We start from the raw sequence: 72,089 nt of genomic DNA, 5'->3' as shown, positions 1-72,089 counted from the left end.
AGAAGGAGTAGGGTGAGAAGGGGAAGGAGGGAAAGAAGGGGAAGGGGGAGAAAAGGAAGAAGGGGAAGGGGAGAAGAGGAAAAAGGGGAAGAGGATGAAGAGAAAGGGAAAGGGGAACAAGAGGGGGTGAGATGGAAGAAGGAAGAAACACAGGTATATAAGAAGCAGGAAGTATTGGGTCCTACATGTGTGGGAGCCAGACAAGAAAATCTAACGTCCAGCAGACAATGAAGGATTGAGACTGAGATAGCATGGAGTAATGAAGACAGTTTCTCCTGATGCTTTCTTTTCTCAGGCCAAGGATGAAAAGGGTTGGCCTTTCCTTGGAAGGGGAGGTCGCACATATGTGAATATGCAGGTGCATGTGTCCATGTCCATTCCTGAATAGGTCAGAGGCAATTCAGCCAGGCAATCTCTGGGATTCACCTGTCCCCTACCTCACAATGCTAGGTTACTGGCATGGTGCTTGTGGGTGTTGGGGATTGAAATTCAGGTCCTTGTATATGTAGAGCAAGTGCTATTAGCCACCGAACCAATTTCCCAGCCCTTAGGGTTGAGTGTTTCTGTGTGTTCTGGCAGGGTGCAGGAACAGTGCTTCAGGATATGGACTGTAGAACCTACAGAATGAAAGATATGGGGTCATCAATATCACCCCAATAAACAGCACATCACTTACAGGACATCTACCTCCTTATGGTGTTTCTTATACTCTACCCTATATTAAGCATTTTAAAGACCTTCAGAATGGCAAAACACTCTAATAAAACATATCAGTATAGGCTGAGGATGTAGATTGCCTAGCATGCATGAAACCCTAGGTTTGAACCCCAGCACTGCATAAACTAGTTGCATGTTTAGAATCCCAGAAATGCACTTGGAAAGTAGAAACAGCAGGACCAAAGCAAGTTCCAGGCCAGCCTGGATACATGAGAACCTGTCTAAATAAATAAAGTACTTAATAGCACTCCCAAGGAAATAATAGTGTTTAGAATCCAAAAAATGTGACACTGATACACTAATCCCTTCAAAACTTTGCAAGGAGCATTATCTACACTCTCTATGGAACTTTAACACACTATACCTGCCCTTTCAAATTCCTTTACCCTCTTTTTTAATTTTTTTCATTCCTGGAGGTAGTGTCATCTTAGAAAAAGAAAACAACAAAATGTGTAGTGTTTGATTCATTTTGTCAGGGGTAGATACTGAGGAAAACATTACCAAAAGAATAAGAGTAAACATCTTCTTTCAGAAGATAAAAGTTTAATTTTAGCGAATTACTTAAATAAATCTTGGAACTTCTCAAATATTTGTGTATTATATCCACACTTTGGCTGATTTAGACCAAAGTATAAATTAGTTATCTATAAAGTTACTAAATGAGAGCATGTAAAGAAACTAAAATTGCTCACTTTTAAAGAAAAAAATCTGTTTGCATCCCTCTTGATCTCCATTACAAGCCCAGTCACCTCCCTTCTCCACTCCTGGAATTTAGAAAACTCTCTTGCTACTGTAATTGTGGTATTGCAAAAGTGTTACACAAGGGGAACACTTGACTTTGTAACCCAACATCAATCTTTTAACTCAGTACAAGGACTTGTACTCACTTAAGCTGTATATAATAGTTTTCAGAAGAGGGTATGTATTTTGTTTTTGAGCAGTAGTACAAGGTATCGATGTATTACAACTTAATCACTTTTTGTGTATCCAGTCCATTAGCCTATGCCTTTTTATTGGGGAATTGAGTCCATTGATGTTAAGAGATATTAAGGAGAGGGTGTTCTTGCTTCCTGTTATTTTTGCTAATAGTGGAGACATCGTTTGTGTGGTTATCTTCTTTTGGGTTTGATGGAAAAGGATTATTTTCTTGCTCTTTCTGGGGTATGATTGCCCTCCTTGTATTGGAGCTTTCCTGCTATTATCCTTTGTAAAGCTGGATTTGTGGGAAGATACTGTGTAAATTCAGTTTTGTCATGGAATATCTTAGTTTCTCCGTCTATGGTAATTGAGAGTTTTGCTGGGTAAAGTAGCTTGGGCTGGCATTTATGTTCTCTTAGGGTTTGTATGATATTTGTCCAGGATCTTCTGGCTTTTATAGTATCTGGTGAGAAGTCAGGTGTAATTCTGATAGGTTTGCCTTTATATGTTATTTGGCCTTTTTCCCTTACTGCTTTTAAAATTCTGTCTTTGTTTTGTACATTTTGAGTCTTGATTATTATGTGACGGGAGGTATTTCTTTTTTGATCTAGTCTGTTTGGCGTTCTGTAGGCTTCTTGTGTGATTATGGGCATCTCATTCCTTAGGTTAGGGAAGTTTTCCTCAATAATTTTGTTGAAGATATTTACTGGCCCTTTAAGTTGGGAATCTTCACTCTCATCTATACCTATTGATATCCCCCACTATTATTGTGTGAGATGTAATGTGTGTTTTGAGCTTTAGTAAAGTTTCTTTTATGTATGTAGGTGCCCTTGCATTTGGAGCATAGATGTTCAGAATTGAGAGTTCACCTTGGAAGATTTTTCCTTTGATGAGTATGAGGTGTCCTTCCTTATCTTTTTTGATTAATTTTGGATTAAAGTCGATTTTGTTTGATATTAGAATGGCTACTCAAGCTTGTTTCTTGAGACCATTGGCTAGGAAAATTGTTTTCCACCCTTTTATTCTGAGGTAGTGTCTGTCTTTGTCACTGAGGTGCATTTCTTGTACGCAGCAAAATTCTGGGTCCTCTTTGTGTATCCAGTCTGATAGTCTGCGTCTTTTTATTGGGGAATTGAGACCATTGATATTAAGAGATATTAAGGAAAAATGAGTGTGGCTTCCTGTTATTTTTGTTATTAGAGGAAGAATTATGTTTGCATAGTTATCTTCTTTTGGGGTTGTTGGAAGATTACTTCCTTGCTTTTTCTAGGTTGTAGTTTCCCTCCTTGTGTTGGCGTTTTCCATCAATTATCCTTTGAAGTGCTGGGTTTGTGGGAAGATATTGTGCAAATTTGGTTTTGTCACAGAATATCTTGGTTTCACCATCTATAGTGATTGAGAGTTTTGCTGGGTATAGTAATCTGGGCTGGCAATTGTGTTCTCTTAGGGTATGTATGATGTCAGTCCAGGCTCTTCTGGCTTTTATAGTCTCTGGTGAGAAGTCTGGTGTAATTCTTATAGGTCTGCCTTTATATGTTACTTGACCTTTTTCCCTTACTGCTTTTAGTATTTTTTCTTTGTTTTGTGCATCTGATGTTTTGATTATTATGTGATGGGAGGTATTTATTTTCTGGTCTAGTCTATTTGGTGTTCTGTAGGCTTCTTGTATGTTTATGGGCATCTTGTTCTTTAGGTTAGGGAAGTTTTCCTCAATAATTTTGTTGAAGATATTTACTGGCCCTATAAGTTGGGAATCTTCATTCTCATCTATACCTATTATCCTTAGGTTTGGTCTTCTCATTGTGTCCTGGATTTCCTGGATGTTTTGAGTTAGGAGTTTTTTGCATTTTGCATTTTCTTTGACAACTGTGTCAATATTTTCCACCGTATCTTCTGCATTTGAGATTCTCTCTTCTATCTCTTGTATTCGGTTGGTGATGCTTGCGTCTATGACTCCTGATCTCTTTCTTAGGTTTTCTATCTCCATGGTTGTCTCCCTTTGAGCTTTCTTTATTGTTTCTATTTCCATTTTCAGATCCTGAATGTTTTTGTTTAATTCCTTCTTTGTGTTTTCTTGCATTTCTTTAAGGGATTTCTGTGATTCCTCTTTAAGGGCTTCCATCTGTTTACTTGTACTCTCCTGTATTTCTTTAAGGGAGTTACTTATGTCCTTCTTAAAATCCTCTATCATCATCATGAGAAGTGATTTTAATTCTGAATCCTGCTTTTCCGGTGTGATGAGGTGTCCAGGGCTTGCTATATTGGGAGAACTGGGTACTGATGATGCCAAGAAACTTTGGTTTCTGTTGCTTATGTTCTTGTGCTTGTCTTTCACCATCTGGTTAACTCTAGTGTTACCTGCCCTCACTGTGTAAGACTGGAGTCTGATTTCCAGTTATCTTGCTTGTTGCAGAGTCCAGATATCTCTGTGGTCTTATGATCCTAATCTCCTGGGTGGAAGAACTTCTGGAATTCAGGCCACCTCTTGCATCTGGAAATCCTTCTGCTCTGGGTGCAGTGGTTCCTCTAGGATGGCTCAGGATACGATGTCTCCCAAGTGCAAACCACCTTAGTGTCTGCTGCTCTGAGTGCAGTGGCTCCTCTATGATGGCTCAGGATTCAGTGTCTCCACAGGAGCAGACCAACTCTATGTCTGCCCCAGCCCAAAGGACCAGACAGGGGCAGAAGGGAAGTGGAATTCCGGAGGGGCGGGGTTTGGGTAGCTGGTGTGTCCTGAATGTCTCTGGCTCCCAGATATATCTCTGGGGCTTAGGGAGTGAGATGGAATTCTTACCAGCTGCTCTGAGTGCAGTGGCTCCTCTAGGATGGCTCAGAATTCAGTATCTCCACAGGAGCAGACCAACTCTGTGTCTGCCCCAGCCCAAAGGACCAGGCAGGGGCGGAAGGGCCAGAAATGAATTTATATATCTAAAGACTACTGACAACCAAAATTATTGTACTTATGAAAAACTACAAGTTATAATTAAAGAAAAATATTAATCATGAAAATAGGCTGACTGAATTGATGATAGCTAAAATAGCCCTACAGAGGATATTTGAAGAAATCCTTCAGACTAAAGAGAAAGATAAACAAATACATGAAACAACAGTAAAATCTAAACCTGAAAGAACATAAACAAATAAAAATATGTCTGTTCTTGTAAAAGTTGGACTTCACCTATCTCTGACTCAATCTGTCAAATCTTTCTCTGATTCATCACTTTGTCTGTCTCTCAATAGGACATTACTTTCAAACATAGCTACATTCTTCTACAACCTAATCTTAGCAATTGTTAGCAATTAAGTGTTTGTACTAAGGGTATATCTGTATTCCAGCAGACCATACTGTAATCCAGAGCATGTCTACATTCCAGCTGGATCACATAGACCTCAAACGTCTTTGAAAGTGTTCCCTTCCCAGGGTTTCCATGTTGCTAAATTAAAATTTCTCTGCATATTAGTGTGAAAATCAATGGAGTAAAACAGAGGACATAAATCCACACAGTTTTAGCCATATAATTTTGAAAAAAAATGCAAAATATAAAAACAAGATAGCCTCTTGAATATACAATGCTGTTAAACTGTATATGCTCATACAGATGAAGCAAACTAGATCCTTATCTCTTATCTTCCTCAAATGAATCAAAAACTTTACTATGACACCTGAAACTCTAAAACTTTGAGAAAAAAAAATGTAAGGAAAATATTCGTGGTATAGACATAGTACAGCCTTTCTGAGTAGAACTCTGGTCACTAGGGAAATAATGCCCACAATTGACAAATGAGATATCATGAAGTTACAAAGCTTCTGTACAGCAAAGAAAACAGTTAATCAAGTGAAGAGACAGCCTACAGAATGGGATAAAGTCTTTTCTAGCTATATATGTGACAAATGATTAATATCTTGACTCTACAAAGAACTAAAAAAAACCCTAAGTAACAATAAATCAAACAATCTAATCAATAAATAAGCTAATGAAATGAAAAGACAGTTCTCAAAAGATAAAATACAAATGACCAATAAATAGATAAAAAATGTTCTACCTTACTAGCCATCAGATAAACACAAATTAAAACTACATTTAAATTCTAACTCAACCCCGTCAGAATGGCAGTGATTAAGAAAAAAAATCCAGTGAAAGTGAACCAAGAAAACCATTATACACTACCAATATAAATGTAAACTAGTCCAGCTGTCATATATTATGAAGATTTCTCAAAAATCAAAAATATATTTACCATATGACCAAAATGTACAATTCCTAAAAGAGCATAAGTGAACATATGAAAGAGACACTTGCATATCAATGTTTATTGCAACAATATTCATAATAGCTAAATAATAAAACCATCCTGAGTGTTCGCCATGGATGGATAAAGAATATGTAGAATAGATACAAAACAGAATAATTTTAGCCACAAAGAGAATGAAATAAATAGATGGAACTAGAGATAAACCTAGTAAGTTAATTAATCCAGTACCTGGAAGACATATCTTATGGACTTTTCCTCATATGCCATTTCTAGGTTTTGTACAAATCTATAAAATTGTATGTGTATGTGCGACATGTAAGTAGATACAAACTTTATGTCTGAAAACAGATAGTAATTAGAGTGTGAGGGATAAAAAAGAGAAAGGTAGTGGGTATTGTAGTAAATATGTTTAATGTGAAATAAATCCTTTTTAGAAATTGTCCTCATGTAACAAAGTAATATACATATATACATATATGTGTATATACATATGTATGTATATATGATAAGACATTTTATTTTGGTTAAATCTATTCCCCATTGTACTCATCCAATTTCTCCCCTGTCTCCATCATTTTCTCCTCAAATTTTTAAAAATTTGTTTAATTTTGAAAACTTATTTTCTTTACATCCCACTCACTGTCTCCCTCCAGGTTACCCCCTCCCACAATTCTTACCTCTATCTCACCCTCTTCTTCTCCTCTTAGTAGGTGACCCCCTTGCATATCCCCCAATATTGGCACATCAAGTCTCTGTGAGGCTAAATACTTCCTCTCCCACTGAGGCTAAAAGGCAGCACAGCTAGAAGAATACATCCCATGGACAGGCAACAGCTTTTGGGATATCCTCTGCTCTAGTTGTTTAGGTCTTACATGAAGACCAAACTGCACATTTGCTACAATGTGTGGGAATTTCTAGGTCCAGCCTCTGTATGTTCTTTGGTTGGTGGTTCAGACTATGAAAGGCCCAAGTGTCCAGGTTAGTTGAGTCTGTTGGTCTTCCTGTGGAGTTCCTATCCTCTTCATGGCCCACAATCCTTCCTATTTTTCCATAAGAGTCCCCAAGTTTCATCCACTGTTTGGCTGTGGATATCTGCTCCTCTCTTTGTCCCTGTATTTCCTTTAGACAGGAGCAATTCTGGGATAAAATTTTGAGAAGGGTGGTAACCCCATCCCTCAACTGGGGGCCATCCCTAACCTCTAGATTTGCTCTGTACTGGTTTTCTCCCTCTTTGTTTGGTATTTCTGCTAACGTCATCCTTGTTGGGCCCTGGGAGCCTCTTATTTTCCTGGCACCTGGGACTTTGTGGTGGCTACCCTAGGTTCCCCATCCTCCACTGCTACACACCTCTCAGGAAATTCAGTTTTGATTTTAAAGATAAGTTTGTATTTTAATATTTTTTCTATATTGAACAAATATCAGATCAATAACATTGTGATATATAAAATTTTCTTCCTCTATTTAACTAGTATATATCTGGTTGACTGTAACGCAAATATATCCTGAAGCAAAATAAAATGAGTTCAGAGCTAATGTTCTATTAAGACAAAATCAATCAAGAATGTTGATGATATGATATGATTTATATGGCCCAGGTTTTTCTTTCTAGAAAAGGAAATGGTTAAACTTGAATCTCAAAAATTAAAACCAAAGATATAAAACAACTTTAGTTCCCATCAGTTGATAAGTGAATGGACAAATACCATAGGCATACAAAAGAGCATAATAAATTATATTTTAAAGTTATGATACATGTTAAATGTATGGATAAATGTTTAAAACATTGTGGTAATTGAAAGAAGGGAAATTAAAAGAGACATATGTCTATATGGTAACTTAGTGTATGGCTGTCAGAGGTTGAGGAGAGTGAGGAATGTATAGTGACAGATAATGGGTCCTAGATTTATTTTCATGGTATTGTGAGTGACTGTTCTCTGTGCTGAGTAACAGCCATCTTGGGATGTACTTGCAGAAGGTTCATGTCACCTGGGCTTGAAGATTGTTCATACCCCTCAACAGAGGAGTAGAGTCTAAACTAGACCTCACCTGAGGGACTCCCTACCACCTGTTGTAGTAACTCTAGCTTTATTTTATGTGATCACAGGGAGGGTAGAATATATGGGCATGGAAATAGTAGGGTAGGGTGATTTAATCAGTCAGTCAACATGATAAGCCCTTGTTCTTGGTGAGTGAAAGCTTTCAGAGTCTACATAGGGTCCCCGTCATCCTTGTAAATGAACCTTTATCTAGTCTCAGGAAAAAAGCCCAATAAAATCATTGGTTCCCTAGGATAATCTTTGGTGAATTCATGTCTTGATTTGTCATAGGGACTTTAGGAAAAGGGGTACAACTTTTTTTTATATCTTCCATAGGTAGAACTTTTAAACAACATATAGTAAAGAAGGTTTCCTAACGATACATATTGATAATGGTTACAAAACCTTGGATTGGACCATTGGATTGGATACTCCAGCAACGTACATTTTTATCTTAATAAATATATATCAATAAAAACAGTTAACACCTTAATTGTGGGCATGGAAAAAATGCCCATGCCACAGAGTGTAGAAAAAAAGGTCTGTAGAGAATGCTTGTATCAGTGGATTTCTCTTTTCTCTTTATGTCTCTTTATGTTCTTTGTTAGACTTAGGAGATAATGCTGCTCACATTCATTTCCCCTTAGAAAATACTCCCTGCTAACACCCTCACAAATAGACTCAAAGGAGAATTTTGCTACTTTCTTAGGCATATCTCAAATCATTCAAGTTAACAATCAAAACTAAACATTCAAGTCAGTACTGGGGCATTAAGCATGGAAGCTCACTTAAGAATACATCACACAGAGAAAAGACAAAACAACTAAAATAGACTGAGAAGGATTTTATCAAAGAATAGAAAAGTAATAAGGAGCAAGTTATTTCTTGAGAATCTGGGAAAATTAAAAAAAAGAATATGATTAATAATAAAATTTGAGAAAGGTCAAATTAGATGGAAACCTTTTCAAAATTCATTTGATTATTTAGTAATTAGAAGAACACCATTGATAACCTTCATCAAGAAAAAATGAATAAGGAGGCCATATAATAGTGGATTGAAGAAGGGATGTAAAATACTAAGGATAGAATACTAGTTCATAAACCTTTTGGTTTTAGATGAAAGAGACAGTGTGAGTGTGTGGTGTGTGGATAAGCACTACATTGGTTTTGTTACTAACTCACATGTTTAGTATCAAAATGTTAAGAAAGATGACAGTATTTGTAAGTTTACATTGGAAAGGGGCAATAGAAAACGAAAAACTAAACTACAGAAAATTTAAAATAAGAAAATGTAGCATCTATATGATTAAATGGTATTCAGAAAACACAGAAGAAATAATCTTTGCACCTGAGAAATTGATATGCCATTTAAATGTTGAGGGAAGGAGATAAAATGGGCAGTACCAGTTTTCATTACTGATATATTGCTGTTGTCTGGATTCCTCAGTTACACAGACATTATTGTTTAATAGACTATTTTCTACGGGGATAGAGCTATAGTCATCATGTCTATGAGGTGCCATAAGAGCAGAATACTTGCTATTTACACTAATCGCCAGGAAAGAGAACTAATTCTGTTACAATGTGCCTGCATTTTTTTGATAATTAAACTCTTACCTCATTTTGGATTTTAGATAAAATGAGGAAAAGGATTACATTAAAGGTCTCTAAAGTCTGTTGCGAATGGAAATTGCATAATGTTTTGAATTTATTGAGAGCATCTCTGTGATATAGAATTTCTGCTGGATTGAAATTATTTTCTTGTGTCCTATTTGCCCGTGGGTATCCATGGTTTCAAGGCTGAGTACAAAGGATATTATCAATGTCAAATATAATTTAAAAGTTATGATTCATTTGTCGGGAATCTGTTCTGCTTCTGCTCAGAACCAGACTTTAAGGCCTTGGTGGCATTACGGAAATCTTGATTTTATTTATAAAATCTAAAAGCTCTCTCACATCTAAAAGCCTGTATGTGTATATGTGTATATCTGAAAGTTGTTTCCTTCTCTTTTGCACAATGAATATAACCAAACATTTAAATATTGAGTAAACAGTCTAGAAAAAGAACCTTTCCAGACCTTTACTTTAATACATTGCTTTGAAAATATAAACAATAAACACTGAAGACACATAGGTGAAATAAAATTGAGATATTATTTATAACTATGAATATGTTGAAATTGTATTATGAAACTTGTATCTATTACATTATTATATCTTTGTGTATAATGCATCTAAAATATTTAAAATTACAAAAGGGAAAATAATGACAGGCTACATGGAGATTTTTACTTTATGATACTTTGCTTTGCTTTGTGCGAATTCACACCAAGAACCTTGAGCTGGCTAAGAGTGCTGACTGACAAAAAAAAGTGTTTTTCATTAAAAATAAATGTAACATTGCCTCTTGTGTGTTGCCAAAATTTTCACATGTTCAAGGCTTGTTCTCTATTTGGAGAGTTGGTAAATTCCTTAAGAATAGAGGCCTGGTGTTGGGTTTTCAATGAACTTAAACGTATTCTATGTATGTTGATTGTAAGACCCTGGTCTTTCCCTTTTCCTTTCAATCCTAGCGATGATATAAACAGCTTTTCTAGGTAAAGTGAGTTTCATCGTAATGTGCTCATTGCACATAGAATCAAAAGCAGCAGGGCTGTATTAGGTTCTTTTCTTGCTGCTGTGATAAAATACTTAGTAAAAGAGACTTAAGAAAGGGTTTATTTTGACTCACAGTTTGAGACAAGATATAATGTAGAATTGTGTGGAAGGCATGGCAGCAGGAGTGTGATGTACCTAGTCATATTTCATCTAGAGCCTGGAAGCAGGGGAAAATGAAAGCTGTGCTTACCTAGCTTTCTTTTGTTATTCTGTCTGGGACTGGTCCACGGAATGATGCCCTTCATATCCAGGATGTGTTTTTCCTTTTTGTTTACACCCCTTTGGAAATAGCCTTCTAGAGACACACAGAGAAGTGTGTTTCTATGTTGATTCTAAATAACAAAGAAAAATGTACAAGTTTAACCATCATAAGAGCCAACTGACTATGGACTGAAACATTTGAACCTGGGAACCTACTCTAATTTCACAAGCTTTCATTTCTGGATTACAATGGAGCCATTATATATTAATTTTCAAAAATATATTTTAAAAACAACTTAAACTATTTCTTTAAAAATTAAAATACAAAGTATTGTTTCATTAAGACATCTTTAAACATAAGTTGTTATTGTTGACACTTTTTCCATCATACTTTCTTATTCCTCTGCCTTCTTTATACCTTTCTACCACCAGTAGAATCTGTTATTGTTTTCTATGTCACTACTGTTCTACCACCTATACTTTTCCTTAACACTTACATATTCTTTTGCATGGTTCCCTTTCTAGTTTCATGACATATACTCAACTCCATGTCCACATTCATATACCATAAAATGTTTCAGATATATTATATATAAAATGTTTAATATATATAATATATATGAATGAGAACATATTATATATTTATTAAAATCTATACTCTTGATGAGAGACCACATGTTGTATTGTTACATGTGTGGCACATAGTGGTGAATATTTATATAATTACAATTTATTGGGCTTTTCTGTCAGTAGTATAATATGAAACTCAACATCTGGAGATAGAGTTCTAGTGAGAGATACATTCCATATAGAGCTCCTTTATTACTGAAGTCGGCCACATGAGGAATATCCTGAAAGCATTTGAAGGTGTGGAACACACATTGCAATCCTTCAGGATAGGATAGCTGTGACAAGATTTTTTGAAAAACCGTTGTAATAGTTATGTGTCCAGTGCTATGAGTAATAAGACAATCACAGAGGCTAAAATGTCTGTCAACTACAAATTATCTTGTGTAGAGGTAGGGGTACAATGAAAAAGGAACATGCCACTAATTTCTCCCCATTAGCTTTTGATTTTCTGATAACTTTGATAAAAGGATAGATGAGATGAAGTTTAGCTTGCTACTTCTTACTTCTGGTAATCCAAAATTATAGTATAAATTAGATCCATGCTAAAGAGAAAATACTGGGATCCAAAATATTGCAACCAATGGGAAGAGTTAGATACAGAAAAAGGAGTAAACAATGTAGGAATGTTATAAGATGCTCCTCAGGTGTAACTATTAGTTTAGAGAATAGAAAAAAAATGTGACTAGCTATACAGACGGTTGTTTTAATAATGACATGATGTAGAGAACCATTATAGTCAGGGACTCTTCTGCCTTAGAAGTCCTTGTATTGAGAATCAAGAAGCAAAGAAACTTTCATGGCCTGTTTTGTGAGTCTATGAGACAGAGATATAAATGAAATCAGTCTGAGTGCTGTAAAGCAGAGAAACAGAACCGTGTACGGATACATTCTTCCTTGAAACAGAGGTTCCAAAACCTGAAGCAGTTCCAGGTAAATAAGTCTCTGATGTACTGATACACATGATCCAACAGAATATGTGGTTGCCACAGTGTGGAGTATCAATAAATTTCAGGGACAGGAAGAAAACAGAGAAGCTACAGGCACTACTGAGATAATTTGGCACTAAGTTCATTGGTCCCAATAAGACTGTGTTTACGAGAGAGTTAAGAAATAAATTATTTCAGTTGGGACATTAGAAATGTAATGGAGCTATATTTGCTGAGACTCATGATGGAGCAAATGTCTTTTTATGCAGTAGGAGAGCCTTTTGTCTAAAGGACTTAGACTGACATGTAAATCAGGTCTGCTATGTGAATAAAAGGTGTGAAATGCTAAAGAAATCTAGAGACAGGCAAAGCAGACAAATGGATCTCCTCTGTGTGAGTCACTCAAAGGAATGTGTACCAAGATTTATGTTGAGCTAGAATTTGTAAGGAAAAAAAAAAGGCCAAATGTGCTAGTGAGATTTTGATAGGTTTTAAAGCCTAAAGGATTGATGGAAGGCAAAAATGATAAAATGATGAAAATGAAAAAGACCACACTTGTCCTAGGGGCAAGCAACTATCCACAAAATAAACTGTGTGCACAACTCTCCTACAAAAAAAATATGTTAGAGTTGAGATTGTTCATCCTGCCTAGGGCCCTCTGAGCAACCACATATGGCTTACGGTGAAATAACAACAGCAACTGCATTCATAGTGTCATCCTAGAGCTTAGCAAACCCACAGAAGCATTTTGAATATAGGTCACAACAGGCCCAAGCATGGTCCTACTCCTTCCTGGCACTGATCTTGGTAGAGAAGACTACTACTAGTTCCTCAAGGCTCATTTGAATGGAGAAATTCCTGAACGTCCCATTGTAGTACCCCAAGATGCAGAGAAGTAGTACATGGATAATGATGATAGATTCAGAGACCTAAATAAGATTGTGCCTTGCATTCATACCACAGTATCTAACATGGCTCTTTTGAGGGAAAAAAAATTGATATAAGCAATGGAGTCTTTTGTATTAGAATTTGTTAGCATTCTTCTTTAATACATCCTCAGCTACTGACTCCTGAGATCAAATGACACTTTGAATGGTTGGTGGTGAGCCTTCAGAGATTTTGTTCATTTTCTGTAAAAAGATTCTTGCACAGATAATATAATAATAAATTCTGAAATTTTTATTGATTGTTCAGGTTAGTTTATTGTTGACTTAACACAACTTGGAGTTATCTGAGAATACAAAAACACAGTTGAGAAACTTCCTCCATAAAATTTTCCTACAGGCAAGCCTTTAGGAGCATTTTCCTAATTAATGATTGATGTGTGAGGTTTTAACTCATTGTTGGTGATGCCAAACCTGGGTATGTAGTCCTGGGCTATGGAGAGTAAGCCAGTAAAAATTATATTCCTCATGATGTCAACATAAATTTCTGCCTCCAGGTTACTGCATTGAGTTTCTGCCCCAAAATCTTTCAATGATGGACTGTGATATGGAACTCTAAGCTGAAATAATTTTGTTCCTTTCTCAGATGCTTTTGGCCATGGTGTTTTATCACTACAGTAGGAACCCAAAATAAAACACAGATCTAGAAGAAATCTGGGGAAAAATGCAGCAGATTAAAAATGCAGATGGAGGTATTCTGTATGGGTGCTTTTTGGGACTCCCAGAAGTCATAATGTTCAAATGAAGAACATAGTACCAGTAGTAGACTACCTTCCTATGGGTTGTTGGCCAGACAACCCAGAAAGGAACTCAAAATGATAAGGGTTATTGTCATTACTGTTGGTTGTACACTAAAATTAGACCTAAAGACACTATTGCTAATGATGCCACATACTTTGGTTTCAGAACATCAGACTGGGAACAAGCTCTATGCTGCCTAGTTACTGGCTGGCTATAATTGTACCAGAAGGCCCCATGAAGGTTGCTGGAGAACAGTCACCAACCATCCTACTCAGCTCTAGCCTCTGCATGCTATGCTACTTAAATGGAATATGCCCCATGGCAAGGTGTGCTAGCTGGTGCAACAGCATGATATGTTATGAGCACAACCCACAACTCACTGTTTGAAGGTAAGGCTCATTCCACAGGATAAAATTCACATTTACTACTGTAAGTCCGGATAGAAATTTATAGCTGGGAAGGTTGCAAGCCCATGTAGAGAAGCAAAATATATCTGTTGTTTTACTTAATGGATATAATATGCGTGTCAAATTGTCTTTTGAACATCTATACTTATGCTCATAGACTAGTGCTACAATCTACCTTTGTGTAGAACTTCTTATAGTGAGTGGAAATTGCTATTAGAATGAGTGATAACTAGATAAAACACTGAAAATGTGTGACTGTTGAAGGGGCATGGCTTCCCAATGCTCAACAAAGGATCACTGGCACGTCACACATTCAAGGCTCAGGAAACACTGAAGCTTGAGGATACGGATCCAGTGTTGAAATATGGCTGTGTCCTTTCAGATATAATGTGATGCCATCTTAGATTAGACCATATCTTGGCCAGGTATCCATGCAAGCAATTGAGCAGTACAATAGATAGGGATGGGTTTATGGCCAGAGTAGTGGAGGTATTGACACCCTTGAGTAGATGAAAGGGGGGGTATAGGATCTTCATGAGGATCCAGTCTATACTTCTGTCAGCACTACCCTAGCTACTAGTAATCATAGGGGACACTAAGGTATATAGAAAGTAGAAAAGGGTAACAGTAGGGGGACTTCATGATATAACTTCTGTAAGGTTGTCATCAGTGGTGCTGGGACTCTGTATTAATGCAGCTGCTTGGGGTCAAACACACTCAAGTAAGTATGGTAAACCCTTGCTTATGGTTACCAAACTCAGTAAAATCATTGATTTGACAAACTAGATTTTGATAAAAATATTATTTTGGCCTTGCATTGGTGCCCTGTCCACATTTTACATAATTATACCTGCCTGGTTGCAATGTTCATGCATACTCTCCATGTATGCTTTTTCTTCTTTCCTTCCTTCCTTCCTTCCTTCCTTCCTTCCTTCCTTCCTTCCTTTCCTTCCTTCCTTCCTTTGTTCCTTTTAGAAATTTTATTTATTTACATTTCAAATGTTATCCCCTTTCCCAGTTCCACCCCCAATATCCCCATCCCATCTCCCCTCCCCCACCCACTCACCAACTCCCACCTCACAGCCAACCATTGGATTGAGCACACAGTCTCCAGTGGAGGAGACAGAAGGAGTTGAAGGGGTTTGCAACCCCATAGGAGAAACAATAGCAACCAACCAGACCCCCCAGAGCTCCCAGGAACTAATCCGTGTTTGGTTTTGAGAGCCTTATTCCCCTTTTCTCTGAGGCTCTTTCACTGGCAGAAACAATACTGAGCAGTGGAATGACTGCAATTGTGGCAGCTGGGACAGTGGAAGTATAGATAGTGATGTTCACCAGGTGTTTATTCACAGGATAAGCTAACTGTCAGTGCCTCTTCTGTGGGCCATTCACTGTCCTAATTAGTAGAGTAGCTATGGGTGATACAGCTCCAGCAGCCGCAGCACAGAAGCAATGGGTATCGAGATCCATTTGTGTGAGTTCACTATTGTGCAGAGCAAATGATGGTTAGCCCCAGTCCTCCTTTCCTTAACTATATTCTGTCACTCAGACATATTCTGACACTCAAACCTGCCAATTTACCTGGACATCTTCTGTTAACCTACCTGACTCTATCCTAGTGCCCTTTTAATTTCTCTCACATTTCCCTTTCATTGTGATCACTTCTCAACAAGGATTAGCAGTGTTATTTTTAGAAAGGTACATAAGCATACTCATTATCTGTAACTGCTGTGTCACTTGTCCCTGACCATTCCTTTATATTCTTTATTCTCCTCCTCCACCTTTTGGGAGCTTACCCTTTACTGAATCTGATGCTTGGAGAAACTACAACCCCAGAGCACTTTTAATTCCACAGGTTTGTATCTGCAGCAAGAATCTGACCATGCCAGGAAGAAGTTCCATTTAATCAAGTTTAATTTACAGGCTGTTGCTTCTAAAGTCAATATGTCCTTTTTAGGCTACTTGTTACTGAGTTGCTTTTTGGGAGCTTAAGATAATACAGGGTGTCTGCATTAATGAAAGAAATAACTTTCATTTACTTTATTTAGCTTTATTAAGTTTTAATTGAGCACATACATAGTCACAAAGGATTCACAAAGATCTGTAGTTTTAAACACTTGAAAAATTATTCCAGTCAAAATATACTTAAGTACAAAACCCAGCTGACACAAAATAATCTCAGAGTCAGCCACCTCTATACCCTTAATTTGAACCCTTCCCACATTTGAACAGATCATCTGAGTAGAGAGCTTCAGAGTAGAACTTGGAGCTCCAGAACTTCATCATTCACCCTTGCTGGTTGTCAAGCAGAACAGTTCCAGAAACAGTTGCTGTGTCTAGGTAAAGGAATTCCCTCTACCATAACCTGTTCCAAAGTCCAACATCAATAATCACTCTTTGGGGAAATGTCAGTGTTCCATATAAACAAGCACACATAAATAAAACAGTAATTTTTTTGTTTTTTTTTTGTTTTTTTTTTGCAGTTTGTTTGCGAACTATTTTGGCAGATGGTTAAATATAACACCATAAAACACTTTAAGCACACTTTAGAAGAGCACCGTAAATGAGTACTATTACACTTAATATACTACTATGATATCTAAAACATTAACAAATATAAATATGTAATACAATTATTGAGAATTACATTGAGTCATACATAAATAGAGGGGATTCTTAGAAAAGAGATAACAAGTCAGAATAGAAACCCTGTGTCACTTCTGTACTTTGTAAACACTTTACATCTTTCAAGTTTTCTCCTTTGATTTCTTATCTGCCACCCTTTTCAGAGCAGAAATGCTAAAATACTGAAAAACCTACTTGAGGAACTAACTCAAAATTATTCATTGGCCTATTACTTGGGCTTGTGCTTCTTTTTATCAGTCCCCTAGAATTCTACTAGTGTCCCTGTCCCTGTCTAGAGCTCTAGAAAGCTCTTTCCTCTCAACAGTGTTCCGTCCAACATCATTTCAAGTAATCGAAACAGGCAGTAGAAGCTTCTCTGTTTCGCCAATGAGATACATCAAGTAATCTTTTCTTAAATGTCTTCATAGCCTTCTTAGTTGTGTACTACTCCTCACTTCAAGGGGAGCACAGCAACATCAATTTAACAATACTTAACAATAAAAGTAGTAACATTACAATTATAGTAATATTAACAGCAATAATCACAAGGTGGGTAACAAGAAAATGAACCTATTAACAATAATAATACCTGTTATCACAGATAACTCTGGCAATAGCCCTATAAGGTAGTAGGTATTATTATCCACCTTTTATAGACAAGGAAACTGGGGCACACTAAGGCCACATGACTTTCCTAAGGTCACACAAATGGTTGACTCAAGAACAAAACAGGCATTGTCCCACTATTCTGAGTCCTGGGCTTGTTTCCACTATAGGGAATGCTTGCCTTACATCAAAATCAAAGCACAAAGTGCTTTTACTTGTACAGATGCTGTTCCTATCATTCAAATTTAACATGTGCTAGATTTCGTTCAGTAACAGGTTTCTTAGAGCCATTACTCTCTGCTAAAGTAAATCAATTAGATCACCAAAGATCCCATACCTAAGGTAAAGTTTGTGGCCATGAATAAGTTTTTCTTCTACATAAAGTTAGCTTAAATTAGTTCGCAATGTTATAGCTCTTAAATTTATAAGCAGATACTAAGACCTACATTTATAATCAGATATTAAATTATAACTATTCCACAAAGAAAATATAAGCAAACAACTCGGCTAGAAAGAACAATCTCATTAAGGAATGCTGAGATGTCAAGGAAACTGTTAGACTCTTCTCAATATCCTTGCATATGGTGCCCTCTGATGGATTTTCTAAGACAACATAACAAACAAGAATGTTTACTCTCCTAGGAAGGAAGGAAATCTCTGTGACCAAAAAAAAAAAAAAAAAAAAAAAAAAAAAAGAAAGAAAGAAAAGTATATGAAACTGAAAGAGGGAGATCTGTGTACAGGGAAAACTGGAAAAGGAATAATGAATTATTATTAGACTGAGCGCAACACCAAGGAGAGGAAGGATGGAAGGAAGGAAGGAGAGAACAAGGGAAAAGGAGAGGGAGGGAGACCAGGGAGGGAGAGACAGAGAGGGGAGGAGAGAAGAGGGAGAGGGAGTGCAAAGTAGGGGAAGCAAACAGAGAAAGATAGAGTCTAGGGTGAAACGAAGCACCGGAAATGAGGAGGCTTCAATTACTGAAGAGATGATGAGCCTCAGCACAGGAAGTTGTGAACCTCTGGTTAAGGCAGCAACCAAAATCCAAGTTTAATAGCCCAGAACAAAGAAATATGGAAACGTGAGCACCTGGGTGAAATGTCGAAAGGAGAGAGAAGCAGTGTTGTAATCTACAAAGGTATGTTTAAATGAGAACATATACCATACCCAGCATGTGAAACTAATATAATTTACAAAAAAAAAATAGAATATGAAATAAAGTGAATTGAGTTAAAATGTTGTATATGAGAAAGGGAAATAAAACTAGAGCCTTTAGTGAAAATGTGATACAGTTAGGGAAAAAGCATAGAGACAGCAAAGGAAAGGAATTAGCAAAGAAGAGCACAATTCAGATTATGAGTCTGTACAATTTTCACAGGGAGATATACAGCATAAAAAAACATAAAATCAAATCAAAGAAAGAAGTGAAGCACCAACTGTAAAGAAATTCTGATTCCAGAGGCAAAAAGTTGCCACAATCTCAGAGCCTGCAAGACTTCACTTTAATGCATGAAATCTTGTCTAAGCTCAATTAGCATGGAAATTACAGGTAGAAATAAGTGACAGCACCAGGCAGGTGGATAGCAGGAGAGGTAACAAGGAGCAGTATATACATGCTTATACCTGTGTTAACATAAAACTGTATGAATGTATGTACATGTAAGCACTTGATTATGTCATGTTTCAATTTAGGATGCAAAAAAAAAAATAGAGTTGAGATGGAGCAGTTGGGGGGTTGAAAATGCTAATCTAGTTGTCATTGAAAATATTAGGAGAAAGATACGACCACAAATCAGTGGATAGTCAACTCAGATGGGCAGTTCTGATAGGAAAGGTCAATAAATTCATCAGAGACCACATATGCCAGTATACACTAGTTAAATTACAAATATCAAGTAGTTCCTCCAGACAAAGTCTACAGTTTATACACAAGATGAGATATCTGAAGCTGGGGAAATCAGTCTAAAGTCAAAGATCTGTACAGACTGAGTTTTACAGTCACATTTACAAAGATGGGGTAATAGAAGTTCAGAGTCATTTGCCAGTATTTCTTGTTCCTTAACATGAGTATTTGCCTCAGACTAAGTTGATGCAGAAAGTAATCATATAGCAGCACCAAGTCGGTGCACAAGGGCAGTGAAGTAAAGGAAGGTGTACCTATTGGCAGAGAGGGGCTACCATGTAGTCTTTCTAGTAATTATTTTACACTGATATATTTCAACCACAGTTCCTCCATCTTATAATCTCTATTAGTGACAATCACTGGTCAAAACTGGAGGCAACCAAATAATCTGATTCGAAATCTAGTTCTCATCAATGCATCTGCAAGGTAAGTAAGACAGGTAAGTCAACAAATTCCTTCAGGGTATGGCACAGTCATTTTCCTCGACTATGGCACAGCAGACTAATCAATTAGAGTTCTGCTGTCAGAACGACGAATCAAAACCATAAGTGGATTTGTGAGGCTGTACATGATATTAAAACACAGTCCTCAGCATCTAAGTTAAAGGTTACCCCATCTCTGACTGAATTGTCGGTGCCAAGGTACTCATTAAATAAGATTCCAGTGGATCAGGTGGTTGCTCAACTTAGTGACTGGTGGTCTGCATGTGGATGCAAAAGTAAGTATCCCGGGTTGAGGGCCCTGGTTCTTCATCTAGAGAGGGATCTGGATCTTCCCATTCCCCTTGGACAGAGACCTGGGAATTATCCCCTGTAGCCAAACTGGGATCCTCAAAAACCTGGGGCTCTGGAACAGCCAGGGGAACTCGCAGCAGTGAAGATGTCGGGAGCTCCCGAAGCTCATGACTCTCCTGTGGTTTTATTTGCTGAACCTGGGAGTTACTACACACAAACAGTGATTGCATCCTCACAGATGATATAGATCTTAGTTTGGCACGGAAGCTCCTGTTCAGCCAACAGTAGATGAAAGGATTGTAGCAGGTGCTGCTCATTGCAAACCAATGAAAGGCATAGAAAAGCACACTATCATTTTCTACACCTGCACTGGAAAGAAGAACCACATAGAAATTAAGTGGAAACCAACAAACTGCAAAGACCAATACAATAAGTATCAGCATTCGGATGCTCTTCTTGCGCTTCTGGTAGTGTGCCATAAGTTGACGAGCAGATGCATCACCAATAGCATTTTGAATCCACAACCTCTTTCCTAGGTGAGAATAGGTTACAACAATCACCAGAAGTGGCAGGATATACAACAAGATAAATGTCCCAAGGTCCACATACTTCGAAACCAGTGTGCTGGGTCCAGGAAAGGAAGGGAGGCAGTAGCTCCTGACTTCACCATCCCTGGAGGAAAGCAGAATAGAAGTTAAGATAACAAGACTAACTGAATGAACACCTGGATACTTCTAGAAGCTCCTTTGCAGAGTATGTCCATATAAAATCCCAGACCCTTGAAACTTTAGGTCTTAATTTCTTCAATTTTAAAATTAAGAAGGTTAACTAAAATGTTATCTCTTGCAGGTCTATTCTACGTATAGATTAAACTGAAGACAACCAGATTCTTCACTGCCAGTTATCTTGATTGCCCATCCTTTTGGTTCCACTAACACATTGGAATTAGAAAATGGCACCATTTTCTTCTATTCAGGAAAATGGGGAAGTGATGAAAGTGAAGTTAAGAACATAACAAATGTGAACTTCCTGGGAGTCTCTAGAAAGAAAAAGGTGAAATTATCCATTATGTCTGACTTACATGTTGACGAGAGTGAACAGATTTTGGTAAATTGCATGCGGCAGAGCAAGGAACACTGCAATACTCCAGATCACGCCAACAACAAATAGGCTTTGGGAGTGGGTTAGCCTTGGTTTCATTGGGTGCAGAATTACCTACAAAAGAGAAGCAACAGCCTTCCTGAATCAGCCCAGGTCAGTGTGGTTTACATAATCTGAAACAGGTTAATAAGTTTCTGCTTGGATTACAGAGTTTACTTGGACTATTAATTTATCTTATTCCAATATAAACACAGATGGATTGAAAGTAGTTTAGAGGGAAAAGAAAGGATGACTAAAACACACATATATAGTCCCAAAGCTCTGAAATTCTAAATGGTCTCCAGCTGTAAGAGTATGCATGACAGTGGGGAAAAATGTCTGAAAACATTCTATTCTCAAAGATGTTTCTACCCTGTAGAATTCTGTAAGATGTCTAAACTTCCTGGCTATTTCTCACTCGCTGCACTTTTATTCAGAAGTGTCCTCAAGTCATCTTACCCGGTGCCGGTCCATAGCAACTGCCATCAGTGTAAGAGTTGAAACATGGAGGGAGCAGTACTGAGCAAACCGACTGACATGGCACATGATCCTACCAAAAACCCACTGTCCACTCAGGAAACGAGCCTAGGGTAAAAAATAAAGAAAATGAAGAAGGAGAATAGGTTAATTATTAAAATACTGTCCTTAAGCATTACAGAGAAGCTAGAGTTTAGAATGGAGCCCCCAGGCAAGAATATTCCTGTTTTTTTCCTATGTTCCATCACCCACCCCTAAAATGGAGCAGCTTCATTCTTAAGTGCTGAAACCAACTCAATAGAAATGACTCACCAGAGCAAATGGACTGTTGAGCAGGATTATCAAAATGTCAGATATTGCCAGATTGAAGATGAGAAGGCCTGTTGATTTTTTGATTTCCTTGTGCTTGACAAAAACTTGGCATACCAGGGAGTTGCCAAAGAGAGATATCATTATGATGACAGCATATGCAAAAGACAGCACGATCTTTGCCATGATGTGGGGATTACCCCCTATCCATTTAGTGACCGTTCCTCTTGGCCCTCCCCATTCTGCACTGGAGATATTGGTTCCATTCTGGGTTGTGTGATTGCAGCTTTGATCCTCGATTGATGGAATCCAACTGACATTTTCTCCGAGCCAATCAATGGCACTTTCCATTTCTGACAGGAAAGGAGATACTCCCTTGAAGGAAGTGTTCATTTTTGTCTGGGGAGAATAAAGCAGAAACTAAGGAACCATAAAGGATATAGAAACTTTTTCCAAATCTTCGCAAACAGAAACTCCTAATTCCACCTAAAATGGGAAGGATCAAACACATTAGCATTATGTAGAACAGTGGGTCCAATAAAGAAGCCAGGAGCCAGGTCTTCACTATTTTTTTTTTAATAGAAGCTAGCAGGCTTGCTAGTCTGCCCACTTTAATTAATATGATAGAATCCTGTGAAGCCAATTAGATCACACATATAGAATGATAGATGTATCAGCCTGTATTTTTATCATATTATATAAATATTGCTTAAAACAGTCATTGCCTTCTAATATATATTCTATTAATTAATTGTTTAGTAATTAATGCCTAATCAAATTTGGGTTATTGAGGCTTAGCAGGATAGGTATTCTGAACTATTTCCATAGAGTTGTAGGATTATGGAAATCTGATCTTTCTACATTGCTTTGTGGAGAATTTTACATAAATAAAATGATCAAGCCAGAAGAAATGCGCTTCTAAATAGGTGGCTAGTCTCTAACTGCAGAGGCTATCACCTATTTAATAAAGGGCAAGGGAAGTAATGTGTATGTTTGCATACATGTAAAAGGGTAGCATGTCAGAAATTGTAAACTTAAAAGCAAGACTTTTGTTTTCTTTTCCAAACTATCCCTGTCACTAAATAGCAGGATGACTGTGCAAATAACTATGACTGACAAAAAATTAATAGCATATTTCTAAATTTTAAAAAGACCCTCAAAATGTTTTCAGCATAAATAAATGGTAAAATTGTGAGATGATATTTATGCCAATACCACACAGTCCAATACTTTTGCACTACATACATTTGTTAAGATGTAATAGTATATACCACAAATATGCATAATCATTGTGTCAACAAAAAATAAAACTACATACCTAAAAGTTATTTTTCCTTAGTTTCTCTATTTAAAGGAGATGCTATATGCTTCATCAGCTGGTGCAGAAAATTAAATTACTATGCATGAATGAACATGTATACTATTCAAACAACTTTTTTTTTCATGATAGGAAATTCTCTGTTTCCTTCTGTTTGAATCCATTTTCATTGTTGTTTTTAAGCAAATAAGTTCTGGTTAAAAGGGGAAAAATGACATTTCTCGTGTGTGTGTGTGTGTGTGTGTGTGTGTGTGTGGTTTTGTTGTTAGTCCATGTCCATGGGAGTTGTGCATGGACATTTGTTTATATATGTTTTGTATGACTGCTTTAATTTAGCAAATTATGTTCTTTTGCTTATGTAAACTCATATGTAGCATGATCATACTGCCATGACACAGACTTGTATTGTGTACATTTTCTAAACAAGACCTGAGTGTGTGTTAGGTGGTATGTTTGCATGCTACATAATTATGTGATAAGTTTCTCTGCTGTACATGCACTTGTATGGTATGTTTTGTTCAATGTATCTGGTACATGTTTGTGTGGAATAAATAATGTAGTGCTGTTTGTGGTATTGGTTATACTGGGGAGGAGTCAGAGATTTTCCTTGTTTTTCTCTCTTCTTCCCACCTCTGGCTCCTTCTCCACCCACAAAATCTATTATGGAAAATTTTGGATGTAGCTGAGTGACAACTAGGATGCCTGAAAAACTGGGTTCCATACTAAACACTTCACAATTACATCACAAATATTTTAATCAGAGTCCCACCCCCCAAAACACACACACACACACTTGTTATTCCAGAACTGGTAATGCTAAAGCAGAAGGATCACGAGTTTGAGGACAGCCTGGGCTGTAATAACCAGTTCCAAGTGGAGATGTATAGTGTTAGCCTGTCTCAAAATGTTTGTGTTATGGGGAAAACAAAGAGAATCCTTAGGCTAATGTTTGGGATCCCTTTTGGCCACATACAGTTCCTGAATTTCTCTTCTGACTGGGGGCAGTCAGACTGTGGTATCCGGCTCTGAGCAAGGGGTGCCCCAACATAGCATCTAAATAAGCGAGGTTTTGAGCCTTAAGGTTTGAGCTTCTGCCCCTCCCTTTGTTGCAAGGGAATATGAGGGGCGGGGGAGGGAGCTCCAAGCCGTTTCTGGAATTTTCTAAACCATCAAGTGGGAAAGGGATTTAAAAACTACTTCTTTCCAGCAAGACTTCTCTTATAATCAAACGGTCAGAAGGGGGCAGTGGAGAGGAATATGCAATTTCATTCATAGCCCCTTCCCCAAATTTCTGGAGGGCGGTGCTTTAAGGAACAACGTCATCTTGAGACCTCAGCCTCGCGAGGGTGGTTGCTATTGGTGACCACCCCTCAACCTCCAGCAACACCCTGGAAACTGAGATCCTAGAGTTCTAATTACAGAGATTTGTTCTTTACATTCTTGCTGGTAAAAAGGATGACGAACACTGATTCCTCTCAACCCCAGGCCGGGGCCCCCTCCCCAGTTATGAAGCGAATGATTCCAGCGGGGAAGGGCTCTTATGGGAGGAGACATAGCCCTGACGCAGCCCACCTTCTCCTTGGAAAGCGAGATAGGGAAGAGGGTGAGGGGTCTGGGAACAGAATGTGTACCCTGCATCTCTAAAACTGGTAGCTGGCTTTCCAAGTCGTGAGGTCAAGCTTACAGTTTGTGTGTACTTTGATGCGCAAGAAATCACCACTACCATCACCCCCCACCACCACCACCACAGTAACAACAACATCAACAATAACAACAACAAAAACAGCGTTTTCTCACTGTAGAAGTGTGGCAGTGTGGGGGCTAAAACACCCAGAAGCACGAAAATGGAATGGGATGTAGTAAATAGAAAGGAGCGCTTTCAAACAGGCTTTGAAGCAGATATCCTCACTTTTCAGGAGTGCCAGGATCCCTGATGATAGGAACAGACAAAATAGGAGGGAATTTCTAGGGACTCACCCAGAGCTCTTAATAATTCGGGATTTTGCACTTGCAGATAACCTGTGGAAGAAATGCATCCTGAAAAAAACACAGGATGAGGACTCGGGGGTGTGGGAGCCTGGTGGACTTAGGGGTACCATGTCCCCAAACCTTTCTATTTCATGGGCAATCTGATTTGATCTGCCCATTTCTCTGTTTACCTGTTGTCAGTCTCAGGGACAACAGCTCACCCCCACATATCTCCAGCCTTTCCTGTAAATGTCAAGAGACTTACCTTAAAATCCGGAGACTGACTGAAGTCTATCAGCCTCGGTCTGCTGGTCAGGCAGAGGAGAGATGAAGACGGACTAGAGGACTAGCGGACTAGCCGCCTGTCCGTCCAGGTCCGTCCCCGCTTCAGAGCCTGAGGTGCCTCTGGCTCTGCGCACCACAGCCAACTGCCGCAGGCAGAGTCGTGCGCACTCCCCCGCGTCAGTGGGACTGGGCAGTGACCCTCAGCAATAGGGGGCGGGGCCCCGCGAGGGCTGGCAGAGCTCTGCGCGAGACTTTGCCTGTACCACGAGATGCTGTCTGGGTCCGCAACACACAGGGTGGGGGGACTGGGGGGGGCACAGGTGGCCTCCGCAGTAAATCGGAGCTAGTTAATTTTTTTCCACACTTCCACTATGTAACTGAGGCTCTCTTGTCTTCTTATTAAGATGCGGAGACTTTGGGGGCTAGACCAGATGATGCATCTAAATTTGGGGGTTGGTTACTGCGGATGAGGTACATTAATTTTTTTTTAACCTCATTCATTTAAATACTCCCCTTTCAGTTCATCAACCAGAATGTAATTAACATTCACCTCTCTGCTCAAGTTCTTTTATCCCGAATTTCCTGCTACCCATCTCCCCAAGGTAACTTGGTCGTCAGATTTAAAATAAAAAAATAAAAGAAAAGAAAAGAAAAGAAAAAAAGAAAAAAAAAACCTGTATGGAGCCATAACCAAGCAAACACGGTAAGAGCCTTCGGAACCGCATAGGCTTGGAATCTGGAGGCGGAAGGTGGCAGGTGAAAGGGAAAAATAAACAAGGAAAAGGCATCTTTAGAAAGCGGTCTTACAGTGTACTTACTTATGGTGGTGCCAAACAATATATGTGATATAAGAACTATGCATGAGCGTTTGCAAAACCAGAGTGGTGAATATTTTCCACGGATCCACTCCGTTTTTCTCCCCTTAGGAGAAGGAAAGCACAAGAGAAAATACAAGGAAGATGAGAAGACAGAAACAGGAATTTCCTGGCATAAAATTCCCAAGAGTCTATTTGAACCACTTGTCGTTCAGCTTTTTTATTTCGAGAAAATTCTTTTCTGCCCTCATTTTGGACTCTCTCTCTCTCTCTCTCTCTCTCTCTCTCTCTCTCTCTCTCTCTCTCTGTGTGTGTGTGTGTGTGTGTGTGTGTGTGTGTGTGTGTGTGTGTGTTTAATTCACAGATTGGAGTCCCCATTTCCTCTATGATCTCTCTTGCGAATTTTCTTGAAGGAATATATAAACAACCAGAGAATCCTTAGATGCAATGACTCACTGAGTCTCTCCGAGAAGAATAGAGATACCCTTAATCTTTTCACGTTTGATTTTCACTCGGTAATCTGCAAACTTTCCAGATTTCTATAAATCTCAGTCTTTCTGGTAGCATAAAAAAAAATCCCACTTTGTTTTACTTTTAAAACCTATTTCCTACCAAAGAGCTCAGGAGTAATTCCATCTGTCAAAATCACTAAATATCTCCCCCCAAAGATAAAGATTTTCTTAAATCTTTCTCATATATACTTGATTTCCTTTAGAGACTCCAGGAAAGCCCAACTCTCCATCTTTCTATGAGTTTGTGTGCTAGACCTCCCCTCCCAGTTACCTCTGGCTTTTAATGAAATGAAAATTTTCAGGATGGGAACACCTCATAATTTTTCCTCACCCTAGCTTTTACCAGGAGATATTAAAAACTTTTCCATTTGGATATGAATATTTACTTTTAAAAGATGTTTATTCAAACCAGGGTAGAAATAAGATCATCTTTGCAGCATCCAGAGGTTCCTTTTGTGACTAGTCTAAAAACACTGCTGTTTTCTGCACAGGGTCAATTCACTAAATGTAGGAGCAGGAGAAATTCTGTTTATAAATTTGGACACCAAATTTATCTAAGTAGCCAAAGAGTATGTTCTTGCATCTCTTCTACAACTAAAATTTGCTTCTAGACAATATTGAAAGATTTCTTATATTCTGACTCCTTTATCAAAGTTCCCTTAACCATAAAGCACCCAGGATCTTCATTTGACTCAGCATTTCCTCTTTAAGGGGGCCTCTACAATATATTCCACACTCAAAGAGAGGCCAAGCACTATAGAAACATTACCAACTATTTTTCCCTTTTGCTAATTTTCAATGTCACACCTCTTTTTCAATGTCGACCTCTGATGGCCACTGATCAGACCCCTACAAGCCCACAATGTCTTTAGACTTCAAGAGCCCCTCAATCAACAGCGGGATAACCTCCAAAAAGCACAGCCAAGGGCAAACAGTGAATTCCAGACCTAGAAGGCAGCCTTTTGGATAAGATAATCTAACTTGCTTTCATCCTACAATAGCCTTGAAATAATTACTTTCACTCAGTCTCCTGTTGCCTGCACATCACACAACTCCAACTTCCTTTCCTACTCCTTGTTCCTCTCCTAAGTAGGCAACAGCATCATTAACCTTGCAGAAATCTTCTGCTCTACCCTGCCAGGTACAGTTAAAACACAGCTCTCTCTTCCATTAAGTCTCCAGGATTTGAGTTGTATCTTCAGCTTGCTTCTAAAGCTGCACTTCTTGGTATTCTTCCGAAATCTTCCAGCTAAGGAATGCAGCGGCTGCACGTGTGGCTCACGGAGAGTTAGCTCAAGCCAGCCAATCAAGGACTGAAGAAAGAGCACAAGCTCCAGAGCTGTCGCGCTCTTCCCACAGATCAAAGCCCTCCTGGTAACAGATTTATAGGATTTCACAGGGAAGGAAGAGTGGGCGGGGCTGCAGACAACTGGTTCAGAGAAGGGGCGCACAAGGGGGAGGAGAGAGAGGCCGAGGGCTCCCTGGCTTCTTTTGCTTCCCACGGAGTACCAGTATTGAATGTTTTATCATGGCAGGCAGTTTTCCAAGCCACTGTTTCCCAGAATTTATGTTCAAATACAGGCAAATTTCTGCGTTTATCTTCCACTCCACCACAACCTAAACATCACTCTAAGGCACAGCCCTGGCCCAACAAAACGATGAGGTAAAAGGGTTTTCTTTGTTGAACACAGGGGCACACCTGGTACCTAATCTTATACCGTGATGTTGATTTTAAAAGCTTTAAACCAAATTTAGCATGTTTTTTTCCATATGGACATATATATTCTTTTTCTAAGTGAAAACATACAAAAAAGCAAATAATGTGCTTCATGTGGAAATATTAGTGGGAAAACCAAGCCGCCCCTATACCATATGATTCTCCACATTCTCATGATGCCTCAAGATAAATTCTCTGAAGGAACAACATAATGCTAATCATGCCTGTTTCTCTTTTATGGATTTTTTTTGTCATACGTTGTTCATTTAGAAGTTCTGGTGTATTGGGTTTACGTGAGATTGTTCTGTAATTTGTGTGCTTTTCTGTCAGTAAGTAAACGTAGCTTGCTGCAGAGGTAAAGCAGCAACCCAACACTTTACATTTCTTTTAGTTGTTTATTGTCTTGGAAATGTTTGTTCCCCCTCTCCCCCATCAAATTACCTAACTTTGTTGATGATTCCTGCCAAAAAACAGTCTTTCTCTATATTTATCCTAACATCTTATCAAACTCTTCAGACTATCTTTAAAAGCCTACTTACTAACTCATCCATCTGACTTCCCTCCTCTCTGCATCCCTGGATAGCAATAGTTATGGCTCAACCATAGCTATTTATGAAGCATTAGTAGTTGTCTTGTTACTAAAATTCTGTCTCTACAGAGGCTGTTCTAAAATTTGTGTCATACAATCTAAAACTGTTCCCCAGGCCCTAGCCATGACATACCTAGTTTTTCAGTTTCCAGCTTCAATTCTAGTTCTCAGTGAAGTCTCCCTTTTTTTTCTTTTTCTACTGGTGTTTTAAAATATAGACATATAATATACAGTTTACCTACATAAACTTCACAATCAAGTGATTATATAATATCCACAGACTTGTACAACCATCACTGAAATACATTCTAGAACCTTTTCATGGCCACAAAAAGAAACGTGGTACCCATTTCTTTCTATTTTACCTAAGCATTCTTCTTCAATATAGAAAAATAACTAATGTGCTTTTTGCATATGTAGAATTTATATATGAGTTATTTTCTATGAGTAAAATTATAGATGATTTTTATGGTCTTGTTTTGTATAGCATAGTGGTTTTCTTTATAAAAAGATTATTTTATGTGCATATGTGTTGTGCTTGTATATATCTAGGTTACCACATGTACATGTGGTGCTCTTGTAGGACTGAAGACAACACTGGATCCCCTGGAACTGGAAGTTATACAGATTGTAAGCCATCATGTGGGTCCAGGAAACCAAACCGAGGTCCTCTGAAAAAGGGTAAAACTTCTTAATCAGTGGGCCATCTCTCTAGCCATTAATGTTTTCTTTTTAAATTAGAATATGTTAATTTAACAAGTGAATGAGTTTCATTATGATATTTTTATGTATAATGTACATTGCTCATACCTTCTCTTACCCTTCCTCCCCATCTTATTTGTCTTTTCCTACATCTCTAATTGTGTCCACCCTACAACCTTACTGTCATGTTTTTTTATTCCTCTAAATTCCATGCAAGAGAAAGTATACAACACTTGATATGATGGCTAATACTGATTTTCAGTATGATGGAATCTAGAAACACTAGAATCTAGACACAAATTTATGGTATGAACATAAGCAATTGTTTATATTCTGATAATTGAGATGTGATGATGACTCACATAAAATATGAGTAGTGCCTTTCCATGGGCAATAATCCAGGACTGAACAAGAAGGAAAAGGTAAGATGGATAAGCATACATAGTCATTTTCTTGGTTTCTTGAGTACACGTGCAATGTAAGCAGCTGCTTCATGCTTCTTTCACTGTGACTTCCTCTCTGTAAACTGAGAACTATGAGCCAAAGCAAACCTTTTATCTCTTAAGTTACCTTTCCAGGTATGTTATAGTATGTTAACAAGACAATACTAATAATATACTTGTTTTCCTGAATCTGGGTTATTTCACCTTACAGATTGTTCTCCATTTCTATTGAATTTCCTACAGATAACAAAATTTCACTCCTTTTTATGTCTGAATTGAACTCCATTATAAATATATACTACATTTTCTTTTTTCAAGGATATATTTTAGTGTGTGTGTGTGTGTGTGTGTGTGTGTGTGTGTGTGTGTGTGTGTGTGTGTGTATGCTGGTTCTTCCAGAAACCAGAAGACAAAATTAGATTCCCTAGAGATGGAGTTATGTGTAGCTAATCTGGGTACTAAGAGGAGAACCTCAGCCTCTAGAAGACAATGAAGTGCTGAGTTATCTCTCCAGCCCTCTACATTTTAGTTATCCATTCATCTGTTGATGGGCACAGAAGTTAATCCCATAGCTTAAATATTGTAAACAGTGCTATAGTAAACATGTGTGTTATATTTTACATTGACTTTGATTCTTTGGGTATACACCAAGATATCATACAGATGGATTTCATTCTGTATTTTACTATTTTGAAAAATGGCCATATTGAATTCTAGTGACTGGAATAATTGTCATTCTTACCAGAATTTTACAGACTTTTAAAAACACTCCACATCCTCATCGACATTTAACATTATCTATCTTCTTAATTATAATAATTCTGACTAATATGAAATGAAATATAAATGTAGTTTGTTTTGAGGTAGAGTCTTGTTATGTTATGCAGGCTGTCCTTCAACTCAGGACCCTATTGTCTCACTCAGCCTCTACTAGGACTGCAGGCCAGTAGTACTCCGCCTCATTCTCAACATGCTATTGATTTATACATGTCTGATAGTTAAAGATCTTGAACATTGTTCATTTAGACTTTGACCATTTGTTCCCCTGTGTTTGAATAAGGATATTCAGTTCATCAACTCATTTGCCAATTAAGGTATTCGTTCTTCAGTGTTTGTTCACTTTTAAAATTCTACTTTTATATTCTAGATACTAAATCTTCACCTAATCCTAGGTATTTAATTTTCTTCTTGAGATGTTGAGAATACGATTCTCTCACAGTAAGTTCATTTTCTCCATTTTTCCATTTCTTCCTATAAATATATATACGATATAGCCTTACAGCTATCATAGTGGGTATGAATTAAGATCTAATTTTGGTATTTATTTGCAGTTCTGCCGCCACAAATGTCATTCAGTATCTCTTAATGTGACAAGCAACAATTTGCATATGTTTGTTGGAGAAGTTTCTATTCAAATATTTTGCTCACTGTAATTTTTTTATTTTTAAATTATTGAATTTTATGTCTTATTTATATAATGTGAATCCACATCATTTACTGTGATTATGATTTATGAATAGTTTTTCTTCTGAATTTTTCTCTCTACTTTCTTGATGATTTGAAACACAAGATACTTTACTTTTGATTATATTACATGTATCTATTTTCCTTTTGCTACTAAGGTTTTTAGTGCTACATCTATGAAACCAACATTTCATATAAGGCCATGAAGATTTATTCCTATCTTTTAAAAATAAAAGCTTCAGTTTTAGACATTTGAGATTTTGTACTTTTATAAGTGAATTGCTGAATATGTTACGAAATATAGGTCCTACTTTCTCTTTCTGCATGTGATTTATCCAGTTTGTTGAAAATATTTCTTTTCCCATTACATGCTCTTGGAATACTTTTTGAAAATCAGTTCATTGTCATCATAAAGTGTAATTTCTCAACTCTCAATTTTGTTTTACTAATATCTGTATATAACTATATATCATTATCTCACCATCTTGATTGCTGTAGCTTTGTAGTAAACTGAAATAGTTATTTGTGGATCAGATCTATTCTTTGTCCAATAATGATTTTGATTTTATGGATTCCTCAGATTTTCATGTAAAATTTGGGTTTAGCTTGTCACTTGGGGCAAAATAGTCAGTCTGATGTTTGATAAGGACTTCATGGAATATGTATCTATTGTGAAGAACATTAACATCTTAGCATGTTGCCTTTTGATTTATGAGCATGAGATTTATAAAATAGCTTTAATTTTGTTTACATTTCATTTAATTTTTCAAGAATTATTTGTAGTCTTCAAGGTAAAACTTTTGTATTCATTTTGTTAAATTTCTTTATTATTTCTTTTACTAAAAATCTGCTAGCAATCGATTGCTACAGTATGTCCTTAAACAGACTATGAATATTTAGCACATATTTACGTGGCTTTAATATTTGAGTCACTTTCATTTAAAAATATTTAGACATACATAAAATTCTTAGTTAACAAGTTATAACAGTTTAATATACTGTGCCTCCACTTTCTGGACTTCATTTCTGACTTAGATATCTTTATAGCAGGTTCTTTTGTGTTTGGGAAGCTTTGTTGTGTAGCTTTGAATATGCAACGTCTCTCCCCTCCCCAATCTCCCTCTCTCTTTCTTTTATTCAATATTTAGACTATGATCCATTTAGTTATAAATCTCTAAAGCTACTTTGAATTAATTGATGGTATTCATGACCTTAAAGGTTCTGTTCATTTAGCATCGTTATTTTTCCTTATGATAGAAATTGTGTAACTTCCATTGACTTATATTCAAGTTAGCTCTTCAGTACAAATTTGTTGGGCATCTCTAGTGACTTTTCATGTTTCATTGTACTTTTGCTATAGAACTTATACTTTATTATTTCTATTTTAATGATATGCCATACTTTGAAACACTGTACTTAAACCTTTTTAACTTAATTAAGAATGTTTTCCTTGTTTACACTGATGTACTTAAAATAACTGATTCAAACTTGCTAACTCTTAAATTCAAGTTCAAACATAGTTTATCAAAAGAAAGTTTCCATTGCCTGTATTTTTCCATGTGGATGTTTGTATATCTCACATGTTGGGTATTTTTAAAATTGAATGTTTTCAATAATCTGTTGTGTAAACTTTGTAACTATAAGTAAAACTTGTTACTTGATTATTTTTTTCAAATGAATTATACGATTTCAATGAAGTAAATTTCCACTACAACAAGCAGCCTCTGATATTTCTGCTCAGTGAGTTCAGGCTTCGATACTGCACAGTCATTCTGGGATGACAATGACTTTAGCAAGAATATTTTTGTCTCTTTTTCCTGATCTCTTTCTTTCATCTGTCTGCTCTGATGGTATCATGCCCAAGTATTAACTTTCAGTGATTGCCAGATGATTGCAATATTGTTTTCAACAATGCTCTGGAAAATAAATTGCTCTACCACGATGCAATTAAATGTGGACTTCTTTGCGGGTTAGTGTTTTAGGCCAAACTCTGGGACCCTCTCTAAAACCTAGGTTGAAGATTGTTTTTAGCCATGCAATTTCCTGGCTTTTGCTGTTAATCTAACTAATCTCTAAGGCTTAGGCTATTTTTCTTACTGGGCTACCAAATTTATTTCCATTGCTTATTACCTAACTCCTTGTTTTCAAAGAAAGTTATATTTGAGGGGGTTGTTTAACTACTACTCTTGTATATTGCCTCTCTCTCAATACATAAAATCTTGTATCACTGTTCCAGATCGAAAGGAAGGAAATGTCTTTATCCTGGAGAGACACTTGCTTTATAAGCAGAATGCTAAGCAGGCTGATAACCATTAATCATGTATGCCTACCTCCTCTGCCTTGGAATCTCTTTCTTAGAAACGTACTTGTAATGAAGATCAGAACTTAATGTTTGTCCCTTGCCCTTGATTATTTTTCCAGGATTGAGTACTTGTAAATCTCACAACTCTAATCTGTATTACACTTTCTGAAACACACATGTTAAATGGGTCAAAAACCACTGCATTCTTATTTTATCTGAGATGTTATGTTTGTACATTGGAGTCCAAGGAGACATATAATTCAGTATCTGCTGTCCAGTACAGAACTTTCATCATACTAAGCTGGGAACAGGAGAAAGGAATAAGTCATAGCTCAAATCCAACATTTTCATTATCATCAAGAAATAATGAACTTGCTGCATGTCCTTAGGACAATTTGTAGAAATTTTAATAGGCTATTTGATTGTTTCTAACTTTTACTACTACTACTACTAGTTTACATAGAATAAATAAATTAGGCTTTTTGTCAGTATGGCAAAATATCTTCTAACAACAACTTAAAGGATGAAAATTTTATTTTGGCTTATAGTTACAGGTGTTTCAATCAATTGTTGACTAGTCCAGTATTTCTGGGCTTTGATGAGGATAAAAATTACAGAAAAAAGGATGTGGAGATACTGATTAGCTTATCTCACAGCAGACTGGAAGCAGAGAAAATGCTTCTGATTTTCCCTTTTTTACTCTGTCACAACTCACTGCTGACTGGATGGAACTATGTATACTCATATTAGTGTTCCCCCTTAGTTAATGCACTCTGGAAATGTTCTAGCCTAGAGGTGTCCCTTATTAATATTTTTTGGTGCTTATCAACATAAACAATTAACAATCACTATACAACATTACAGTAAATATACAGGGATCTCCACACATCAGCAGTTCAGGTAGCATTTCCTTTTTCTTGACATCTTAAATCAATGTGCAACAGAACGTAGTAAGTTAATATGTTTGTGTGCGTAGGTGTATGTGTACACATATGAAGTTTATGCTAGCTCTTTCCTACCTTTCTATCAATTTTTGCTCTTCATTAAACAGATGAACTAGACACTCTCATTGCTTTTTTATAAATCATTCTAATGTTATCACTTTTTACTTATTTCCTACTCTGTGCTATGTTTAAGACTGAAAATAAACAGGAAGATGCAATGCTTATTTAGATACAGTCCCTACCCTATATTACAAAAGACAGAGAAATGTGGGAGATTTAAAACAAGTCAAATTATGATCCTTTATATAGAGAAGCATTAAAAAGTGCTCTTTTTTTCTCCCCCTCTCCTTTGGATGGAGAGTTGTGGTCTCTGTATTGTTTAATAATCTCTAATTCTAGAAGGTGACATTTAATTTAGACCTTTATAAATGGAAAGAACTTCATTAATGTACCAGGCTCTAACTGATGGAGATGGCAAAGGGCGCATTATAATGTCAAAATTGCCAAGTCACAAATAGATCACAGCCAAATATATGCTTTTAGAGTGTGAGCTAAGAAGGCTAGACAAGGAGAACTGGGTCAAATTATAAAAGCCCTTGAAAACTATGCCTTGTAGTTGGTATTTCATTCTGTAGACAATGCATTATTATAACATTTTAATATAAAAATGGCATGATTTGTTGAGAAAGATAAGGTGTGTGATGGCATGAACAACTGGTGTTTCAGGATAATAATGAGAAGCAAAGATACCAGTGAAGAAGGAAACTTCATGTTTGGCCACATTCTACAATGAAAATGAGAAGGATTTAATGTCCAGCTGTAACCAATGGGTGACTAGGTGAGAACAAAGAAGGACAAGCTTCTGAAACTGATTTCATCTATGAACTAGGAATAGAGGTTGAAAGTTCAAGTGATTCTGAATGCTGTGGACATGCTTATATGTTAGAATGATTAAGACCTGATTGATTTTGGAACATGAACTTAAACACAACTTGGCTGTCTGTATCCACTGAATACTTCATATCCACTGAGTTTTCCAAGACTGCAAAGATGATGTCAAGTCATTAGACCCTTGTGGAATGGAAAGGGAAGACACTGGGTAAAATTTATTCTATGCTTCTAAGAAACTTAATTTTGGACATATTTTTACACATAACTTGTATACTGTTTTAATACTGAATTCTCTTATTGGATAATTTCTAAATAATTTAATGGCTGGCTAAGAAACTCCATATAAGTCAGTACTTTAGAATGTACAACTAATTAAATGGTTTTTAGCTACTCTATGATATTACTTCTTGTCATCTAAAATTGAAATAAAATATACTAATCTCTCTTGTTAAAAAAATTATACATTAATTTAAAAAAATAAAATACAGTTACTTACTCCAGTATTTACCAGAGAAACTTTTATATAAAATTACCTCACAAAGAGTATCTGAATTAAATATAACCAGGTATTACTTATAATATTAAGTGCAGGAACACTAAACAAGGCAGACCAGACTTTTCTGGATGAAAAAAGATTCAAATGTGATGTTGAAAGTACATAAAATTTATGTAGCCTTAAGTGAAGGGTATAAAAGCATAAAAAAAAGCAATGACATAGTCATGCAGTCTGAAATGAAAGGGAAAAATTGAGCAGATTTAGAAATGGTTATATTGAAAGTGATTAGCAAAATGAAAAATTAAGATATGTGTATAAATCCAGAGACATGATATGTCTGGACTGGAGTATATATTAGCTTGGGGTTAGAGTGTATAGTGATGCAAAACACAGAATTAGCTACTTGTGAACATGCCACAGAGTATCACATTAATTTATTCATTGAACTCATTTCATAAATAATTTACACATACTATGTAGTAGGCATTGTATTAGATGTGAATAAGACAACCTGTACATAAAGAGCTACAGTAGAAATATAACAAAAAAATACCATTGGTAGACCATGATGAACAGAAAGGAGACACTGAAAAGGATGATTTGTCATGAGGGTCATTAACTTAAATTTAAAGTCCTCCTACTGCTTATTTTCTACTTGGAAACAGACTGCTATCTTAAATCTAAGTACCTCTTCTTGTCTCAGAAATCCCTTATTGAAGTGAGGGCACATGACGCCACTTCAGACTTGTTCCCTCTATGTGCTGGTTAAAACACTTCAAAACTCTAGAAAGACTGACAAGAGAAAACAATGTTCATGATCAAAACCTGGGTAGTGGCAATATGTATTTTTCAATTACTGGTTACATTCGAGTATAATCTGCTTGTCAATGTCCTATAAAGAACCAATTTTGGACATAACAAGAAGACAGTTATCAGAAACATAAGCCTATCTGATTCTTCATCTCTTTATAGAGACTTAAAGACCTATACTATTGGAAAAGTAATTGTTAATAATAGGAAGCAAATCACCAAGAACTAAATGAGTAGTGTATGTAGTAAGGACAAGACATTCAGAGAAAAGACAGAGAAGTATCGTATTTGGAAACATATAATAATAATCTAAATAATATGAGACTTTATAAGCCCTTAAAGGGTAAAGCAAGGTTTAGGGATTGGTAGAGATAAATGTAGAATAGGACAGACTAAGCAAAGTACTGTCTTTAGGATAATCAGTTAAGGAATAAAATTGGAATTATTATAGTAGTGTGGGAAATTATGTCAAATATCAGTAAAAATGATGCAGGAAGAGAAAACTGATGTAAGTTTCAGAGAAGCTTTGAATACAAACTTTAAAAAATTAGGTTCTTTTTTTTTTTTTTTTGGTTTTCTGAGACAGGGTTTTTCTGTGTAGCCCTGGATGTCCTGGAACTCACTCAGTAGACCAGGCTGGCCTCGAACTCAGAAATCCGCCTGCCTATGCCTCCCAAGTGCTGGAATTAAAGGTGTGTGCCACCACCATCCGGCAAAAATTAGGTTTTCATTGAAAGCAATTAGCAATGTTTTGATTACTGACTCTCTGTCCTGGCCCAAGCTGTAGCTGCGGTCCATGGGTCAGGGTCTAGCAAGAGAGAGAGTGGGGATGAAGGAGCAAGAAACGAGATGCAAAGAATGGAGACAAGACAGAGAGTCTGTTCAAGTCCTGTTTATTGAAAGGAAATCATGGATATATATAAGTACAAGCAGGGGAATGCAGCTGAAGACATTTTACCACGTGCACCTTGCAGCTGAGGGCATCAAACAACAAAACAAGATACGTGAGAAAAACAAGATGTTTATCAGAGTGTGCTCAGCTGTTGTAGGCTATTGAAAACAAGTCTCTTGTCAGGGTATATGGCCTGAAATGGCTGGAAAGATGATAGCCCCTTTCTAATAGGAGTTGGCTCCCAACAGGTCCCCCTGTTTAAATTTTTTTCGAAAGTTAAGGCTGGGAAAACATACAGAAACAGTGCCTGTCTTAGGTTGGAACAAAGGACCCCAGCCTCCCTTTCCTGTCTTTGGATACTCAACTGCCATTTGGTTGAGCTACTGTCTTAGGATGGTGAGGCCTCCCAGATATGGGCAAGGGTCTTGAGGTGTTCTCTTACCCGTCATTGACTATCCAGCTTAGTGCATAATTTAGGAGTTAATTCTCATCAGTCTTGATGACAGAGGTTTTAGAGTTCCCTACTTCCAGCCTGTAATAAAGGACCTTTTTGGGTTTCATTTGAATAGAGTCTATCTGTTGTTGTACAAAAGCCATTAGTTTATTGAACAGCATGGACCCAAGAGACAAGAGACTTAATAATGCCTGAATGGTCAGTATAAAAGCAACATTCTTTTTTTAAGGGCAGCACACAATTCTCCCTGTTGGAGAAGTTAAAAGTTTAAGCCTTGTACCCACAAATTTTGAATAGAATAAATTATACCAATGAAATCCTTGAATTTACATGAGCTTAGTAACAATTATACAGATTTCTACCAATAGATTATGGTTGTGTAATCAATTTTAGCTCTTCCTCTCTGTTCCAATAAAACCATTACTTTTCCCTAGAAAGACAGCCTAATATTAACCACCTCAGTCCCCAAGTCCAGGGAATTGGGGCATCAACTCTTCATTAACTTCTTCAAGCTGAATATGGGCATTGAGATATTAGACGAGGGATGAGGGGAAGGGTAAATTGATAAGCCTCTGATGACTGTCTTAATTGCATCCAGCTAGAAGTCCAGGACATCAGTGGACATGCATGTGACAAGAAGATTCATTCACCAAGGCTGTGTATTCTGTAATATACAAATCTCAAAACAAATTTTAGTATCAAGGTAATTATTTTGTTTGATTCTCTGGAATCTAGTCTTCTGGAGGCCTATCTCTGTCATGTCTGATCCATATAATTCTGGAAGATATAACTACTACCTTAATGACCTCTTAGGAAAACACATAGAAAAACCTTTTTTCTCAAATCTGCCTATCCTTGCGCCAATAACCAGAAAAACCTTTTACATTGACCTTTTATCCAGAGAAAAAATATAACTAAACAACTCAGAATCACACCCATTTTGAAAGTTAAATCAATCTAATACAACATTTTTGTTCAGCTCTCTGCCTAGAGCAACCTTCTATTTATCTGTTTATCTGTTTGGCCCTCTTGACTCAGAGCAGCCTGCAAGTTACTCCTCGCATCTTTAAAGACTTTTTCATCTGTTCCTGCTGACTTATTTCTTGCTCCATTTTCGTTACTATGACCTACTGGTCTCAACATGGCAGGTTCCTGTGGCGATCACCTTTGTTTCACTTCTGAATTTTCCGCAGACCCTTCTTCCAGTAACGTCCCTCACTGGGTCTCTTGTTCTTACTGCCTCACGTTGAGTGCCAAGACCAGGCCAGCTCTGTTAGTCAACAGGTTCTTCAGCACAAGAGTGAGGATGTGCACTTCTATTTCCCACGGTGTCCTTCACTGTATCCTGCTTATTGGAGCTCCAATGTTGAGGCACCAAGATGCTCTAGTCTGCACCCCATGTTTGTGGCCAGAATGATCCAGTCTGTTCTGCCCCACGTTTGAGGTTTGAGGGCCAAGATGTCCTGGCCCACATTGCCTCATGCTTGGGCACCAAGTGTTCCAGTTCGAGGTATCAGTTAACAGGGTCTAGCAAGGAAGAGAGAGAGAGAGAGAGAGAGAGAGAGAGAGAGAGAGAGAGAGATTGAGAGAGGATGGATGGGCAAGAGACAGGAAGAATGACAAGACAGAGTCTGTTCAAGTCCCATTTATTGAAAGGAAATCATGGGTATATATAAGCACAAGCAGGGGAATGCAGCTGAAGACACTATCACGTGTGCCTTGCAACTGAGGGCATTAAACAACAAAACAAGATATGTGAGAAAAACAAGATGTTTATCAGAGTGTGCTCAGCTGTTGTAGGCTGTTGAAAACAAGTCTCTTGTCAGGATATATGTCCTGAAATGGCTGCAAAGATGATAGCTGCTTTCTACTAGGAGTTGACTCCCAACAACTATCTGCTATGTGTCAGGAGTAGTGCTAGTCTGGCTATGGTTTAGGTACTCCTACTTTTCTCAGTGTTAGAACTAGCCTTTAGTTCTAGAAAATTTTAGAGTCTTGTTCTGGTTAGCTGTATATCAACTTGACACAAATGAGAGTAATTTTGGAAGAGAGAATATCATTGGAGAAGCATTCCCAACCAAGTCGTCCTTCAGGCAAGCCTGTGGTGCATTTCCTTGAATGATGATTGATGTGGAATCCCCAGTTCACTGTGGGAAGTTATACTCCTGGGCTGGTTTATCTTAGGAAGGCAGTTAGAGCAAGCCATAAGGAGAAACCCAGTAAGCAACACCCCTCCTTGGCCTCTGTATCAGTTCCTGACTCTAGATCCCTGATGTGAGTTCCTGATTGATTTCTCTCTATGATCAACTGAGTTTTAAGCTGTGATAAACTACTTTCTCCTCATTTTGCTCTTTGACATGTTGCTTTATCACAATAGAAACCCTAAGACAAGCCTAGAGTCTTCCCTACTTTGTATTCACAGATGTTTTGGGGGTGTGACATATTTGTTGCTAAAATTTGGGGAAACTCCAGCAAAAGAAAAAAGAAAAAATCCAAAGTGGTCATGTTGATACTCTGTTTCTCTGTTATCTCATTTTAATTTTCTTTTTCTTTTCTTGCTTCTTTCTATGCTCTTCCTACATGCCAAACACATCCTTTCCATGATCCTCAAATGTACAGTCCTTTCATCTGTGTCTGCCAATGTGTACATGTGCAACTTCAGAGCAATGTTAAAAAAATTGGGTTATATATAACATTATTTTTAAGTAAGAATAAAAAAGAGAATAACTATCAGAACCCATTAAAATGGGAGAGTGAACTCCACAAAAAGTGAGATTACCTCACTGACTGAAGAGGTGTAACATTAAAACTCTTAAGTGCTGGTGTGAGTATTCTGGAAACATAATGACTTATAATAACTTCAGTATAACACATTCCCTTATCAACTTGAAATGGTTCCACATGGTAGTGTGTCTTCATGGCAATTGGAAATGTTTCCCAAAGTACCCTTACATTTGTAGTTAATGCTCACATGTAGATATGTGAGTGTTACATATGTTACCTGTCTGTCTCCAAATCTACATATTTACTTTCAATATAAAAGTAAACCAGGCCAGCAAGATAGCATGAACTGGTAGTATCTTGTGATCTTCCCTTGCAGGAATTGGGAAGATGACAAACGGTACTCAGGCACAGTTTGCTAGAGTCCCCAGGGAGTAATCTTGGGAAAGATGAAAACCAACTTTTAGGAGTTGATGACACTTGAATATTTCTACCATAGTTATGAAAGTAAAATGCATAAATTTACAAATCATGAAGGTATAGATTCCATCCTGAAGGGACCACCTACTGCTGATTCCAGAAGTCTGGGAGGTTTAGAAAATATACACTGTACATACTGTGATTAAGAGCAATAACATTAAAAGGAACTGATAAAGGATAAATCCAATATGAGATGCTAAGAATATCCTACCTTATAAATGCTGGGTGTTTGGATTTTGATGCTCAGCCTTTGACACCTTCCAGGGTCTCAGAGAGATGCCATTTCAAAATGACCTCTACTGTACAAATAGCTTGGCAGACCAATTCCTCCATGAACATTACTCTTATGAAATGCAGACCAGTTGCCCCCAGACTAAATACTAAACCGTGGCCAGTTTAATGCTGCATTATTTGAGGAAAATGATTTGAATAAAACTGTGTAATGTTTATCAAGTTAAAAATTTTTGTGGGAGCCAGATTATGGAGGAGAACATCCACACATGCTTTAAAAAATATACTAGACATTGGAAAGAGACACACAGACATATAGTCAGGAATCAAAACCTGCTTCTTTAAAGATAGCTCAGAGGTATGACCAACAACAGAGAATTATTTGTGAAGCACTACCCACAGACTGGAGGAGTATCTATAAAGACTTGGTGGTTGGAACGGGATTTCTCATCACAGATATAGCACTAGGGGCAAGCAGCTTCTTGGAGTCAAAGGTTAAAGCCAGGACTCAAGTCTGAATCTAGCCAGCCAGTTTTCGTATCCTGCTTGCATCTCCATCCAGCTCCCTCCCTCCCCCACTCTCTCTCAAACACATATGTTCACCTTTTATTTAATTTACAGTCTCAATTTATCAGGCCAATGTCGTCCTGCTCTTTCCAGTCCTATATTGCTCTGTATTATCCTTTCAAACTCTTACCTGTTTTGTTTTGTTTTCGTTTTTCAAATGCATAGACTGCCATGGCTTGTGTGGTCTTGGTTTTCTGAAAGATGAGACTACTCTATATTATTTGATTGCATATCTTTACCTCATTTCACCTATCATTACTCCCATTATTCTTTTCTGCTAATGTACCTTACTACTTTCTATTATTACAACACTAATTATTCACTTTACTTCAATTTTCTTTTCTATTCATATCAAACTTAATATATTAGTACACAAAATATTATCAGTGTTTATTTTATTTACTGCTTAAGTTGATCAGTGCTTAAGGAGTAATTGGTTTTAGTTACTTCATTTTTATAGTCTACACTTTGATAGTGACTATTAGTGCAGACAATATTGTACATTCTAGGTAGTGCTGGGTATTGATCCTGGTGCCACAAACAGAGGATTGTGCTCCAACCCAGTCCTACTTCAACATTAGAAACACAGTCACTGAAATGACAAAGATGACTTGAATTTAAAAAAAAAACTAAACCAATTATTTAACTCTAGATACGAAAGTTTTAATGCAAAAATATAAGAAAGAAATATGAAAATCCTAGACTACATGTCTCCTCAAAAAATTATCCATCCCAGAATTACCCCAATGACAGTGACCTAGAAGAAATTTCAGACAAGGAATTACAAAGAATAAATATAAATATGTTCAACAAATCAAAGTGGATAGAAAAAAATCTCTCAAGAAAGTCAAAGAAAACACACACAGAGAGAGAGAGAGACAGAGAGATAGAGATAGAGAGAGAGAGAGAAAGAGAGAGAGAGAGAAAGAGAGAGAGAAATGAATTTATATGAATGACTTACATGTTATTGTTCAACTATTCCAATAATTTATATCTCCCAAAGTAAAATTCAAGAATCCATAAGTTGTTTAATTCACAAGGCTAGTTGTTTCAGCTGATCTCAAGTATATGCCAGAATCCTAAAAACATAGACTCTAAATGAAGGAATAAAGTTGCCACTTATACTGAGAGCACACAGGCAAAGCGTAAGAGCATTCTTTTCCCCTGTCACTTATATAGGCTGCCACCAGAGGGTGTGGTCCAGATTTAAGATGTGTCTTCTGACCTCAAAAGATCTGGATTTAGTCTTTCTATATCAAATAATTCAATCAAGAACAAAACAAACAAACAATAGTGACAACAACAAAAACCCAAAACTTGCCAGTGTATCCCTCCAGCCCCTTGGGTTTTAGTTAAATCCAGATGTAGGTAAGTTGATAACAAAGAATAGCCATACAGATGCTTAACCAGGTATAACACTGGCATATAGAACATGGAGCAGAAAACAAAAACAAAAACAAAAAAATGAAAACAAAACTTCTCTACATCATATTGTAGTTGAAAATTACATAGCAAAACTATGTATTAAAATTTATAAGAGAAACACAAAGTCACATATAAAGGCCCATTAGAATGGCAGCTGTTTTCTCAAAAGCCAATGTGCTTGGAATGCTGCATTTACACCTGTAAGACTATAGCTACCAACAGAATAATAGTCTACCATTCCCCTTCCAAACAAACAAAATAAAAACCTACTTGAGATAATTGAAAGACAAGGGAAAATTTTCCATGTTCAAAACAGGTAAAGGAATTTATGGCCATCAAGCCAGCCCTGCAGAGGACACAGAAAGGAATTAATCAGCAGAAAAAAAAGATGAAAACACACTGGAAGCTACAGAAAATAATAAACCATGCTACAATAGTAGTTAGACAAATGATAAATAGAAAAACATCAAACCAATACTAACCAAATGAAAGGAATTGTTGCACATCTTTCAATAATAATCCAGAATATCATCGTCTCAATTTCCCAATAAAAAGAGACAGGAGTAATCCTAGATGAAAATTTCAAAATTGCTATAATCAAATAAAAAAAGAAATCACAATACACAAACTCCTATAATCATACAAAATAAAATGATATCCAGAAAGGGAAGCTAATCGGTATGAGTGCCTACCTTGAAAATTAGATATCTCAAAAACAAAAACAAAATTAATAAAAAGAACAATAAGATCTTAACAGTGAACCTTGGGAATTTGGTAAATGAGAAAACAAGAATCAGTCAAGCAGAAAATAAGTAGATGGAAAGAATTAAGATAAAGACAAAATAATAAAATAAAGTTGACAAATGCAATATATGGTATCAATGAAATGAGTTGATTCCTAGAAAAAATGAAATAAACAAGATCAATAAACTCTTAGAGAAACTAACCAAAATGAAGTAAAGGCACAGATTATGTTAATAAAAAGCTATTCAACATATGCTAATGAAATTTAGAATTATAAACATAACCTTAGAAACTTATATTTCAGTCTGGGGAAATTATTTAGTAGTTACAAAAGAGCACTGATCTAGCAGAGGATCAGATTCAGTTCTCAGCACCCACATGGTAGATCAAAATCATCTGTGTTAGTATTCTGTCTAAACTCCACCTCCACAGTTATCTGGCAACACCCAGGTATGCTCCTCCCCACAGTTACCTGGCAACATCCAGATAGCCACGCCCACTATAAAAGGGGCTGCTTGCCTCCTCCTCTCTCTCTTACTCTCTTGCCTCTAGCTTGTCCTTGCCCTTCCTCCCTTCCCTTCCCCCTCTCTCCACGTGGTCATGGCTAGCCTCCTCTACTCTTCTCTCTCTCCTCTCGCTCTCCCACTCTTTTAATAAACCCCCTCCCCTTTAGAACCTTTTGGTCTGGTGTTGTCTGTTCCAAGCTGCTCGCCAAAGTCTAACAATCTGTAATTCCAGTTCGAAGTCATTTGACACCCTTTTCTGGAATTCAAATGATCTTTCATACATAAAAGGCCTGTATACACACACACACACACAGGTTCAGTATCGAACACAAATATGTACATGAACACTGTCTTAGAGTTTTATTACTGTGCATAGATGCCATGACCCTGGCAACTCATAAAGGCCAACATTTCATTGAAGCTGGCTAACAGGTTTAGTTCATTATTGCCATGGCAGGAATCATGACAGCATTCAGGCAGACATGGTGCTAGAGAAGTAGCTTAGAAATCTGCATGTGGAACCATAGGCATAAAAAGAAACCCTAGGCCTAGCTTGACCTTCTGAAATCTCAAAGTCCACACCCTGTGACACACTTCCTCTAACAAGGCCTACGCATCAATTCCAAGGCCACACCTCCAATAATGTCCTCCCTATGAGTATATGGGGGCCATTTTCATTCAAACCACCACACAGACACAAACATAAACAAATAAACAAATAACTATATTTAAAAGCTTATATTCCTCTAACTTGGAAAAGATAGATGGCTTTCCAGATGCATATGACCTACAAAGTTAAGCAAATTAAATAGATCTGAAATCATAAAAACATTGTAATAAAATATCTCTAAATGAAAAAACTACCAAGGCCAAAAGGATTCACGATTGAATTCTATCAGAACTGTAGAAAAGAGTTCATACTATATTGCTTTTTAAGTATTTCTATTAAACAGATATAAAATGCTACTTTCAAAATATGTAGCCTGTATTATCCTGCTACCAAAAACCATGTAAAGACACTTGGCAAAACATAAACTAATCTACCAAAGAACACAGATATTAAAATTCTCAAAATAAGTACTTGACAACTCAAAAGCACATCAAAACTTTCACTCACTATGACTGAGTGATTCTCATTCCATATACGAGGAGATGGCATGTTGTGTTAAATCAATAAACAAGATACATCATATGAGTGAACTAAAGATCATATCTCAAGTAGCCAACCATTGGACTGAGCATGGAGTTCCCAATGGGGTCCCCAATGGAAGAATTAGAGAAAGGACTGAAGGAGCTGAAGGGATTTGTAATCCCAAAGGAACAACAATAATATCAACCAACCAGAAACTCCAGAGTTCCCAGGGACTAAACTACCAACCAAGGAGTACACAAGGAGGGACCCATGGCTCCAGATGCATATGTAACAGAGGATGGTCTTGTAGGACATCAATGGGAGGAGAGGCCCTTGGTCCTGTGAATGCTTGATGACCCAATGTAGGGGAATTGAGGGCAGGGGGCAGAGTGGGTGGGTGGGTGAACACCCTCATAGAAGCAGGGGAGGGGGGATGGGATGGCAGTTTTGGGAGGGGGTACAAGGAAAGGGGATAACATTTGAAATGCAAATAAAGAAAATATTCAATAAAAAATTGAACATATCTCAAAACCCCCAAAAGTTAAGAATATGACAAATATAATACTAAGTATATATAATATATATAATACTAAGTATACTAAGTATACTTAGTATACATTTGTATACTAAGCATTTCTGTTAAAATTAGAAATATGGAAAGCTACCCACTTTCTCCATTCCTATTCACCATAGTTCTTGAAGTCATAACTAGAGCATTAAAACAAGATGTCACAAATAATGAAACACAAGTAAAAATAAAGTGAAATTGCAAGGTATGCTTATTCAGAGATAATATGACTCTAGCAGAAAACTCTGAGGAGTTCATATATATTTTTAACAAAGTGTCAATTGACATACTAAAATCTATAGTCTTCCTTTATACCAACAAGATATATGTGTAGACCAGAAATCAAAGAAAAATTCCATAAAATTGCCTTTAAAATATTAGAATATTTTTAATGAGCCTAATAAACAATATGAAGGACTTTTACAATGATAATCTTAAAACACGAAAGAAATAAATTGAAGAAAGCTAGTAGCTAGAAAAATCTCTGATATTTGCAGTGGAGATATTTACTTAATATAGATATTTGCTATACAATTAAAATAAATCTACAGGTTTAATGGAATCCTGATAAAATTTACAATATCATTCTTCACAATAATAGGCAAATAAATCTTACAACTCATACAAACCCACCAAAATCCCTAGGTAGCCAAAACAATACCAAACAAAAAAAAGTAAAATGTATCACCATTCCTTATTTCAAGTTATACTGACAAATTCTAGTAAAAAAAATACCATTATACTGGTACAAAAATAAGACATCTAGACCAATAAGCCATAATGCAATACTCTGTTATAAACCCACGAAGCTATACCTGCCTGCCTGATTCTTTACAAAAATATTTTCAGATGACTGGAAAAAAAGACATTTTCCTCAGCGAATGGTGTTTGGAGATCTGGCTATCCATTTGTAAAATAACAAAACTAGGTTCCTGTATCTCAATCTCTAAAAGAAAAATCAGCCTTAAATTAATCAAGGATTTCAATGTCAGATCCCAAAGTCTAAAACTGCTGGAAGAAAAAGAAGATAAAACTTTTTAAGATGTAGGCATGAGCAAGATATTTCTCATTAACACTCCAGACATTTAGGAAATAAAACCCAAAGTAAATAATGCATTTAAGAGTTCTGATCAGAAAAGAGAACAGTTAATCAATTGAAGAGACATCCTACTAAAGGAAAGAAACCCTCTGTGATCTATACATCTTAACAGAGACTATCTATAATACACAAGGGCTCAAAAACAAGAGAATGAACCAGAAATCAAATAAGTGATTGAACAGTTCCCTTATATTTGTCTGGAACTTCAGAGAATGTGCAAATTGAATAGAGGTTTCTCAAAAACTAACAATAGATTGTCCATATGTCCCAGCTATGGCAATTCCTTTTATTTTACTCAAAGGAGTCCAAGTTAGCACCCACAAAGTTACTTGCTTATCATTGTTAATCACAACACTATTCACAATAGATAAATTATGAAATCAACCTAGGTGTCTAATGATAGATGATAAAGAAAATGTACACACACACACACACACACACACACACACACATACATATACATATACATATACATATACATATACATATACATATATATATATACACATACATGCTTTCAGCTATAAAGAACAATTCTGTTATTTGTAGGAAAGCAAGCAGATACCACTGGATCTAATCATGTAAAGTTAATTACACCAATCTTTGATAAACAAATGTTTTTCTTTTCCTTTGTAGTTCTTAGATATTATATAGACATAGAGTTATGTGTGTATGTATATATATATATATGTGTGTGTGTGTGTGTGTGTGTGTAAATATACATAAAATAGTAGTAAATCTGTTTATTGGATAAAAGATATTAATGGGGATGAGAGACAGACAAAATGGTAAAGTAGTATGAGGATGAATATTCTCAAAATATAATATGTCTCTATCTATCTACAAGCTTTAAAATAATAAAGCAAACTGATAGATCTGAATATCTCAAAACACCCTATTTCAACAGAAATTAACAGTATACTGTCTGTGAAAGCTGTAGTTTAGGTATATTAACAAAATTAATTTAATAACCGTTGGTCTTTGTTGAGCATCTGTGTGTAAACAAAGTGGAGCCTATCTAGTTTGTCCTTTCAAATCCAATGATTTTCAGATGAGAGCAGTAATTTTCATCATTTTTTTTCTGGCTTGAAGAACCCTGACTCATTCACACTAATAAAAGCAATTTGATTATCAAGAGCTTTCATGAGTTTGAATATCCAGAGAGGCAGAAAGGCCAGATAATAGATGAAATCAGATCACAATCATTTGTGAGTATGAGAAGAAGGATAAGAATAAAATATATAATGTTGGTGAGGAGGCTTTAGATTTAGAAGACATACTGGGAGCTAGCTGCAGAACAGCCCTATTTCAGGAGGGCCATGGATAGAACGTTATTCTTTCATTCTCTCCATGGGCTAGAATTCTTAAAGAAATTTTTCTTTAGCCCAGAGGAAAAGATCAAGGAAGACCAATAGAAACAGAGCTTTGAGGGAAGTTAGTAAGAAGGGAATGTTGACTCTGAAGTTTTGAATTAAGTAGGAAAAGAACAGTTTACTTCTGTTCTCCATAGTATCTAGCATAGTGCCAGGCACAAATGACCAAATGAGTAACCCACTCAAGGCTATATGGGTAGAATGTCTAAACTATTTTGTCTTGGAGATAGTTATAAATTTTCAGCCTGATAAAGACCTCCAATTTTCTAAAATTATCCTCCTTATCATTAAATAACCTCTATTATTTTAATATTCAGCTACTGTTTCAGTGTGTAAATATATTAGTAAATGTGCTCATTAGTGTGTTATCCTACTTCTAAGGCAGAAGGGAGGGATTGCCAATAGGGTTTTCTCTGAAAAAATGGAAACAAAGTAAAGCAACACTTATCTTGACAAATCTATTTAGATCAATATGCTAAAGACTGAAGGGATTGCTTGTGATTGTCAGAGGTTTTGGATGGGATAGCTTTTGTGTATGAATGTAAAGGCCCTCAAACTGTCTGCCCAATGTCTCCCTCCACTATAAAGGAAATCAGAAAATTCCATGTTCTAAGGTACTTAGGCTTAAAACTCTAAATAAGTAAATAAAAATATGGTTGTATAAAACTAACATTATAGACAACTAGGACTTATTCTCTCTTTACAGGTAACTACAGGATTCTAGGTTTAAAAGACAGAACTAACTAGGAAAGATTTGTTTAGCCAAGCAAGCCAAATGCCATGGGGTTTAACATGCAAAAGCTTTCATGGGAAAGCAAACTGAACATGGATGATGACACATGAACACATTGTAGGCCTCGTGTTTTTGCTACAAGTATACATTCTCTACCTTTACAACAGAAGTGGATGATACAATGAAGTTTGTATTGTCAGGAGAGCATATTCTGAATGATCCTTAAGCAGAAATTTCCTTTGATAAGAGAAAACGTGTATTCTTGATATGGTTAGTGTTTTTGGAATTCATTCAACTTCAGGAATAAGCATTTGCTAAATACTCATTTTAGCTAAGAAATTGCACTTGTACTGGCTGACTTCGAAAAGGATGAGGTCAAGATCATTGACAGAAACACTGATTATTTGTACTCAGTTCCTAAAAAAAAAAAAAAAAAAAAAAACAGTACAAATGTATCTTCGTAGGGAAATGAGTTGCAATTAGTATGCAGAGTGTAACAATTTTCTAAACATGCTGGAAAATAATTCTCTTTAGTACCTTAATTATCTCTTTGCCATTTGGTTTACACTATCATTTTTTAAAATGATCGCTTTAACACAAGATGAAGAAAAAGATAATAGTACAGACTCCATGTGAAATCAGTCAGGCTATACGAATGTGATATGCATTAATGACATTTTACCATGTAAATAGAGTAAATAGAAGTCAAGTGGAGATTTGTCCCATCTACTTAGGGAAAAGAGTGACCTTGAATAACAATCAATCATTTTAGTTTATTTAAATATGTGTTTTGTCACTTAAAGGAGACAAAACTTTACTTCAAATTCTATTTGCTTTTCTAACTCAGATTGTTAGCAGGATGTAGCCTACGCATTGAAATGTGAAGTTAATAGGATGACACTTTCACTATGGTAATCGACAAAGCAAATGATTCATGTGGATAAATAGGTGTGTTTACAGTAACAATGATTCTAAAATACTGCTTTCCATACTATAATACTGAATTCTGAGTCCCCTAAATCAAGATTGAAGAGTTTTTATTTCTTCATTTTATGTACACCTCTCCTTTTGTCCTTTCTTGTCATCCAAATAGCATAAACTGTAGGTCAGACCAAGAAGGATTCAGGCCCTCACTATTCCTCTTAAAATTATAAGAATGGATTTAATCTTAGAGATTCCATGTATAGGACTGGCATTTTATCACAGAACATCTGAGATTGACAAATGAAGTAATATATAAATAAATTAGTAGATAATTGTTTCACACATTGTGCACATCCAATCTACATTACAATTTCTCTGCTATTCTTTCATCCGTATGTATAGGATTCTTATTGGAACTGACTCTCACTGTCATGAGTTAATTTATAATAATTTATTTGCTTTAGCTTTAAAGTGACAATAATACAAAAGGGCCACTTGTGTCTTAACCCCTTTCTCTCCCAATATATATGGTTTTTTTTAAATTTTTGCAGAAATTATGCTGTCATCAAGACTAATGATTTTCCAGATCTGTTTAGGTCCCCAAACCTACCAAATATATCCCAAGGTTCATAACTAGGTCCACAAATGATGTTAAACGTAGTAAACTGGGTTACCATACAGACTTCTGCTGTGGCCCAGCATCTTAAGATTATATTTAAATCACTTGTTTTATGTTAGCTATGAATGCATGGATAAAATCAGTCAGTGAACCTTAGCAATACATTCTCCTTTTGCTCCTGGTATTGGATGAATTCAAGGCAAGTAGCCCACTCTTCTTATACCCATTTTCCATATCACTGATACCTTATTCACAGTGCTCCAGTCACAATAAGCTACTGTGAGCTTAATGAAATCTCACTTCTCCTTGTACTTTCATTCCTCCATGTGGCTTTGGCTGAATTTATTTTTGACTTTGAAGTTATTAATATCAGATCTGACTAAATCATGCAAGCTCCTTCAGGTTTTATCTAAACTACTAAAATAAAGGTAGTCATAATATAAGCTGTATTAAGGGTTGTTGTCGGGATTACTATGTAAATATACAAAAAGAGAAAGAATGAAACATAGTAAGAATTGAATAAACAAAATTGCTAATGCTAAGAAATATCTGCATTCAGGGTTCTCTAAAGAAACAGAATCAACAGATTATACAGAAACATTAAATTGGAGACTTATTCTAAGAATTGGCATGTATAATTGTATGCTGGAGAACCAAGGAAGCTAGTGATATAATTCAGCCTAAAACTAACAAACATCATGATGGAGGCATGATGACCTGAATCCTGGCGTCTGAAAATTAAAGAACCAGAATTTCAATGGATAAAGGCAGGAGATGGATGTGTCAACTCTAAAACAGAAAATTCATTTGTTTTCCAGTATCTTTGGTCTCTTGGGAGCTCTAAAGAGATTAATAACACCCACTAACTTTAGATAGGCCACGTCTTATTTACACAGTCTGCTATTTCAAATATTATTGTCTGCTGCAATCTCTACTATTACACAGACATACACAGAAGTAATGTTTATTTATTTATTGCTGCTCGGGACAGGATCTGTGGTCTCATATAAGCTAAGCAAACACTCTACCACCAAGATCTATCTCCAGTCCCTTGGAGTAACATTTTAACATATACCTAAGATTCTTAGCTCAGTCACATTAAAAAAAATGGCTATTAAATATACGTACTGAATAAATGGAACTAGAAAAAAAATCATCCTGAGTTAAGTAACCTAGACCTAAAAAGCCAAATAATGTAAGTATTCACTAATGTATGAATAATAGCTGTTAAGTCAATATTAATCAAGTTAAAATCCATAGAATCATAGAAAGTGGGTATCAAGTAAGGGACTAGGAGGGATAGATATTTCTTCCTAAGAAAAGAAAATAGAATCGATAGTTTGGGTTGATCTAGAGGGAGTACTTGAATGGGAGGATTAAGTAGAGAGAGAAGGAAAGAAGGGAATGAAGAAGTGAATACAGGGAGACACAGATAAAATTAATGGCCATTTGATGGGTAAAATGGAAACTGAATGAAGTATAAGCTTGCTAAAATATATACATATTTGATGGCAATATAAATCAAATTACCAAATAGTGGGAGACAGAGTCTCAACTGAACATCATTGTCCCCAAATGAATCTTCTAGTATAGGGATTGAGTTACATGCAATTGACTTGTTGGTTAAAGGGTTCAATGTGAATCCAAAACAATTCAGGGTGATGCCAAAACTGTAGGTTGCCTCCCACAAAGTGACAGCAAAACTACATTGCTGAAAACAACATCTACTCATTGAACAAGGAGAAGTTAGTCTAAGGCCTGCATATAACCTTCACCTTTACATTCTAATGTCTTTGGTACAGGAAGGTACTCTGTATACAACCAAAGGAGAAATGTAAACATCAAGCCATCCACAAACCCTTTGGTCTGCAATGGTGTCCTGACTGCAAAGTATGCTAGTGCAATGGTGGTATAAAGTTTGTGAGAGTAACTTAGTATCTGATTTTACTGAAGGTCTACTCCATGAAATAAAACACACTTGGGTGATCAAGAACCCAACACTCAGTAGCTCAGAGATGTGGGGGTAAAACCAAATACTACTGTTCAAAAAAAAAACCGTAATAGTAAAATGACTTATAATGACATTCTCTTATACTCACAGATCAGTGCCTTGTTCAGCTATCACCAGAGAAGCTTCCTCCTGCAGCACATAAGAACAAACAAAGATGGGAACAAATACAGACACCCAGAGCCATGCATTATTCAGAGAGTGAGAGACCTTGTAACACTCAGCCCTAAATGGGAAGTGAAATCACTCCTCCTGGGACTCAGGAAATCCTGCAGAAGAGGAGGTAGAAAGAATGTAATAAGGAGATGGTGAGGGGATGGAGAACACGAAGAAAACAAGGCCCTCTCAGTCAACATAATCAAAGCATACATGACTTAACAGAAACTGAGGTAGCATGCATAGGGCATACACTGGTCTGCATCTGATGGAGTCCTAGACCTGAGGGAGAAGTAGGCAAGTGGCCCAATCTCTAACCCAGAAGTAGTCTCTAACTGATAATCACTTGCAAATAAAATTCCAGTTTCCTGCAAAGGGGTCTCACTGAGTTAACAAACTACTCTTTTTATTGGTTATTTTATTTATTTACATTTCAAATGTTGTCCACCTTCCCAGTTTCCCCTCCTCAAACCCTACATCCCATCCCTTCCCCAGTTTGTCTCTAAGAGGGTGCTCCTCCACTCACCTAAAGAACACATGATTATCTTCTTAAGAAAGAGAAAAGGCCTGAGGATAGTGGGAAGGAGGAACTGGGAGTTATAATTTATGAGTACAGTTTCTTTGGGTATGCTAAAAAATATTTTGAAATTAGATACTATTTGAATAGGTCTGTATATGTACTTTTAAAAAAACCAGAAATGCATATTCTGAAATGGTGGTACTGTTTTGGAAGGTTCCAGAAGACTTTACATGATACAGGAAATAAGTGACTGAAGGTTGTGCTTTTCAAAGTTATACCTCTTCCTCAGTGTCCTCTTCATAGTCTACTCCAAATCCACCCTCCTCTACAAGCTCCCACCACCATAATGTTTTATAGAACCAAACAACTGTAACCGAAAACTCTGAAACAGTGAGCCAAATACTTCTGCCTTTTGTTAGGTTGCTTACATCAGGCGTTCAATCACAGAGATGAGAAAACTGACTATCAGGAAGGACTAGATTGATCTGCAAGTCAGAATGCTGACAGAACGTGGAGAGGTAGACAAGAACAAATTTGGACCACAGCTGGAAAGTGCAGTCAGGGGTAGTACACTCACCTGGTACTGGCCTTATGATACATCTTCACTGTGACTGAGTGGCTGATTGTGCATGAGTGGCACATGTGCCCTGATCTAAGTTTCTCTGTATCTCATTAAAAAATAAGAGGAAAACGAGAAAGCTAGTCTAAGGCATGATTTGGAGGAAATGTGACTGAGACACATGAATGTCTAGCAGGGCACTCAGATATATCCTACTGGTATAAATTAAGGAAGTTTACATCAAATGTCAGCTGTTAAACTCATAAAGTAAAAACCAGTGTCACAACTTTATAAAAAGCCAAATTGCTTTTGCTATGGTCTGAAGGCTTGTGTCCTCCAAAATTCAAATGGCAGAGAAATGCTTAAAGAAATGGTCAACATCCTTAGTTATCAGGGAAATACCAATAAAAAAGACCCCAAGATTCCACTTTGCACCGATCTGAATGGCTTTTTTTTTTTTTTCAGAAAAAAAAATACTCAAGTGACAGCACGTGCTGGTGAGGATGTGGAGGAGCACACCTCAAAATTCTTACATCTTAACCTCTAAGGAGATACTGTGAAGGAGTAGGTCCTTTAAAAAGTGAACAGGTTGAGTTTCAAGAGGAATAAATTCAAACCTGGGGTGGTTTGAATAAGTGTGGCCCCCATGGGCTCATATGTTAAAATAGTTGGTCACCAGGGAAAGGAACACTTTGATAGGATTAGGAGAATTAGAAGGTGTGGCCTTGTTGGAGGAAGTGTCCATTGGGGATGGGCTTTAAGGTTTAAAAAGCCCAAGCCAAACACCTATCTGCTTGTTACCATCCACCCAACCATGATGATAATGGATTAAGTCTCTGGAACTGTGTCAGTAAGCCCCAAGTTAAGTGTTTCTTTTTCTTTTTTCTTTTCGTTCTTTTTTTTTCTTTTTTTTCTTTTTTTTACAAGAACTCAACAGTATTTTTGGAGGTACCTTTTCTCATAATACCATGTCAGGGCCATTCTCTTATAAATGTTAAAAGTTTTATCTCATGCTTTTATTTTTATTACACTTTTTTCCTTCTCTATTTTTTATCTTACAGGTTCTTTGCATATACATTATGGCTTCCAACTTACTGTTATTTTAGGGGCTTCCTGAGTTTATAAATGAGTGGGTATCTATTTCCTGTGCCTTCTCTTGGGTCCTTTCTTTCCTGCTTTTTTTTAACCAATTCTGTTTTTTATCTTATTATTTTTATTTTATTATATTTTGTTATTAAAAATACCCTTACTGGTCAACAACATAAAAAAACTAAAAATAAATAATTTTTCAAATGATGGTATACAATATTAATAAGAGTAATTTCATGCAGAGAAATATCTGAGCATTTTCTTTGACTGACTCATTAATTAATTAGATTATGCAGATACAGGGTGCTGAGTAGATAAAAATATTGCCTTTTAACCTTAAGGGTTACTGTCTCTTGTTACAGCTACGAGGAAAACACTTTTGAAAATGCTTGTTATCAATGAATAAAGTTTAAGTTGGTCACAAAGATTTTTGTAAACTGTTTTATAGATACATAAAAATGCCAATCAGTAGACAAAATAAAATGGATAAGCATTATCATTTTTATATAAAAGGCCATACACATATCATTGAACATTTGCACAAAGAATACATAAAATAAATGATAATATGTAGTCGCAGGGAAATTTTAAAAAGTGTAAGTATTTTGGCAAAAATTACCATCTTCCCACTAATTGTTAGGTATGAATACAAGTGTGATATAATCCTGATTTTTGACTAGCATTGAAGTATAGTTTTCTGAACAGTCAGTTTAATCTTGCCTGAGCTTGTATGGGCCTGAGAATGTCTCTGCAAACTCTACTAGGTTTTTCTGGGTGTTAATATTCTTGCAGTGTTCTGGTACAGGCTGTTACTTCTTTAAAGAATGAATTCTCTGATTGCCCTAATGTTTTTTCCCACTCCATCAGTGGGGCATAGCACTTTTACAATATAACTGTCCAATTTTCTTTGTATCTTAATAAAAGGAAAATCTGCCTCATTTTTATACAACTTTACAAAATTCAAAATACTTTACCATATCTGTCATTATAATGAATCCAGAGAATTTGATTTTGTGAATCATTAAGGAATTCAGTCACTTATAGTTAGTTCTTTTGCATAATGAGATTATATTTAATTTTCATTGCTTGTTATTTCAAAATTTATGCATTAGCCATTATTCTGGTCAGCAGGGATATAGAGACTTTTAAATGTATAATTGTTATTCCTCAGGAGCCCCAACTTTAGTGAGTATGTATGACTTTTCTCTATTTTCCTCCACCCTCATATTAATAATCAATCATTAACTACAGAGCAAAATGATAAGAATATATGATATGATAAAATATAAGAAATGATAAGAATATAAAGACAAAACCTAGATTATAGAAAATGTTCACTGCTATAAAATGGAAAATACTTTATACGTGTTTTAAGTATAAAATGACAGAAGAATACCTATGTTGGAAAAAAGTCTCTGCTTGTCATGTAGAGGCTGAGGAGAAGTTGGATTAAGGAAGTGATATCCACTTGAAGAAATGTAAGCAACAGATGATAAATTGTGGCATTACACAGAAGACTCAGAAATACTTAATTCATGTTTAGCTTCCCCAATTCTCTCTCTCTCTCTCTCTCTCTCTCTCTCTCTCTCTCTCTCTCTCTGTGTGTGTGTGTGTGTGTGTGTGTGTGTGTGTATGTGTATTGGGTAGGGGAGTGATATTAGATAATCAGGTATCAGGTTTTTAGAGTTATCCATTGTCACTGAACTGTTTGAAAGAAATTTGAACAGTAATAAGATTGTCATATGACTAAATTGAAGGACCAGATTTTTAAAGAATTTGGATATTGCATAAGTTGACATTAGAAAAGAAAACAGTTTCAATTCATGTATGGAATTTTCTCATTGTCAAATGGGGAAGTAATAAAAAGAGATATGGGGAAAAGGCACTTTGTTCTCCTAAGGACTTGAAAACTAGGTTCAGTGCTCAAGTACCCTGAGTGAGTCCTGTGTCTCTATAGTTATGTAGAATGACAATCTATATGGGTCTAAAGTTTGTCTCTGGCACTTCTTAACTATGCAACTTTGTGCGTATTTATTTTATTCACTTTGTGCTTCAGTTTTCTCATCTGTAAACTGAAAACAGGAAGAAAGTCAAAATCTCTACACATATAGGCTGACTTAATTAGCATAGTAGCTCTCCCTGAAATTTCTAGTGGGAAAAGCATAGGCAAAATAAGTTTGTGGAACTTGAGCAAGGTCATATCCCTAGGCAAAGGTGGATCCAAGATTTGTTAAAATCTATACCCTTAAACAGTAACAAAATACTCTTTCACTAATGTCGATAATGATATTAACCCACATTAATAGAGATATTATGAACTTTAAATACGTTTTTACTTTAGGACAGAACTGTGGCTGTCACTGGAGATGTTCCATGTTAAGCCAAAACAGTATTGCATTATATTAGAAGCAGAGCCATTAAATTTTTTTTCCACTAGATGGTTTTAGCACCTTTGTCAAAGATCAAGTCTGGGTCTTCAATTCTATTCCATTGATCTTCTTGCCTATCTCTGTACGAATACAATGCAGTTTTTATCACTATTTCTCTGTAGTACAGCTTGAGGTCAGGGATGGTGATATCCCCCATAAGATATTTTATTGTTGAGAATAGTTTTCGCTATCCTGGGTTTTTTGCTATTCCAAATGAATTATAGAATTGCTCTTTCTAGCACTGTGAAGAACTTAGTTGGTATTTTGATGGGGATTGCATCGAATCCGTAGATTGCTTTTGGCAAGATGACCATTTTCACTATATTAATCCTGCCAATCCATGAGCATGGAAGATCTTTCCATCTTCTGAGATCTTCTTCAATTTCTTTCTTCAGAGACTTGAAGTTCTTGCCATACAGATCTTCCACTTGCTTAATTAGATTGACATTAAGGTATTTTATATTATTTGTGACTATTGTGAAGGGTGTCATTTCCCTAATTTCTTTCTCAGCCTGTTTATCCTTTGAGTAAAGGAATACTATTGATTTGTTTGAGTTAATTTTATATCCAGCCACTTTGCTGAAGTTGTTTATCAGGTTTAGGAGTTCTCTGGTGGAAGTTGTTGGGTCACTTAAGTATACTATCATATCATCTGCAAATAGTGATATTTTGAATTTCTCCTTCCCAATTTGTATCCCTTTGATCTCCTTTTGATGTTTAATTGCTCTGGCTAGGACTTCCAGTACTATATTTAATAGGTAGGGAAAGAGTGGGCAGCCTTGTCTAGTCCCTGATTTAGTGGGATTGTTTCAAGTTTCTCTCCATTTAGTTTGACGTTGGCTACTGGTTTGCTGTATACTGCTTTTACTATGTTTAGGTATGGGCTTTGAATTCCTGATCTTTACAAGACTTTTATCATGAAGGGGTGTTAAAAATAGTGCTGGTTCAACTGGAGATCAACATGTAGAAGAATGCAAATCAATCCATTCTTATCTCCTTGTACAATGCTCAAGTCTAAGTGGATCAAGGACCTCCACATAAAACTAGATACACTGAAACTAATAGAAGAGAAAGTGGGAAAGAGCCTTGAATACTTAGGCACAGGGGAAAAGTTCCTGAACAGAACACCCATGGCTTATGCTCTAAGATCAAGAAGTGACAAATTGGACCTCATAAAATTGCAAAGCTTCTGTAAGGCAAAGAACACTGTCGATAGGACAAAATGACAACCAACAGATTGGGAAAAAACTTTTACCAATCCTACATCCGATAGAGGGTTAATATCCAATATATACAAAGAACTTAAGAAATTAGATTCCAAACAATTAAATAACCCCATTAAAATGGGGTACAGAGTTAAACAAAGAATTATTAACTGAGGAAACTCTAATAGTCAAGAAGCACCTAAAGAAATGTTCAACATCCTTAGTCATCAGGGAAATGCAAATCAAAACAACCCTGAGATTCCACTTCACACCAGTCAAAATGGCTAGAATCAAAAACTCAGGTGACAGCAGATGCTGTTGAGGATGTAGAGAAATGGGAATGCTCCTCCATTTTTGGTGGGATTGCAAGCTAGTACAACCACTCTGGAAATCATTCTGGTGGTTCCTCAGAAAATTGGACATAGTATTACCTGAGGACCCAGCTATACTACTCCTGGCCATATACCCAAAAGATGCTCCAACATATAACAAGGACATATGCTCCACTATGTTCATAGTAGTCTTATTTATAATAGCCAGGAGCTGGAAAGAACCCAGATGTCCTTCAACAGAGGAATGGATACAGAAAATGTGGTACATCTACACAATGGAGTATTACTCAACTACTAAAAGCAATGAATTCATGAAAGTCTTATTCAAATGGATGGAACTAGAAAATATCATCCTGAGTGAAGTAATCCAATCACAAAAGAACATACATGGTATACACTTACTGATAAGTAGATATTAGCCCCAAATCTCACAATAACTAAGATACACCTCACAGATCACATGAAGTTCAAGAAGGAAGATCAAAGTGTGAGTGCTTTGGTCCTTCTTAGAAGGAGTAACAAAATACTCATGGGAGCAAGTAAGGAGACAAAGTGTAGAGCAGAGACTGGAGGAGGGGCTGTCTGGAGACTGCCCTACCTGGGGATCCATCCCATGTGCAGTCCCCAAATGTAGGCTCTGTTGTGGATGCCAGGAAGTGCATGCTGACCAGAGCCTGATATACCTGTCTCCTAAGAGGCTCTGCCAGAAGACGATGCTTGCAGCTAACCATTGAACTGTTCATGGGGTCTACAATGGAGGAAGTAGAGAGAAGACTGAAGGAGCTGAAGGAGTTTGTGGGTCCCATTGGAAGAGCAACGATACCAACAAACCAGAGCTCCTAGGGTCTAAACCCCCAGCCTGGGAATACTCTTAGAGGGACCCAGGGCTCCAGCTGTATATGTAGGGGAGGATGGGCTTGTCAAACATCAGTGGGAGAGGAAGTCCTTGGCCCTGTGAAGGCTGGATGCCCCAGTATGGGGGAATTCGAGGGCAGGGGAGGGGAGTGGGTGGATTGGTGGGGGCACACCCTCATAGAAGTAGCAGGAGGGGAGACAGGATAAGGGGTTTCTGGGGGAAAGAATGGGGAAAGGGGATAATATCTGAAATGTAAATAAATAAAATATCCAATAAAAAAAAGAAAAATTGTCAAAACAATATACCATATCAGTAATATAAGCAATTAAGGCTGTATTTAAATAAATGTTTCCATGGATTAAATTTTTTTCAAGAAATACCAGGGCTTGCTGTATTCCAGACTAATTGCTAGTTCTGAGGGTACCATGAAGAAGAAATGAACAAAGCAGATAACACTTTTGCTTGGAGGTAATGGTCCTCTTTCTACCTTATGTAGCCTTGTCACACCCAGGTTTCCAAAATATCTCATTGCAGTTTAAGTTTCTTAGAAGACTTCCTTAAAATAAAATTTTTATCAAACCTTGTTTGTTCATACCTTTCCTATGTTCTCATTCCCATGTTCTCTCCTTCCATCTCTCCTGGCATCCTGTGTCCTTCATTTCACTTACCATTTGGTATCTGTTTTGCTTAATTATCAGCAAATTCGTTGTCCACAAATTATTCTTCCATATTTCTCAATATAGACCCTCTCTGCAACATTGCCTAAAATTCTAAGGAGGACCGATAAGATCTCACAAAGAAACAAGCCAAGGTCCAGATTGGTTAATGGCTCAGACAGACCCTTAAGTGGTCTTACCAGGCTATTTATAGGCACTTGTCTAGCTCAAACACCTTTCTTCCCCCAACTTTTCCCATTCTATAGCAAATATTTCCTTGCTAGGAATATTGAAACATTCTCCAAGTGATTGTGCCTATGAGTTTGCGCATGTGGGCATGGCTGTGGCAGAATGGAGTAGGGCGTCCTAAAAGCCTTCTCAGTCTCCATAGTCTGACTTGAACTGACAAATACAATTTTAGCCTGTCAAGAAGCTGCCACTTTCCCCAGCCAGCTTCAAGAGATTCTGTGAGGTATTTGTCACCAAATTGAAGTTTTTAATAATGTCACAGCCCTGAGGCTACAAGCAGCTGAACAGCTTTGGAATCAATAATGCTCTGTCCCCTGCTGGAGCGATAGCTTGTCTTCACATTTTCTATTGCTACCCCTCCCCACTCCTATCCCTCGTTTCTCCTTATCCTACTCTTCTCATTGTTTAGACAAGCACCATCTTCTGTACATTCTACTATAGGTCCAAACTTGTTGTCAAACATTCCATCAATAGGTTGACAGCTAGTTAATAATAATACTACTCAATTAGTGAAAATATACTTAAAACTCAACAGAATAACCTATATAGTCTAGATATAATAACATGAAGCACTCTCTTTCCAAGCACAGAGGAATAAGAAATACATTTGAAATCAATAAAGCTCCTTTACTCAATTTTCTGGACTGCATTCTTGGATTTATAATAATAAATATTTTCTTTAGAACAGGATAAAAATGAATGGCAATATTTTACTCTATTTACCTTATATAAATTTTCATGTTGATTAATGGGCTAGCAAAAGTGGCTCTAATTCATAAATGGTAAAGTTATGTATAATTTTAGGGTATTAATTGAGATTAAGCTGAGTACTATTGGCCAAGCATAGGCTTATCCAGCACTCATAGAGTGCCTCACTCTAAAAACATTTTACAGAATACATTTTTATTAGGGGCACATATCTCAATTTTCTTTTATCATATATTTTTGGTATTGAGGATAGAATTCAGAGCCCCTCACACATACCAATATGCCTTTTACCAGTGAGCTACAACTTCAATCCACATATCTCTATTTTCTGAAACTTCAGGATGGAAAGAGAAAAATAGATTTTTTTCATATCTAGCTAACCATACATATAAAAAAGAGGGCAAAATATACTGCCAATCCTCTAGACCAGGATTTCTGCTTTTAGCCCTGTTTATTTTAACAGCTCATCCACTTTTCTTTATCTGTCCAATAAAAGAAGATGTAGGAAGAGAGAATATCAATTATAAGAACATAAAACATATAACCTGGCTATATAATGATATGTGTTACTGTTTACAAATGTCTATTTTGTGTTTGAAGCAGATAGACAGAGAAAAAAACAGAGAATGTGTGTGTGTCTGTCTATCTATCTATCTGTTCCCCCCCTGCATGCATGCACACCCACACACGCATACACACACTTACACGTGCACTATTTGTTATAAGGGAAACATCAAGTTTTATGCTGATCTCTAGAACCTGTTTCATGTTTTTTGAGATTGATAGTTACAAGTCCTCAAATGTTATCTGAGTCTTGGTTTCTATAATGGTTGTTCCATTGGCTTGCTAACTAGTCTTCTAAGAACCTGGTATGTCTTAGCTTTAGAGGAAAATTGCAAAAATAAAATAATCTCTGAGAATTCAAGTTACATAGAAAACTTAATTTGCTCATATGCTGCCATGATAATATATATCACCATGACACTGTGAGCATATATTCAACACATTCACACACACACACAGACACACACGCAGACACACACACACAGACACATACACACATACACGTTCATATATGTGCCCATAGGTACTAAGTGCACACATATGTGTATTCGTATAGAGTATCAAGAAGAAAATGGGTTTTGGAAATAGAGAGCTCTGTTTAAATACTCATTCTGTCACCAGATTTGGATGTGATCATGGATGGGCAAGCCAATTAATCACTTTAATCATTAATTTCTTTGTGATTAATTTCTGTGTGAAATAGAAATAATTCATGCCTCAGCAGCTCTTCAACATTAAATAAGGAAAATATTTCAATGTTAAATTTAATTGTATGTCAGTTCTCTTCTTTCTTTCTCCCAGAGGGAGTTTGGCATTTTAGTGTCTCAGAGAAAATGATCTAGACCCTGTCAGTTAGTATGGCTCTGACCCAAGTTTAATTCACAAATTTGTTGAAACCCTTGGGCTGAGAATTATCTCTGAATTTGATCTACTCTGTGTCTTGGAAAATCCCTTTACTTCTTTGGATGCCAGTGCTTTCATCCACGAAATAGATAAATTGAGATCGCCCTGGAGGATTACTTTTGCATGCATGGTCTGTGATTCTCTAAGCAATTCTTTATATTTCTCTGCTGTATCAAGAAATAAACCTTGCATTTTTCTTTTCATAGCATGTTGTTTTAACCATTTTTGCTTTCAGTTAGTGCCGAGTCTAGAATTTTATAAATAGGCACTTAGTAATAGCCCTGGACATGACTGGAATTTATATTTCTGTTGTCTTGTTGTTGTTTTTTAAGGGAGAGTAAATTGGCAGAAACATTGTCCAGGAGATATATGAAGGACAAAAAATAATTTTTGCTATTTCTTAGGGCATGGATTCCCATTTTTTAAAACAAAGGAAAAAGGTAAAACTGAAGAAAGGGTGCTGAGAATGTGGAGTTAGGTACATTGTGCTTTAGAGGTAGAAGACCTTTTAGAAACAGTGTTGAGAAATTATATGAAGAAGAATTCCAAGACAGTAAATTACTCTTCTATATCTCAAAACTACTCAGTGTCAGGTCTTGAGAGAAAAAGAAGGTGATTTTAGACCATGTTTTTTACTCTACTTCCTCACATCACATTATATATTGATTAAATAAAAAAACATTTCAGGACTTGAAAGGATATATTCAAGGGTAAATAGCTACTTACTCTTGCAGGTGTAAGGCATTACCAAAATTAAGGAAGTTAGGTACAATAACGCACAACTGAAATATCATTCTAGCATTAATGCTAAGAACCAGGTTGAAAGCCACCAATCACTTTCTGCCCAAGATGGGAAGGAAAAAGGCAGGAGGGAAAAGTAGAAAAAAAGAAAAGGCAATAGGAGCAAACATGAGTAATGTCCAATGACATGAAATGTGTATATTAGATGTCATTATAAAACTCACTACTTTGTACACCAAATAAAAGAAATTAATAAAACTTTTAAGGAAGCACAGTAAGTTGATTTTGTGATGAAGGCCTGTTGATTTTATTTTTAAAAAGTCTTAACATTTCTCAAAGTTTAACATTACACATGGGTTAGGTAAAGTGTGAGTATAAATTATGAATTAATAGTGTAGTCTCTTAAATGTATTTAGTTGTTTCCTGATAAATACTTGATTGTAATGATGCTATGACCTACAGATATAGTAAAAACACAAATATGAATCAGATATGTGGGCACCTAGTTAATGCATATATATTATATATAATATATATATATATATATATATATTTATTTATTTATACATATACACATGTATACACATGTATATGTGTATATGTATGTGTATTCTTGTCAAGAGATTAAGCCCATGAATATATAATATTAAATCCTGGGTCTTTTAATCAGTGGCCTGTCTAATAAACCATAATTGTTCTTTTGGAGTGAAGAACTAAATCTCATTCCTCTAAATATGCTTTATACTTGGTAGTAACATTGTCAGGAGGGTTCTATTAGTATAATTTGTCCAGATGGTTGCTTCTATTAAAAAATGGGGGAGGGGAATAGCTTTCACATTTTACCTAAGTCCTAGGCTACTGGGTAACCATATTGACTAAAAATGTATTTTTGTCTTTTAAGCTTTTCTTGGATAAGAGAATGCTAAGTGGTGAAAAAGCTTCCTTCTGAAGGAAATAACAATGTCTTGGTGAATGGGTAGGGAAAACAGGAAAAAGGAGGTTACTTTAATTAAGGACAGGAGAAGGGGATAAATGCAGAAGAAGGCAAGAATAAAATAACAGCAAGAGTGCCTGAAAAATCATAAGAAATCATACTGTTAATGGTCTACCTAAAATACTTATAATAAACATAAGTCACCATATAAATACACATATATAGTTTAAATGAAAATTTCCCATGTTTGCTGAGCATACTCCCTGTGAGAGTCAAGCAGCATCTAACAAAACCTGAACACCAAGCATCATAGACTTTCTTCTGAGTTGTTGGCCATTGTTGTCCAAGAGATTCCCAAAATATTATAGGCCATTGCTATTGCCCTTGGTTGCACCACAAAAAATAGAAGAAGGTGTTTCTACTGTTAAAAACACTGCACTTCAGACACAGGATACAGGGGTCTCTGATTTTAACTAACATGAAATCTAGTCCTCAGGGAAGAGGCTTTCATGGTACCCAAAACTGCCATGTGTGTTTCCAAAAAAGTGAAGCAACTAACAGCAGTACCCAGCTATGATGCCTGTGAAAGACAGCAATGGGCAGCCCAGCATGACTACCCTAAGGTTTAATTGAAAGTACTGATATGCATACGTTGGTGGTAATCAATAGCTCTCTTATTGGACTTAAGGCCCATTCAACAAGAGTGAAAAAACCTAGCCAGCTTCTCAGGGTTAGTGAAGTCACAGATCTTGGAGGAATACCTGGCAGGAGTACCTACAACCACCATTTTACTAGTCTAGCAAAATCCCTAGATATATCCTAAATATTTGTCTTTACACAGAAAGATAAGTGTAGACATCCCCCATCATCAAGGAAACTTCTCTTTGCAGTAAAGATAATTACATAAAACCACACTGAAACAAAATATGGAGTAGTGGAACCCAGTCCCAATGGAAATATCCAAAACAAAATTTACATGCATAAATCTCAGGGATTATTGCAAAACGAGGATGATGAAAGGATTGTAAGAGCCAGAGGGTCAGTGAGTTTGCTGTAAGATTATGTCTCCTAGGAAATTTTAGAAATTTTCACAAATATGGCTGCCTAAACATGAACTGAACAAGAACAACAGCAGTAGACATGATATTTTGGGCAGGGGAAACACAAGAAGAGGCCTCAACCTTCAACAAAGAACTACAGGCAACTAAGTAGTTGAGAGTGGGAGAAATAGTCTTCTCCAGGGAAAGTTATCCAACACCAAATCATTATCTTTGAAAACATACATGCAAAAAATATTACAGAGACAAATCTATTATCTGATGTTGAAAATATCAGTGATTTTGTAACTGGATTTTTACATTTTACAATAACCATGTAAGAGTAAAGAGTTGCTCTATAATATTTTAAAGATGACGAAGCTAACTAGTGAAGTAACTTGCCCATAGACAGAGCTAATAAGTTTGAAAATGTCACATTTAAAGGCCAAATTTTCAAACTTCAAAATCTATTTTTAATTGTTTTCTATTGCATTTTAAACTGTTTTAATTAGCATACTAGTTATCTTTTTGACTATTGAAGAATTATTTTATTCAGATCACAGCATATAATTCTTTGGCTTATCTTTTTTTTTTTGAACATGAAATGCTTTTTTATAGCATGTTTTACAAGGGGAGGGGGTAAGAGGGTCCAGGTGGTGGAAAAGTACAAAATCTTCTTGGCCTGTGCCTTGAAACATGTCATGGTCCATACTAGTTATTTTTAAGTGTTTCGAAATAGAGTGTATTTCAGTAGATTCTCCTCCCTTATCACCCACTCAGTCTATCCCTCTTGTAACCTCTCCCCCTGAGTCTCCTTTCCTCTTTCACATTTGCTGCTCAGTCACTTTGTTGATATGACATATACTAGAGTATATGCTTCATTGTAGAGACACAGCACATTCCTGTAAAGTGCATAATATATAAATAAAAGGAAACTCTCTACTAAGAATAAGTACAATATCCAAATCAGCAGACAGTAATTTGTTTCAAAAATGTATTCTTTAAACTGTGTTTACTGGGTAGGTAATAATTTATCTGTTCTAATTCAACATTTGAAATATTTATTTATAGTTAATATCTTTACAATACATGTAAGAGGTAGACATAATTCATCTGCCTTCAATTTCACTTAGAAATATATTAAATCAATATCTTTATTTTTCTTATCTTATTCTTCTTAGAAAATAGTCCACAACACAGGTAATGAACATATAACTCCCTAAAATTTGAAATAGTAGGGCCAGCATTAATGATGTCATTGAGACTACAAACCATTAGAGAACAGGTGATGTGGAAAGACAATGAAAACATGTGAACGTGGGTATTACTGGATGACAAGCAAGAAAGTGCATATTCTCTGGTAGTTTTGTTGATTAGATCTCCTTTCCTTAATTCAGGGATCAGAATGTGTGCAAAAGCTACTTTTAGAGCATGTTGACAAAGGTATGCAAAGCACAAAACAAGGAAATATAGTGGTTAGACTTTGTGGCAGAAGATTATGAACTAAGTTCTATAATTGTTAGAGTGGAGACAGAATTTAGATAAAAATCTACATCTGGATAGGATCTGCAGGTACAGAGATCAGTAATGCCTGCTAGGGATGGAAGAGAGATAGGGATTCAGGGAAAATTGTGGCTGTTTTGTGAACATGTGTTATGGTGTCCCTAACTAGTCTAGGTATATACCCCTGTTATTTCTAAAGGGATGAAAAACTCCTGAAGTCCTTTGCTTTAGATATTCCAATACATTGTTCCAATACCTATCCCCTACATCAAAAAAAAAAAATCTCTGGTTTTCATTCTATCTTCAAGCCTTTTTGTTTGACAGCTGTCTGATTCGGTGAGCTAACACTTTATAATGTGGTAATGTATCCTTTGAGTGACAAGGAGGTAGTAATTGCAAATGTCATTAGCAGACTATAAGACATGATATTTGGAAGAACAAGGAGGTCTCCAAGTGCCCTTCAAATCATCCCACATAAATGATTCTCTGCCCTGTCCCTGCTAAATGCGTCAGTAAAAATTTTAACCATCACTGATGGTGACTCACTCTGTGATTGCGTAGATCCAAAAATAGGAAGCAGCAAACATGATTTTCTGTGTGGTCCTTTTGCTTTCTTCTTTCAGCATGCAACCTGCTGAAAAGCCTTGGACAGTGTGTGTGCATTTGTGCGAATGTGCTTACGTGTATGTATGTGATGCTCAGTGTTTCTATTTTAAAACTACCTTGTTTTTTAACCACCGAGGCTTATCTTTCTGGGGATAGAATTATTGACAGGAATCTCAGTATAGTTTCTTAGTGTTAAGATTACTTCTATTAATACTCAAACAGGCATTCTTCACTGATATATCACAGACTAGCTTCCTTTTGTAGGATGACAGTAAAATTCACTTGAAAATGCTGGAGGGTTTTCGACAGAAAAAAATATCTGCTGTGGGTTATTAGGTTTACAAATGATAAGAGCTCTTTAAATGTAACCAATAAATTCTATTCTGAGAACTGATGAAAATGTAGGATTGTTTTAGTTTATGAGCATGTGTATATAACTAATACTCTTCAATTAATTTCCTTCTTTTTGCTTCACAAAAGCATAGAAATTTAGTATCAAAATCAGCAACAAAATGAGAAGAACTCATTTGGAAATAAACGCAAACTTTCTCACCCACAAGTTACATATCTAACATCCAACCTCAAATTGAAAATATTTGGTAAAAATTTTTATCTATCCTTAACACATAGATACATATTTCTTGTTATTTCTGAAATAATACAACAACAATTTTATGCTATATTTATATTGTATTTTATATTATAAGAAATTAAAACAGGATTTAAAATGTATGAGATTGTACATGAATATCATGTTGGTTTTTGTAAAGATTGAAGGCTCCTACAGATTTTGATATGGGATGGACATTTAAAAACCAAGCAAGGATTTCTTAGAGATGAAGTAATCTTATAGAATTTTTTCCTTCTTAATGATCCTTTTACCATTTCAATTTTCTCAAGGCAGCCAAAGTTACAATGTCCCAAATCCACTATTCAACCACAGTGATACTATCCTTAGATCCTCTTAAACACCCATATATTCTAAACATTCTTCTCATTTAAAAATGTTAGTGGTTAATTGTAATATAGCACACTGATTTAATTCATACACATTTTTGAGCATACATGTCATGTCCAGTCTAGTAGTAAATTAGAGATGTAGAGAGATTAACTAGAACAATAATGTCTGATTATTGGAGGTTGTGAACTGAGTAAGAGTCTGGCATGTAGCATGTGTGCTAATGGGCATAATACCCTAGTTGGGTGCTATGGAAGCACCAAGAAGTCAGATGGTGAGAGAAGTTTAGAAAATAATTCACTGTCTCCTTAGAGGTCTGCCAGAGCCTGACATAAAAAGAGGTGGATGCTCACAGCTAACCATGGAACTGATCATGAGGTCTCCAATGGAGGAGTTAGAGAGAAGACTGAAGGAGCTAAAAGGGTTTGCGGCCTCATGGGGAGAGCAACAATACCAACCAATCAGAGCTCTCAGGGTCATCATCCTGGGAGCACATAGGGAGGAACCCATGGCTCCAACTGTATATGTAGGGGAGGGGGGCCTTGTCAGGCATAGGTAGGAGAGAAGGTCCTTGGTTCCACGAAGGCTGGATGCCCCAGTGTGGGGAAATTCAAGGGTGGGGAGGTCAGAGTTGGTAGGTGGGTGAGGGCACACCCTCATAGAAGCAGGAGGAGGGGGGATAGAATAGGGGGTTCCTGAGTAGGGAAGAAATGAGGAAAAGGGATCACATCTGAAATGTAAATAAAATATTTAATAAAAAAGAAAATAATCCACTGGGGATATGATACTTTAATATCTGTTTTATATTCAGAATGTAATTTTCCAGGTGCAGTTTGTACAAGGTAGGTGTGGAAAGGCGAGGAAGCATGAGAGAACATAGAGCAATTAAGTAATTGCAAGCAATTTTTAAAGATATTGTTGTCAAACACAAAGAAGGTGTCAAAGAAAACAAGATGTAGGCCTAGAGACTTGTGATATCTGAAAGAGAGTGGATATACTACTATGTAACAAAACCCCTCTGTGTGTTTTTTAAAGGGAATGATACAATCTGTTATTCATTCTAAACAGATTGCTCTGATGGCAACAAAGAACATGCATTGAATAGGGACAAGACTGTTGGCAGGGAAACAAATTAAAGGTGATTTTAGTAATATGTACAAGAAGATGATGACAGACTGAACTAGGTAGTGGCATTATAAACAGAAGCAGATAGATAAAAGGAAGCTGACAAAACCAAAATGATCCCTAACACAGTATTGATATTTTGTACATGTGAATTCATTATTTACTTATATAAAACATTAAAATACCTCTTTGAAATAGGAGCTCACTTACATTATTCCCATTGCCCTAGGAGGGAAACCAAGGCATTGAGGGAATAAATAAATTAAAGTAAGAAAGAATAAAACCCACACAAAGGTGTCTGGTTCCAGTTAGGCATTGAGATATCAAAGCTATAGGATATGTTAATGGATTTGTCAGGAAAAGAGACTGCAGCATGATGGGAATGTACATGATAAGGATGCTTCTCAGGCTCCTACCTTGGACTGTTCTTACGTATGTGATATAAAAGAAGGAGATATGGTGGTATGGAGATAAGCTCATATTTATACCCATTTAGTCTGTAAACTATCTAAGTAGAGACAATAGGAGAAATCTATCCTGGATACCAACATGTATAAATTAGCAGGCTATTGCTGTTAGTTAAAACCATGGATAAAGACACCATATAGGATATACATAGAAATCATAGAAGTCAACTACATACCCTGGATTCAGCAATTTAAAAATTATTAAATTAAGAGGGTTTCATGGATATTGATGAATAAATTCTATGGAGGTGTAACAAGTTGCCATGTAAATCAAGATGACATTTTCCAAAACAAGATCATGGAATGATAGGATAATAAGGAAGACTGAAAAATGACTAGAGGATTAGAAGAAATTGAAAAAATTGTAAATACAAATGATAGAATATAAGCATCATCTTGAAAATAGGGGAGGGGTAGTTGAAACATTAGTAGTTATTTTGATTGCAGATATTTAGCCGAACATGGCAATTCAGTCTATAGTTTTACTTTTAGGAAATAAAAGGGAATCATGAATATGAAAATAGCTACAAACCAAC

The 72,089-nt window shown here is 36.5% G+C and overlaps 1 protein-coding gene across 1 annotated transcript; it reads right to left on the bottom strand.

The window, feature by feature from the left end:
- Positions 1–20,249: 20,249 nt before the first annotated feature.
- On the bottom strand, positions 20,250–25,942 carry LOC114626824 (probable G-protein coupled receptor 83). The gene is made up of 5 exons (XM_028774343.1): positions 25,776–25,942; positions 22,228–22,710; positions 21,898–22,023; positions 21,380–21,513; positions 20,250–20,970 (listed from the first exon to the last, which is right to left on the bottom strand). The coding sequence occupies exons 2-5, from the start codon at positions 22,615–22,617 to the stop codon at positions 20,250–20,252; spliced, it is 1,371 nt and encodes a 456-aa protein (XP_028630176.1). The 5' UTR covers positions 22,618–22,710; positions 25,776–25,942.
- Between the last annotated feature and the right edge of the window lie 46,147 nt (positions 25,943–72,089).

This window comes from Grammomys surdaster, unplaced genomic scaffold, assembly GCF_004785775.1.
Source record: "Grammomys surdaster isolate TR1022 unplaced genomic scaffold, NIH_TR_1.0 240, whole genome shotgun sequence".
Taxonomy (NCBI): domain Eukaryota; kingdom Metazoa; phylum Chordata; class Mammalia; order Rodentia; family Muridae; genus Grammomys; species Grammomys surdaster.
Note: the sequence above shows the minus strand (reverse complement) of the source record. Positions and strands in the feature narration are given on the sequence as shown.

What these genes read in the sequence shown, in the direction of transcription:
- LOC114626824 (XM_028774343.1), bottom strand. Translation starts at nt 22,617, where the DNA reads ATGAACACTTCCTTCAAGGGAGTATCTCCTTTCCTGTCAGAAATGGAA. An exon ending in TCAACAGTCCATTTGCTCTG is followed by an intron (nt 22,024 to 22,227) that starts GTGAGTCATTTC and finishes TTTTTACCCTAG; the next exon opens with GCTCGTTTCCTGAGTGGACA. An exon ending in CTGTTCACTCTCGTCAACAT is followed by an intron (nt 20,971 to 21,379) that starts GTAAGTCAGACA and finishes GCTTTCCTCCAG; the next exon opens with GGATGGTGAAGTCAGGAGCT.